Raw genomic sequence first — 61,060 nt, 5'->3', positions numbered from 1 at the left:
GGCTGTGCTCCTGGGGGTTTCCTGCTCACACAGGGCTGTGCTCCTGGGGGTTTCCTGCTCACACAGGGCTGTGCTCCTGGGGGTTTCCTGCTCACACAGGGCTGTGCTCCTGGGGGTTTCCTGCTCACACAGGGCTGCGCTCCTGGGGGTTCCCTGCTCACACAGGGCTGCGCTCCTGGGGGTTCCCTGCTCACACAGGGCTGTGCTCCTGGGGTTTCCTGCTCACACAGGGCTGTGCTCCTGAGAGTTCCCTGCTCACACAGGTCCGTGCTGCTGCTGGGGGTTTCCTGCTCACACAGGGCTGTGTTCCTGCTCCTGGGGGTTCCCTGCTCACACAGGGCTGTGCTCGTTCTCCTGGGAGTTTCCTGCTCACACAGGGCTGTGCTCCTGGGGGGGGGTTCCTGCTCACACAGGGCTGTGCTCCTGGGGGTTTCCTGCTCACACAGGGCTGTGCTCCTGCTCCTGGGGGTTCCCTGCTCACACAGGGCTGTGCTCCTGCTCCTGGGGGTTTCCTGCTCACACAGGGCTGTGCTCCTGCTCCTGGGGGGGGGGTTCCTGCTCACACAGGGCTGTGCTCCTGGGGGTTTCCTGCTCACACAGGGCTGTGCTCCTGCTCCTGGGGGTTTCCTGCTCACACAGGGCTGTGCTCCTGCTCCTGGGGGGGGTTCCTGCTCACACAGGGCTGTGCTCCTGCTCCTTTCCTGCTCACACAGGGCTGTGCTCCTGCTCCTGGGGGTTTCCTGCTCACACAGGGCTGTGCTCCTGCTCCTGGGGGGGGGTTCCTGCTCACACAGGGCTGTGTTCCTGCTCCTGGGGGTTTCCTGCTCACTCAGGGCTGTGGTCCTGCTCCTGGGGGTTCCCTGCTCACACAGGGCTGTGCTCGTGCTCGTGCTCCTGGGAGTTTCCTGCTCACACAGGGCTGTGCTCGTGCTCGTGCTCCTGCTCCTGGGGGTTTCCTGCTCGCCTCACACAGGGCTGCCGCCGCTGCACTACTTCCAAACAAGCACAAAAAACTCTTTCGCGCCTAAGTATGGTTTCCATAGGAACTACAAAGCGCGGTAGGCGGGGCTACAACATTTCCGCTCCAACGTCGGAAGTGACGTCAGTAGAGACGCTGCTGATGACGTTGCGGGCGGTGACAGGGTGAAGCGCGGCCGGTGCTGGCTGGGCGTGTTCTCACACCGGGACGCAGCTCCGCACGGAGAATGGAGGAGCAAACACACAGGCCCATTAAAGGCATTCTGAAGAACAAGAGCTCCGCAGCCGCCGGCGTCCGTGTGCTGAGCAAGGCGGAGCTGAGTCGGGACAGAGAGGACGACCAGAGGTGGGAGTGCTGCGGTACCGCACGGGGCAGCAGCCGGGGTGACTGTCAGCGTTGGTGTACATGGTGCTCGCCATCAGCCAGTACTCGCCGTTTATCACGGAGGAGTGGAGTTATTCCGCCTCCTCAGCACTTTCTGTATCCAGTCAGCAGGATTTTCTAGATCTCCGCTTGCTGTCAGTCAGTGAGAACTTTTCCTGGGCACTGCCAGTGGGTAATAGTCTGTGATCGCACATAGCCAGGTTACAACAGCTGTGCTCATCACGTGACCATGGCAGACTTGGGAGCAACGTCAGCAAGCAGAGATCATAACCTGTGAGATGTCCCACACTGGCACAGGGGACCTATATGCAGCTGTAAAGAGGACCCCACTCCTCCCCTCACCTGTAGGGATGGGTGCCCCCCACAGCCGGCTCACACAGCCATACTGACACCGGATGGGAACCCTTATCACACGGCGTTCCCCGGGTACCACGGCCAGAGGTTGTGGGGGCGTTTTATAGCAGAAATGAACATACAAGGGGTCATCTGAGTTTGGACATAACCCTGCAGTCACTTTGTGACTATTACTGCACTGCTCGCTGCCACGCTTCCCTGGCATCGCCCAGTGTATGTAGGATCACATTCAGCCTCCCTCAATAGATGTGAGGAAAGTCAGATGAGTAGTCGGCAATGGAGCACAAGTCGCACAATGTCCGTGACCGGGAATATCAGAGAATCCTGACAGTGTGCGCACCGTGTACTGACCAGTCCGCTATCTGGAGTCAGGGTGAATGTCGGCTCTTGTCTCTCACCTGGACGTCCCATTTACATTTTTATTTAATTTACAATTGGTACAGTGCTTCCAACAAAACAGAACTATAGAAAGCAGGACACACAAAAGGGATACAATAAAGAGACCTCTTACTAATTAGAAGGGAGCGGAGGAGACCCAGTGTCATTTGGGAATATCTGCAGTCTTGGTTGTGGCTCCCAGGTTTGACCATGATGAGATATTTTAAAGGGTCCCATCCAGACCCCTCCTCCTTGTCAGGTGAGCGAGCGTGGCTAATTATATGCAAGGAATAACGGCTGCAGGACATCCTTCTGTCGTGTCCTATTTTCCCATACGACGCTCCTAGTGGAATAATACAGCAGCATTGTTCCCAAGCATTTTTTCACCACAGACCAAACATGATTGAAATATCCATAATTCAGGTCAATATTACACTTCTGTGCTTTCCCAAAGGCAGAAATCCTAGTGAAAGAAACCATAATATCCCCTGGTAACAGACATCCATGGATTGCTTTGGAATCAGTTTATTATAGATATGACATTGCAATTTCATTGTGCCATTCTGATGTCCCTGGGCTGGAGACGGCCAGTCTGCAGAGGGGCAGTGAATGTTACCTTCTCCTTAGGGTAGGTGCACACGACCATTAAAGGGAACCTGTCACCTGAATTTGGCGGGACCGGTTTTGGGTCATAGGGGCGGGGTTTTCGGGTATTTGATTCACCCTTTCCTTACCCTCTGGCTGCATGCTGGCCGCAATATTGGATTGAAGTTCATTCTCTGTCCTCCAGAGTACACGCCAGCGCAAGGCAATATTGGCTTGCGCTGGCGTGTACTGTCTCCGGAGGACAGAGAATGAACTTCAATCCAATATTGCGGCCAGCATGCAGCCAGCGGGTAAGGAAAGGGTGAATCAAACACCCGAAAACCCCGCCCATATGACCGCAAACCTGTCCCGCCAAATTCAGGTGACAGGTTCCCTTTAAGCACTGAGGATTGGGTGCTGTGTACTTGTGCAGCATACAGATGTTACAGCATAGTGGATTGGATTTCTTAAAATCTTATACCCACGATGTGTCCAGAGACCTCTGCGGATGACCCGCGGAGACGGACATGCGGTGCAGCTTTCCAGACCGCAGTGTGGCAATTCTCCACAAGAGAAGTTTCACCCATACAATGTATTGGACGCAGTACATCTGCACAGTTCAGTGAACACATGCGGATTCACCTGCGTTCAATAGAAGGCAGCGCTTTGGATGCAGCAAATGTTACCTACTTAGCATCTCTTTGGTAATGAGGAATCGCACAGAGAGAAGTACATTTGGTCTTCCTGTAGACTCACTCCTGAATGATGCGGTTATCTCCTTACTTTTGTGCAGTGATGACAAATTTTTAATCACATCACCCATAACACAAGTATATTGCAGAACTGTGTACCTTTTCTATTATCCAAACCCCCTATTTGAAAACTTAAAATCTCCCTGAAGCGTTAGTGATTGCTATTTACAATTTCTCCTGCCCCATATTCCTTTATATTGTATGTTAATGGTGGACACAATGTGCCCCCAGGGAATATCGGGGATGGGACAATGGATGTCACTAGTGAAGTTTCCCTACCACCTGAAAACACCCTGATCATTGTTATGAAGCATGCCCCTAGAACGCATAGTCCTGATGGTTGTGGTGACATGTAAGTTATTGGCACAGGAGGATCGAGTTTTGCAGATTAATTCCTCTGATGTTGCAATATTACATGACAGCTTTTGCCTCTTACAGAGTTATTCCCAAAATATCAAGCTATGCCCTATATATGGGATAAGGTATTCATTTACTGATTTCTGGGGGTCTAACTGCTGAGAACCTCAGTGATCTGGAGAACAGGGCTTTAAACTCTGAAACCAGGTCACAAAGTTCCATCTTAGTTGAAACCAAGGTCGAGCATCCTACCTTTTTCTCCATCCGATGTCTGTGGGAGTACAGGGTGGGCTATTTATATGGAAACGCCTGGGTGGGCCATTTATAAAGATACATCCAAAATGGCCGACTTCAAAATGGCCGCCACCGTCACCACCCATCTTTAAGAGTTTCCCCCCTCGCATATACTAATGTGCCACAAACAGGAAGTTGATATCACCAACCATTCCCAATTTACTTAGGTGTATCCATATAAATGGCCCACCCTGTACAACACTCGGCTGTTTCTGGCAGTCTCATAGACACAGTGGACTGGAGATCGAGCATACACACTTCCACTCTATTTAAGATGGGGATTTACAGAGTCAGATTCCATGACCTTGTTCTTGGGATCCCAGAGGGTAAGACCCCGTAGTGATGAGTAATTTGTCTCTTACCACAATTTTGAGAATAATCTTCTAACTTGTCCTTTCTCTTCAAGCACTTGTAAGGATACTTTGGCACAGGTTACATGCGATTTGTAAGTCAACCATGCAATGTAGAATAAAGCCTATGCAGTTAAAGTTGCATGCGGTCATAAATCCAACAGTGTCGGATTTTTTGCAGTTGATCACAGTAGGTCCCATGCTGCAGCGCAACCCTGGTGACAATTACTAGATTGCGACACCACAATCCTCCTGTTGCCATGTAACCCTAGCCTGATAAGAGCGGCTTACATTAGTTCTATCATCGGTATGTTTTCTGAACTACATAGAGGATCATTCCAGTTGCCAAAACCATTCCCATCGCTGCTATAGATACTATCACTCTGCCCCGGTGCACAGGATTATTACTGATGCACAAATGTATCGGGTATGGCACTGGCAAACACTAGCAGATGCTTTTTTAGAGCTATACTGATCTCCTCATACACAGTTTTCAGGTGTTTGTCATTTGAATTGGGCTGATCAGCAGGACTAGGCACAGATTGCCATCTTTCATCTAATGCTAAGCACCATAGTCCTTTGATCTGCTGATCATGGCGGTGTCATTGAAAGGCCCGACGTCATGATGCTTTGAATCCATACATGCAAGTGCTTCTCACAAAATTAGAATATCATTAAAAAGTTAATTTATTTCAGTTCTAAAATACAAAAAGTGAAACTCGTATATTATATAGACCAGGGGTGGGGAACCTCAGGCCCCAGGGCCATTTACGGCCCTCGATGACCTTTTATCAGGCCTCCGAGGAGATTCTCAGGGACCACATTCTTGGGCAGGGAGCTGTATTTTGATTACAACAAGCTCATTACTTTCTTCTTGCTCTGTTAGCACACACATGCAGTGTTCACTACTGAACACTGTAGGGCATGCAATGAAAGATTACTTCCTGAAACCAGTGCCAGAGTCAGGATGTACTTTGTGGGCAGAATTTGTACGGCCCCCAAAGGATGGTATAAATATCCAAATGTCCCTTCGCAGAAAAAAAGATTCCCCACCCCTGATATATACTGTCATTACAGACACTGATCTATTTCAAGTGTTTGTTTCTGTTAATGTTGATGATTATGGGTTGCAACCAATGAAAACCCTAAAGTCATTATCTCAGTAAATTAGAATAATTAACAAAAAAACCTGCAAAGGCTTCCTAAGCTTTTAAAAAGTCAGTTTCAGTAGGCTCCACAATCATGGGGAAGACTGCGACTTGACAAATGTCCAGAAGGCAGTCATTAACACTCTCCGCAAGGAGGGTAAGCCACAAAAGGTCCATTGCTAAAGAAACAATATTTTGTATTGAAGAACTGAAATAACTTTTTGATAATATTCAAATTTTGTGAGAAGCGGCTGTAGATGTGAACACTGTATTACCATACCTTATGTTTAGTGAATAGAATTATAAAGTAGGTTAAGATTTTGTAATTGTGGCCCATACTTAGTTTCTAAACTAAATAAACAATGGCGTTTATCAGACTTGGTGCCAAGTCTTTAGGCAACATGCACACGTTACGGAATGTGGTGCACATTTTTCCGGACTGATTTTGGCAAATCCGCAGGTAAACCGCACTGCGGATTACCCGCGGATTTGCCGCAATTTTTGTGCGGATTCCACTTGCGGTTTTACACTTGCGGATTCTTATTGAGGAGCAGGTGTAAACCGCTGCGGAATCCGCACAAAGAATTGGCGGAATAAACAAAGTTTCCGCATGTTTTTTTTTCCGCAGCATGTGCACTGCGGATTTTGTTTTCCATAGGTTTACATAGTACTGTAAACTCAGGGAAAACTGCTGCAAATCTGCAGCGGCCAATCCGCAACAAAATCCGCAACGTGTGCACATACCCTTATGGCTCTTGCGCTCTGTAATGTGAATGGGTGAGATATTACAGAGCCATCTATGGAATGGCCTCCATTAGCTGCTCTGATTCAGCCATACATAATTGATAAGCCATGTTCGAAGTTTCTTCACATTATGCTTTCGTTATTTAGAAGTATTACCGTATATACTCGGGTATAAGCCGAGATTTTCAGCCCAAATTTTTGGGCTGAAAGTGCCCCTCTCGGCTTATACTCGAGTCACGGTCGGCGGGTGAGGGGGAGAGGGCGCTGAGGCATACTTACCTGCTTCCGGGGCTCCTGGCGCTCCCCCTGCCTGTCCCACGGTCTCCGGGTGCCGCAGCTCTTCCCCTGTTCAGCGGTCACGTGGGACCGCTCATTAGAGAAATGACTATGGACTCCACTCCCATAGGGGCGGAGCCGCCTATTCATTTCTCTAATCAGCGGTGCCGGTGACCGCTGACAGAGGAAGAGCTGCGGCACCGAAGACCAGCTGTCCGGGGGAAGGAGCGGGACGCCGGGAGCAGGTAAGTATGTCATATTCACCTGTCCGCGTTCCACACGCCGGGCGCCGCTCCATCTTCCCGGCGTCTCTCTCTCCGCACTGACTGCAGGTCAGAAGGCGCGATGATGCATATAGTGTGCGCGCCGCCCTCTGCCTGATCAGTCAGTGCGGAGAGACGCCGGGACGGGACGCTGAGGAGCTGCAAGCAAGAGAGGTGAGTATGTGTTTTGTTTTTTTTATTGCAGCAGCAGCACAGCTTTCTATGGCACATCTATGGGGCAATTCTGAACGGTGCAGAGCACTATATGGCACAGCTATGGGGCAATAATGAACGGTGCAGAGCACTATATGGCACAGCTATGGGGCAATAAGGAACGGTGCAGAGCACTATATGGCACAGCTATGGGGCAATAATGAACGGTGCAGAGCACTATATGGCACAGCTATGGGGCAATTATGAACGGTGCAGAGCACTCAATGGCACAGCTATGGGGCAATAATGAACGGTGCAGAGCACTATATGGCACAGCTATGGGGAAATAATGAACGGCGCAGAGCACTATATGGCACAGCTATGGGGCAATTATGAACGGTGCAGAGCACTATATGGCACAGCTATGGGGCAATAATAAACGGTACAGAGCACTATATGGCACAGCTATGGGGAAATAATGAACGGCGCAGAGCACTATATGGCACAGCTATGGGGCAATAATGAACGGTGCAGAGCACTATATGGCACAGCTATGGGGCAATTATGAACGGTGCAGAGCACTATATGGCACAGCTATGGGGCAATAATGAACGGCGCAGAGCACTATATGGCACAGCTATGGGGAAATAATGAACGGCGCAGAGCACTATATGGCACAGCTATGGGGCAATTATGAACGGTGCAGAGCACTATATGGCACAGCTATGGGCAACGGTGCAGAGCACTATATGGCACAGCTATGGGAAAATAATGAACGGCGCAGAGCACTATATGGCACAGCTATGGGGCAATAATGAACGGTGCAGAGCACTATATGGCACAGCTATGGGGCAATAATGAACGGTGCAGAGCACTATATGGCACAGCTATGGGGCCATAATGAACGGTATGGAGCATCTATTTTTATTTTTGAAATTCACCGGTAGCTGCTGCATTTTCCACCCTAGGCTTATACTCGAGTCAATAAGTTTTCCCAGTTTTTTGTGGCAAAATTAGGGGGGTCGGCTTATACTCGGGTCGGCTTATACTCGAGTATATACGGTATTTTATTTTTGGTGACTGACATAATTTTTCGCTTACACTAGAAATATTTTGTGACCCGTAGCCATTCTTTTTTCCTTAAGTGCTGCTTTTTTTTATATATAAAATTCAAAACCATAATTATATATATATATATATTTTGCACTCTTTCTTCTGCAGTAAGAAGTCACAGAAGTGGGATGAGATGAATATTCTTGCCACTTATCATCCTACCGATAAGGACTATGGCTTAATGAAAATTGATGAACCGAGTACTCCCTACCACAGGTAATATTCATGTCATAGGTAGTAGTTCATATGTTATTAGTAGTCTGCATTTTCAGACAGAACCTTGTGCACATGCGACCTGCATGAATAGCTTGCCACATGAGAATTTTGTAGCATGGGAGAACCTTTTTTTGTGCCTAACGCTATGTGCACACATCAGGAATCTTTGCAGAAATTTCCTGACAAAAACCGCAGGAAATCCGCATGCGTTTTGCTCGCGTTTTTTGCGTGGATTTTTCTTGTTTTTTTCCGGAGGTTACCAATGCATTAAATAGCGGGAAATCCACAAAATTAATGAACATGCTGCGTTTTTTCCGCGATGCATTTTTATCGCGGAAAAAAACGCAATATGTGCACAAAAATTGCGAAATGCATTAAAAATGATGGGATGCTTAATGTATGCCCATCATCAGCGAAAAAATAAAAAAAGTTATAGTCCTCAGAATAAAGCGATGCCAAAATAATTATTTTTCTATAAAATAGTTTTTATCGTATAAAAGCGCCAAAACATAAAAAAATGATACAAATGAGGTATCGCTGTAATCGTACTGACCCGAAGAATAAAACTGCTTTATCCATTTTACCAAACGCGGAACTGTATAAACGCCCCCCAAAAAAAATTCATGAATAGCTGGTTTTTGGTCATTCTGCCTCACAAAAATAGGAATAAAAAGCGATCAAAAAATGTCACGTTCCCGAAAATGTTACCAATAAAAATGTCAACTTGTCCCGCAAAAAACAAGACCTCACATGACTCTGTGGACCAAAATATGGAAAAATTATAGCACTCAAAATGTGGTAATGCAAAAAACATTTTTTGCAATAAAAAGCGTCTTTTAGTGTGTGACGGCTGCCAATCATAAAAATCCGCTAAAAAACCCGCTATAAATAGTAAATCAAACCCCCCTTCGTCACCCCCTTAGTTACAGAAAATTAAAAAATTAAAAAAATGTATTTATTTCCATTTTCCCATTAGGGTTAGGGTTGGGGCTAGGGTTAGGGCTACAGTTAGGGTTAGGGTTGGGGCTAGGGTTAGGGCTACAGTTAGGGTTAGGGTTGGGGCTAAAGTTAGGTTTGGGGTTTGGATTACATTTACGGTTGGGATTAGGGTTAGGGGTGTGTTTGGATTAGGGTTTCAGTTAGAATTGGGGGTTTCCACTGTTTAGGCACATCAGGGGCTCTCCAAATGCGACATTGCGTCCGATCTCAATTCCAGCCAATTCTGCGTTGAAAAAGTAAAACAGTGCTCCTTCCCTTCCGAGCTCTGCCATGCGCACAAACAGGGGTTTACCCCAACATATGGGGTATCAGCGTACTCAGGACACATTGGACAACAACTTTTGGGGTCCAATTTCTCCTGTTACCCTTGGGAAAATACAAAACTGGGGGCTAAAAAATAATTTTTGTGGAAAAAAAAAATATTTTTTATTTTCACGTCTCTGCGTTATAAACTGTAGTGAAACACTTGGGGGTTCAAAGTTCTCACCACACATCTAGATAAGTTCCTTAGGGGGTCTACTTTCCAAAATGGTGTCACTTGTGGGGGGTTTCAATGTTTAGGCACATCAGGGGCTCTCCAAACCCAACATGGCGTCCCATCTCAATTCCAGTCAATTTTGCAGTGAAAAGTCAAATGGCGCTCCTTCCCTTCCGCGCTCTGCCATGCACCCAAACAGTGGTTTACCCCCACATATGGGGTATCGGCGTACTCAGTACAAATTGTACAACAATTTTTGGGGTCCATTTTCTCCTGTTACCCTTGGTAAAATAAAACAAATTGGAGTTGAAGTTAGTTTTTTGTGTAAAAAAGTTAAATGTTCATTTTTATTTAAACATTCCAAAAATTCCTGTGAAACACCTGAAGGGTTAATAAACTTCTTGAATGTGGTTTTGAGCACCTTGAGGGGTGCAGTTTTTAGAATGGTGTCACACTTGGGTATTTTCTGTCATATAGACCCCTCAAAATGACTTCAAATGAGATGTGGTCCCTAAAAAAAAAATGGTGTTGTAAAAATGAGAAATAGCTGGTCAACTTTTAACCCTTAACTCCCTAACAAAAAAAAAATGTTGGTTCCAAAATTGTGCTGATGTAAAGTAGACATGTGGAAAATGTTACTTATTTAGTATTTTGTGTGACATATCTCTGTGATTTAATTGTATAAAAATTCAAAAGTTGGAAAATTGCGAAATTTTCGCCAAAGTTCCATTTTTTTCACAAATAAACGCAGGTAATATCGAAGAAATGTTACCACTACCATGAAGTACAATATGTCACGAGAAAACAAAGTCAGAATCACCGTTGAAGCGTTCCAGAGTTATAACTTCATAAAGGGACAGTGGTCAGAATTGTAAAAATTGGCCCGGTCATTAACGTGCAAACCACCCTTGGGGGTAAAGGGGTTAAAAAAAAAAAAAAAAAAAAAAAAGGAAAAAATATTCCGATACACGTAGCGTCTCAATTTTTCGGGATCTCGGGTCGGGTGAGGGCTTATTTTTTGCGCCCTGAGCTGACGTTTTTAATTATACCATATTAGTGCAGATACGTTCTTTTGATCGCTCGTTATTGCATTTTAATGCAATGTCGCAGCGACCAAAAAACGTAATTCTGGCGTTTGGAATTTTTTTTCTCGCTACGCCATTTAGCGATCAGGTTAATCCTTTTTTTTTTTATTATTATTGATAGATCGGGCGATTGTGAACGCAGCGATTCCAAATATGTGTATGTTTGATTTTTTTTTTTTTTTTTTGAATGGGGCGAAAGGGGGGTGATTTAAACTTCTTATTTTTTTTTTTTCCTCTTTTGCCATGCTTCAATAGCCACCACAGGAGGCTAGAAGCTGGTGCAATTCGATCGGCTCTGCTACATAGGAGCAATCCTCAGATCGCTCCTATGTAGCTGAATTCCTGCATTGCTATGAGCGCCGGCCACAAGGTGGTGCTCATAGCAATCCAGCATCAACAACCATAGAGGTCTCAAGGAGACCTCTGGTTGTCATGCCGACTCATCGCTAACCCCCGATCATGTGACGGGGGTCAGCGATGCGCGCATTTCCGTCCCGATGGCCGGAAGCGCTAGTTAAATGCCGCTGTCAGTGTTTGACAGCAGCATTTACCTGGTTAATAACGGCGGGTGGATCTCGATTCCACTCGCCGCTTTTGCACTCGCATGTCAGCTGTACAATATAGCTGATAATGTCGCGGCTTTGATGTGGGCTCAGCGCCTGAGCCCACATCAAAGGGGGAGACACGACATGCGCAATACTAGTACAGCGCATGTCGTGAAGGGGTTAATATATAATGTTCAATGAGAAGTGTGCCGGGTTCTTTACTGGTTATTAAAAGGTCATGGAGATGTATATGGATAAGTGTCTGATCGCTCTGAGACTACACCCCCACTGGCACCCACAGCAATCCTAATGAGGGCCCAATGCCCTCTGTTTGAATGAAGTGGGGGCTGCTTTTTTGTGGTGCTGATGGGTGCACAGTTGTGAATCTGGGTACACCTCTTTAACATTTTGTATGGTGGGATTCCCCTGCGATCAGGTGCCTATCGCCTATGTTGTGGTAGATAAGTAATGGACTGTACAAGAAGGTTTTCAGGTGTATGCTACTCGAGAACTAATGTGATGTATCTTAGAGATGGACCATGCTGAATATGCCGAAATAAGTATTCGTCAGTGCAATACTGTAATAAATGGAGAATTGTGCACTTTATTTGGATAATTTAGAGTTTTTTACTGATGGAAGGCCACAAGTTGTCCTTAAGCAAAGATGGATTGTACAGTTAACTATTTAGATACTGGGTGTATTATAATACATTGTTGTGTGAATGGCACAGCACATTGTCAGCCTGGTTTGACAGGTAATATTGCATGGCCAGCTGTCATCTCTAGAGGTCTTTAGCATGAGCACATTTATTCTGTCATTAAAACTGTTTTAACGGTTAATCTATTTTTTTCATTATTTATGTATTTTTTCAATACAGGATGGTTGGCGATGATGACGATGATGAAGGAGCCATGAGTGATTCAGAGTGTAATGAAGCCTTAACAGCTGATGTCTTGGCTCAAAAGTAAGTGTTACTGGTGATCTACTAGGTCTGCTTTGAAGCTGAATAGCGTGCATCCTGTAGGATGTTACAACTTTAGTGTCCACCATAAACTTCAGATAAAATATTTTAATCATTATCGGCAGTCACACACAAGTAGTTACAGCGCACATATCGCCAATCTGGAGCTGCCATTTTTATTTACTAAAACAATGAGTAACTCCAGATGGTGATTTTGTCTAAATACAATCTAATGACAAAACTTCCCAGTGGTAGCCCTGATATAGGAAAGATGTTTATCTTTGTACCGTGTTAGCCAGTAGATAGAAAAATATTTAGAATTGAGAGTCCTCAGTGGTTGATACCTTTTAATGGCTAACTGAAAAGATGGCAACATCTTTGACAGGATCCCTCCGGGGTTTCATATGAATCACGTCACTTGGAGATTTAGATTGAAACCCAAAAGTACCGTAAGTGCTCAGAGTAGAGTGCAGGATAAATGTGATCCAAAACGTTATGTAAAATGTTCCCAACAAAAGCTTCAAATTAATGAAAAAAACAAGTCCCCACTCAAGTCTGTCATTCTTAATGGAAATATAGGGGTCTTCCATGTTGCTTGTAGTACAAAGACTCTGGAAAACGAAGTGGCTCCTCGCCACCCAAAAGAAGTTCAGCAAATTTTGCACTCGCAAATCCAAATGCCTCCTCCCTTTTGAGCCCCACTGTGCCTAAACCACATTTAGCCTCCATTTGTTTGGCATTTCTGTTGCTATAGGAGCCCTCCTAGTTTATGGGTTTTTGTCTCCAAAAGCACAAGCTGGGTGTAACGTACTGGTCTCTACAATGGCAGTTTGCAATTTTCACTCATCCACATCCACTGTTAATTATTTCTGGAAAACAGTGAAAATCATCACTACACCTGTAGATAAATGCTCAAAAGGGTATGATGTCCAAAATGGGGTCACTTGATGGGGGATTCTGTTCTTCTAGCACTTGGGGGCTCTGTATGTGGAGTCTCCAAAGTATTCTAGGAAAATCTGTGCCCCCGAGTCTCGCCGCGTGGCTAAGCAGCACTGTACAGCCACATATGGGGTATTTCTACTTTCAGCTGAAATTGTGGGACAAATTTTGGTGCCATTTTTACCCATTTACCCTTGTAAAAATGTAAAATCCTGGGCTAAAACAAAATTTTGCTGGTAAAGATGCTATTCATTATTATTTTTATTTTTATTTTTTTTCTTCACTGCCCAATGGTCTAAATTTCTGTGACACGTCTGTGGTGTCAATATGATCACTGCACCCCTAGATGAATTCACTGAGAGGTGTATTTTGTAAAATGAGGTCACTTATAGTGGATTCTACTGTTCTGGTATCTCAGGGTCTGTCCCATTGGGTCATAGCACCCACAAGCCATAACAGTAAAATCTGCACTATAATATGGCGCTCCTTCCCTCCTGAGCTTTGCACTGTGCCTGAAAAGTATTTCCCAATTACATTTTTTGGTGCACTCAGGAAAAATGGACATCATAGTTTGTTATAAAAATTCCTCCTATCAGGCCTTACAAAAAATGAAAAACTTGAGTGTTAAAAATGTAATTTATTATTTCTTCACTGCCTAATTGTATAAAATTGAGCCACGTGTCAATATGATCACTGCACCCCTAGGATGAATTCATTGGGGGGGGGGTGTGTGTAGTTTTTATAATAAGGCCACTTATGGGTGGGGGGGGGGATTTCTGCTGTTCTGCACCTCAGGGTCTACCAATGTGACATGATACACAGCAATCGCTGTTCAGTAACCAGCATAGGGTAAGCTCATTAATTACATTTTGCCAAATGGCGACTAAACCCTAACTAAAGATTATAATAAAACATAACTTTTATTGAACTAATAAAGGCCAATTAAAATCTCTAGGTTAATGAGTATTAATCACCAGAATATTATGAATTTATAAATATTGTGAAGTCATCTAGTCAGTTGCATTTTTTTTATCTGGTGTCTGATAGTATTATTCATTTGATCTGCAGGAATGGTGCGGCCGCTACCTATATCCTTATTCAGATTTGTTTATACACTGCTAACTTGCTAACAAAATTAACTCCTATGCCTCCCCAACATGTTTCGCCAGCTTGACTGGCTGCATCAGGGTATGAGGCTAGACTGAGTAATCCCTCTAACAAGAATTGAAAGTCTCTTGGCTGGCTATAAAAAGCGTTTACAAGCTGTGATATTTTCAAAAGAGGGTGCTACTAGGTACTAAACTTGCCCAAACGTTTGCATCTGCTCATTTTCCTTTTTTGTAATTTTTAAAATGTAAAAGATGGGGACAAAAATAGATTTATTTTTTTTTACCTAAAATACAAAGGAAATGTCATCTTTAACTTTTAGGCCTTTTAGAGATCATTTCATCTTCAAGTTTTGACCGGGGTGCCCAAACCTTTACATGCCACTGTATATATTCACATACATATAATGTATTTGTACTCCATCATTTACTTGCTGCGGAGTGCAAGTAAAATCATCATGGCTTCTCTGCCCTTTACACTGTATAGCGACTGAGCTCTGCTATGTCAGTGTGACTGCTGTCTCTGCAAAGCGCAGCAGGAGAGATGACTTTGTCACTGGCTACTATGTGCTGTATATTAAAGGCGAATGTGCAGAAAGCAATAGCCAGTGACAGTCCTCTTGTCATCTGCATTTTGCGGGGGCAGCCATCACACTGATATAGCAGAGCTCAGTCAGTTTTGAGAGCAGCAGTGATGACTGATTTGACTGCTGAGCTTTGAACAGTGTAAATAGCGGCAAAAGCTCTCATACGCAGTCCTGCTATGTGTTCACAGCAGTTAGTCCGGGCACAAGGGCTGTGGCGGGGAATTATTTTAGTGGTGAGTAGCCTGGCATTAGTAGTACAATGGTAGGCAGGCTGACTTTTTCTAACACAGCTGCAATCCTATTGCTAGCACCTGCTGTCACCACTGAACAAAAGTAGCAGTGATGGAGGAAAATTGCTGCTCAGAACATAGCGCTGGGCTACAATAAAATGGCGCCAAACATGCCCAGTTCACAGCTGATGCAGTCGTAGCATATGAGATGGAGGTCAGACACTGACCAGAGACTTTCTTATGTTCTGGGGCTGACACTTGCACACCAACAAATAAAAATGGCAGCGCCCAGTACATGAGGAAAAAAATATAGCTTTACTCCAGGTAATTTTAGTGTTTTAAAAATAAATGATTATATAATTTCTAATTATTTAAAAAAAAAAAATTGATTCAATATTAAGGTTTGTCACTAAATTTCACAATACAAATTGCAAACATTAGTAAATATGTTTGTCTAATGAGGCTGGTGTATTTACTTTGAAAATCAATTACAGAGTGGTAGTGTAATCTTTCCTGACAGTCTTACTCCATCTCTGACCACCTAGCCTAAGCTGCAGTTCCTTAGTGTTCCTCCTGCTGACATCTCACTCTGCTCAGTACAAGCTGCAGCCGTCAGTCAGGCTGGGTGAAAACTGAATAGAATTAGACTCCTGCTATTTCCTTCTACTGTTGGACTTGTGATCTGGATATATTAAGATTATAAAGCCATTCTGACATGGATTTTCAAAGTGAATACAGCAACCTCATAAGGTCTATGATTAGTGTTGAGCATTCCGATACCGCAAGTATCGGGTATCGGCCGATATTTGCTGTATCGGAATTCAGATACCGAGATCCGATACTTTTGTGGTATCGGGAATCGGAAGTTTCCAGTGTATGGTTCCCAGGGTCTGAAGGAGAGGAAACTCTCCTTCAGGCCCTGGGATCCATATGAATGTGTAAAATAAAGAATTAAAATAAAAAATATTGATATACTCACCTGTCCGGAGGCCCCTGGACATCACCGCTGGTAACCGGCAGCCTTCTTTGTTTAAAATGAGCGCGTTCAGCACCTTCCATGACGTCACGGCTTCTGATTGGTCGCGTGCCGCTCATGTGACCGCCACGCGACCAATCACAAGTCGCGACGTCATCCCTCAGGTCCTAAATTCCCTTCTAGGAATTTAGGACATGAGGGATGACGTCACGGCTTCTGATTGGTCGCGTGGCGGTCACATGAGCGGCACGCGACCAATCAGAAGCCGTGACGTCATGGAAGGTGCTGAACGTGCTCATTTTAAGCAAAGAAGGCTGCCGGTTCACAGCGGTAAGGTCCAGGCTGCGTCGGAGAGGTGAGTATATCAATATTTTTTATTTTAATTCTTTATTTTACACATTAATATGGATCCCAGGGCCTGAAGAAGAGTTTCCTCTCCTTCAGACCCTGGGAACCATCAGGATACCTTCCGATACTTGAGTCCCATTGACTTGTATTGGTATCGGGTATCGGATCAGATCCGATACTTTGCCGGTATCGGCCGATACTTTCCGATACCGATACTTTCAAGTATCGGACGGTATGGCTCAACACTATCTATGATCTGTCTAATAATGTTTGTCTGTATTGTGAAATCTGGTGAAAGATCCCCCTTTCTAAAACCAATGTCTGTTAGACAGTGACGTAATTTTTTGTTTTATTTTAATTCTGGTGAAAATTGTAGTATAATGCTTTTACAAGTAGGTTGTAAACGGTTATTTTGCCTTTAGATTGGAAGCAGCAGAGGGAAAAGATCCTAAGTACATGGCACAAGAAGAAAGTAGTGAAGAAGAAGATGAAGAGCTGACACCTGAGGAGAGAGGTATTGGGTTTTCTTTTCATTTTTTTTAAATCAGATAGATTTTTATTGAGCATAATAAATGGTATCCACTCATATAACAAAGTACATTTCTGTTTTTGATTAACAAGAAAATAACCCCTCCCCTCCCCTCTGAAGACCAACACCGACCATACAATACTCTTGGAAAGAAGATATTAAACATTACATACATGTTAGACCATTAGCATCGTTTACCACAGTCCCTCAATTATTCCCATCCAGCCATGGCTGCCATAGCTTTTGAAAAACCCCCATCCTATTCCTCTTATTATATATACTTTTTTCGAGCTGGACAATATGATTCGCTTGCGCAATAAACTCTCGTCTGGTTGGAGGTTGCTCTCTAATCCAATATCTTGCAATCACTTTCCTCGCAATGAACAGTAATCTAGCAATTGCCATTTTTGCAGTTTCGTCGGCCAAGATTTCCTCCACATACCCAAGTACACAAACCACCGGATCCCTGGGAATCGAACACCCATAAATCACCCCAATTTGGTTCAGCACTACAACCCAATACGAAAATAGTCTGGGACAAAGCCATAGCATGTGCAGTATACCCGCCTGAGACTGGGAGCATCTAGGGCACCCAGAATCAGATCTCAACCCAGCTTTAAATAACATGTCAGGTGTCCTATAGGCCCTATTTATCACATACAGTTGCGACAATCTCCCAGGTTCACTCATCGACAACTTGGGTACGTATTCTAAAATAGACTCCCATCTATCATCGTCTATTTCCCCCAGTTCAGCCTCCCACTTCGCTCTGGCCTTAATAGGGTGATCTACTAGAAAAGTGTGTAGCAGATCCCCGTACACTTCCGATATTGCCCCCTTTGTTCCATTGTTATCTAATATATAAAGCTGTATGTGTGTATGTCCGGGATTGGCATCTGAACCGTCGCAGCTACAGCCACAAAATTTTGCACAGTCACACGTCTGGACCCCGAGAGCGTCATAGGCTATGTTGTGAGGTGAAATTTTAACCCCGCGCTTTCCAATTCACCAAACAATTTTGCCCCTATCTACATAATGGGGAAAAAATGAAAGGAAAAGTGTTGGAGGCAAATTAACAGCTGCCAGATGTGAACAAGGGGGACTTAAAGAATGAGAGCGATGGCGCCAAAGAGTATATACTGTACAGTTGCTAAGGTGGGGCCCCGACATGGGATAATCACCACACCACCACGGGGATATGAACACACACACAAAATGCGCCACACAGTACCACGTGCTCGAACACATATAACACCCTCAGCGCACATTTCACCACACATACACCAACCTCGCCACATAAAAGTCGAAACACAAAAGTCGCCGCTCAAAACTCGCCACGCTCAAAACTCTCCACATGCAAAACTCGCCACACGTGCAAAACTCACCTCATGGAAAACTCGCCACACGCAAAACTTGCACACGCGGAAAAATTGCCACATGCACAAAAGTTGCAACACATGCAAAAGTTGCCTCACACAAAACTTGCACATACTCAAAAGGCACCACACATAAAACTCGCCACGCGCAAAACTCGCCGTGTGCAAAACTTGCACACAACTTGCTACACTAACCTGTCACATGCAACTCGACACACAAAAAGTTGCTACAAGCATGTCGCCACACAAAACTCATCTCACAAAAGTCGCTACATGCATGTCGCCACACGCAACTCAACACACACAACTTGACCCACGAAACTCGCCCTAAAACACACACAAGTCTGGTATTATCCTTCAAAAATAAAAATCTGATTAATAAGCAGACAAACTACAAGAGCAACAAATGTACCATATAGGAATCCGGCAGCTGTCAGTCACATGACCAGTCTATTATGTGTATGTGGGAGCTAATATATACTGCCAGGGGGTGGGCTTACTGTTGGCTGGGGATTTATCAGGCTGCCAATTTAGCTTACAAATATTGAGGTAAAAATACTGACCAAATAACGTGTAAACGAGGTCTAATACAGGAGGAGATGACATACAGATATATACTATATACAGGAGGAGATGACACACAGGTATATACTATTTACAGGGGAGATGACACACAGGTATATACTATATACAGGAGGAGATGACACACAGATATATACTATATACAGGAGAGATGACACACAGGTATATACTACATAGAGGAGGAGATGACATACAGGTACATACTATATACAGGAGGAGATGACACACAGGTATATACTATATACAGGAGCAGATTACCTACAGGTATATAGTATATACAGGAGGAGATGACATACAGGTATATGCTATGTATAGGAGGAGATGACACAGATATATACTATATATAGGTGAGATGACACACAGGTATATACTATATACAGGAGGAGATTACATACAGGTATATACTATATATAGGAGGAGATGACATACAGGTATATACTATATACAGGGGAGATGACACACAGCAGGTATATACTATATACAGGGGAGATGACATACAGGTATATACTATATACAGGAGATGACATACAGGTGTATACTATATATAAGGGAAATGACAAACATGTATATACTGAGGTGAAAATGAGAGGTGTGAGGGAAAATAGTGGAGTGATCGGAAAATGACAGATGTGAGGTCGAAATGACAAGTGTTAGGGGGGAATGAGAGGAGTGAGGGGGAAAATGAGAGGTGTGAGGGAGAAAATGAGAGATGTGAGGGGGAAAATGAAAGATGTGATGGGGAAAATGAGAGGCGTGATGGGAAAATAAGAGAAGTGAGGTGCTATAACTAACCACAGATATTTACTATGCCCAGGCAACGCCGGGCTCTTCAGCTAGTTTAATATAAAGTCCAACATGAGATCCGTCTGTATCGCTATAGGCCCTCTCCTTTTTTGTGCCTGGAATGCATGCTGAACCCGTCTATATTGATATAAATTTAGCCCTGGGAACTGAAATTCCTGCTGCAGCATATCATAAGATTTAAGACTCCCGTTATGAATCAATTGACCTATCAACCCAATGCCTTTTTCCCTCCACTCTCCCATTCCTTCCATATGATTGAATTCTTGAAAAGAGGAGTTATCCCAAATAGGTGAAAACTCAGTGAATCTCACAACCTCCCTGATTCGTTTAAGCGTCTGCCATACCTTATGAATTAAATTTATGGTGTGAAGACAAGTCCCCAATTTCTTAAAGAGTCCTGCTTCTAGACCCCGGCTCAAGGGCCATATTCCAATAATATATACCAGACTGCTATGACCCTGTCCCTTCTCGAGCCCTTTCCCCCATCCCCTAAGATGTTGGCTCTGCACAGACAAAAAATATAACCAGGGGTTAGGTAGGGCAAGCCCCCCTTCGTCTTTAGGTCTCTGCAGTATCTCCTGCCTAATTCTTGGACTCTTCCTACCCCACACCAACTCTCCGAATAATGATCTTAGTCTACGAAATCTGCTCAGTGGGATCCATACCGGAGAATTATGCAAAATATACAAAATCTGAGGCATCACAACCATCTTGAGGAGATTTACTCTACCCACCACCGACAAATGCAGCTTACTCCAAGCTGAGATTTTGGCGCGTAATTTAGTTATTAATGGCTCAAGATTAAGCTCCTCAAATCTTGTTAAGGGGAGAGTTACATGGATCCCTAGATAATTAAATTGTGAAACCACCCTTAATTTTGTGTCTTCTTCCACCTCCCTCGTACAATCCATTTCTCTATCCACCTGTAAAACACTCGATTTATCCCAATTGATAATTAACCCTGAAATTTGCCCGAATCTTTCAATTAATGATATTACATTCCTTAAAGGTTCCCCAGGGCCCTCAAGAAAAAGCAAGATGTCATCAGCATACAGAGCAACTTTTTCTTCCATTTTCCCATACACAAACCCCTTCACTATCTGTGACCTTCTAATAGCCGCTGCCAGTGGTTCCACCGCTATGGCAAACAGCAACAGGGACAACGGGCACCCCTGTCGTGTACCTCGAAACAGTTGAAAGCTGTCTGACAGCGCATTGTTCACTTTGATTTTAGCCACTGGAGAGGAGTATTAGGAGTCTCACCCAGGACACACAGACTGGCCCAAACCCACAGCGACTCAGCACCGACCACAAGTATTGCCATTCTATACTATCGAAGGCCTTATGTGCATCGAGGGAAACCACCACCCTCCTGCCAACATTATCTGTCGGTATTTGCATATTGAGAAATAGCCTTCTCAAGTTGACGGTAGTGGATTTATTAGGCATAAAGCCCGATTGGTCCGAGTGAACCACTTTTTCTATCACCCGGATCAGTCTGTTCGCCAAGGCTTTAGCCAAAATCTTAACATCTGCTGTTAGGAGTGATATTGGTCTATATGACTCCGGCAGCCGCGGATTTTTGTCAGGTTTAGGGATGACCACAATAATGGCCTCCCTCATAGAAGGAGGTAATATTCCCCTCTCCAGCGACTCCTCAAAGACCCCCAATAACTGAGTTAGCAATTCCTCAGTAAGGACACCATAGAGTTCTACAGGAATTCCGGCAGCCACCGGAGCCTTCTCCCCCGCCATGGACCTCAAGGCACCCTCCAACTCCTCCACCGTAAGCGGCCTATCTAACCAGTCTCTATCCTCAGCATCTAGTCTAGGCAAATTTGCCTCCTCCAGAAAACTGTCAATTTCTTTCTCCCTGCCCTATTTGTAATGAATATAATTTGCTATAAAATCCCTTAAATCCTTCCAAGATTTGGGCCCCCTGTGTTACAATACTACCACTCTCTAAAGGCCCCGTCTCACATAGCGATTTACCAACGATCACGACCAGCGATACGACCTGGCCGTGATCGTTGGTAAGTCGTTGTGTGGTCGCTGGGGAGCTGTCACACAGACAGCTCTCTCCAGCGACCAACGATCAGGGGAACGACTTCGGCATCGTTGAAACTGCCTTCAACTATGCCGAAGTCCTACTGCAGCACCCGGGTAACCAGGGTAAACATCGGGTTACTAAGCGCAAGGCCGCGCTTAGTAACCCGATGTTTACCCTGGTTACCAAAAAAAACAAACAGTACATACTCGCCTTTCGGTGTCCGTCAGGTCCCTTGCCGTCTGCTTCCTGCTCTGACTGAGCCGCCGTACAGTGAGAGCAGGAAGCAGACGGCAAGGGACCTGACGGACATCAGATGGTGAGTATGTAGTGTTTTTTTTTTTTACATTTACGCTGGTAACCAGGGTGTAAACATCGGGTTACTAAGCGCGGCCCTGCGCTTAGTAACCCGATGTTTACCCTGGTTACCAGTGAAGACATCGCTGGATCGGTGTCACACACACCGATTCAGCGATGTCAGCGGGACCTCAACGACCAAAAAACGGTCCAGGCCATTCCGACACGACCAGCGATCTCGCAGCAGGGAACTGATCGCTGGTACGTGTCACACATAGCGAGATCGCTACTGAGGTCGCTGTTGCGTCACAAAACTAGTGACTCAGCAGCGATCTCGCTAGCGATCTCGCTATGTGAGACGGGGCCTTAACTCCAGGGCATGTACATGTGCCGAGTCACGCTGCGCAGACGCCACCACCGAGAGCAGGTGACCCACCTTCTCTCCTTCCGCGTAAAAGGCCTCTCTTTGGAAAGTTCTCGCCCTCTCTGCTTTGCGTAAGTGTAATTTGTTTACCTCCTCCTGAGCCATCTTCATACGATTTATGGTGTCTTGTGAGCGCAGATCACTCAATGCAGCCTCCGCTACCCTCAGTTCCTCCAATACAGCTTTATCAGATTCCCTTGTTTGTGACTTGTGCCTAGATATCTCTTTAAATAATATCCCCCTCAAATATGCCTTCATGGTATCCCAAACCACATGCTTCGCTGCACTACCATCATTAATTTTAAAGAATTCCTTTATCTCTTCCCCTATCTTTCCCATGTCAAGAAGTTGTAACCAGAAGGGGTTAATTTTCCAACCCAGCTTAGCCATCTCCCCAGGGCCTTCAATTTGCAGTGTTACTACCAACGGACTAATGTCCGACACTACTCTAGGCATATAATCCACCTCCTGCACCAACCTATCCATTCCTTCATTACCCAGGGCCAAATCAATACGAGATAAAGAGCCATATGTCGCTGAATAACAGGAGAAACAATGTGTCAATATTACGAACTCTCCATAAATCTTTCCATGCCACTTCTTTCAAATAACTACCAAACGCTGTCTCATTCCCTTCCTTCCTCAACAAAGCATGCTGCCCCTTATCCCAGTGATCATTAATAATATTGTTAACGTCTCCTATTATGAGCAATGGAACTCCTCCCCACCTGCCAGATATATTTAGGATTTCCTGTAATTTTTTCCCCGAGTATGGTGGAGGAATATACACCGACACAACACACAACAGTCTAGCAAATATTTTACACACCAGGAATACATACTGTCCATCACTATCTACCACCACCTCCTCGAACGGTACGCTTGTGTGCACAAGAATTGACACCCCTCTAGCATAGGCCGAAAATGTCGCATGATACGCCTTCCTCACCCATCTTTTATGCAATATATCCACTTTTTCTTTAACTAAATGGGTTTCTTGCAGGCATATCAGCGAGGGTCTCTGTTTCAAAATATATTGCAAAATAGCCATACGCTTTGTATCATTCGATAGACCCCTAATGTTCCAGCTCAAGATTTTAACTCTACCTCCCATCATATTGCACAATAATGAAACTGCTCTTCTTCCTTCCTTTGGTCTCCCTTACCCCCCTAAACTGAAACCCCCCCCCCCCCCCCCCCAATCCCTCATTATTTCAAAATAACCCTAACCGTACCCTTCCTTCCCTCAATAACGTCCTCCCCCCTAAACGTTGCAACGAACAACGTATAAACTCCTACTCCCTCTCTGTATGAGAAAGGGGAACGCCCTGTCGCAATCCCAGCAGTGGCTCAAAAGCCGACACCAACCACCAATAGATTTTCTGCTATCCTTCCGTCGTTCCTCCCCCCGCCCATTAGAAACAGAATATAAAAAAAACAGTTGCGCCGCCGAACACAACCATAGCGCATAGGACCCACATAACAGATTCCTCTGGTAATACAGGTCCTTCTCAAAAAATTAGCATATAGTGTTAAATTTCATTATTTACCATAATGTAATGATTACAATTAAACTTTCATATATTATAGATTCATTATCCACCAACTGAAATTTGTCAGGTCTTTTATTGTTTTAATACTGATGATTTTGGCCTACAACTCCTGATAACCCAAAAAACCTGTCTCAATAAATTAGCATATTTCAACCGTCCAATCAAATAAAAGTGTTTTTTAATAACAAACAAAAAAAACCATCAAATAATAATGTTCAGTTATGCACTCAATACTTGGTCGGGAATCCTTTGGCAGAAATGACTGCTTCAATGCGGCGTGGCATGGAGGCAATCAGCCTGTGACACTGCTGAGATGTTATGGAGGCCCAGGATGCTTCAATAGCGGCCTTAAGCTCATCCAGAGTGTTGGGTCTTGCGTCTCTCAACTTTCTCTTCACAATATCCCACAGATTCTCTATGGGGTTCAGGTCAGGAGAGTTGGCAGGCCAATTGAGCACAGTAATACCATGGTCAGTAAACCATTTACCAGTGGTTTTGGCACTGTGAGCAGGTGCCAGGTCGTGCTGAAAAATGAAATCTTCATCTCCATAAAGCATTTCAGCCGATGGAAGCATGAAGTGCTCCAAAATCTCCTGATAGCTAGCTGCATTGACCCTGCCCTTGATGAAACACAGTGGACCAACACCAGCAGCTGACATGGCACCCCACACCATCACTGGACTGTGGGTACTTGACACTGGACTTCAGGCATTTTGGCATTTCCTTCTCCCCAGTCTTCCTCCAGACTCTGGCACCTTGATTTCCGAATGACATGCAAAATTTGCTTTCATCAGAAAAAAGTACTTGGGACCACTTAGCAACAGTCCAGTGCTGCTTCTCTGTAGCCCAGGTCAGGCGCTTCTGCCGCTGTTTATGGTTCAAAAGTGGCTTTACCTGGGGAATGCCGCACCTGTAGCCCATTTCCTGCACACGCCGGTGCACGGTGGCTCTGGATGTTTCCACACCAGACTCAGTCCACTGCTTCCTCAGGTTCCCCAAGGTCTGGAATCGGTCCTTCTCCACAATCTTCCTCAGGGTCCGGTCACCTCTTCTCGTTGTACAGCGTTTTCTGCCACATTGTTTCCTTCCAACAGACTTACCATTGAGGTGCCTTGATACAGCACTCTGGGAACAGCCTATTTGTTGAGAAATTTCTTTCTGGGTCTTACCCTCTTGCTTGAGGGTGTCAATGATGGCCTTCTTGACATCTGTCAGGTCGCTAGTCTTACCCATGATGGGGGTTTTGAGTAATGAACCAGGCAGGGAGTTTTTAAAAGCCTCAGGTATCTTTTGCATGTGTTTAGAGTTAATTAGTTGATTCAGAAGATTAGGGTAATAGGTCGTTTAGAGAATCTTTTCTTGATATGCTAATTTATTGAGACAGGTTTTTTGGGTTATCAGGAGTTGTAGGCCAAAATCATCAGTATTAAAACAATAAAAGACCTGACAAATTTCAGTTGGTGGATAATGAATCTATAATATATGAAAGTTTAATTGTAATCATTACATTATGGTAAATAATGAAATTTAACACTATATGCTTATTTTTTGAGAAGGACCTGTATATCGCAATAAACCATCAACTCAGTCAATTCTGCCAAATTAACACATTAGCCAGAAAACCACACATGATACTCCTCAGCGGGTCTTTTCTGCTCCGATACCTTTTGCATTCAGATCCAGCCAATGTGACACTTCCTCAGGGTTTTGAAAAAAATGGAATTTTGGCCAGAAAGGTCCTTGGAGCGGAGCCAGGGGGCAGAGGTCTGGACGGCACCCGATGAGCTCTTTCGACCGCGAATAGTTTAGTGAGACTGTCCCCTCCAACCTTAGTTTTCAGCCATGTCTCAATGAATTCAGTGGGGTTGTTTCCTTCTGCTTTTTCGGGCACACCAATAATTCTCAAGTTGTTCCTACGCGAACGGTTTTCCAGATCATCAGTTTTAAGCTCCAACTCCGAAATGCGTTGGACATATTTTTTCTCTCTTTTTACCAGTTCAGCAATCTGGTCCTCCGCACCGCCCACACGTTCCTCCAACAGTTCAACTCTCCCCTCCATTTTATGCATAGCTGAGCGGAAAGAGGCAACCTCTCCCTTCAGGTCATCCACCTGGACAGTTAGGGTTGTCAATGCAGTCTTACAGAAAAGTATTGCAGAAAATATATCCCTCAAGGTCGGCTCCGCAGCCCCATCAGCACACACAGTCCCCAATTGTGCAGCAAATTCCGGGGCCAGCTCAGCTGTCTCAGTTAATGGAGCATTCTTCATAGCTGATACTATGGTGGGTGATATGGGGGATCCGCTCGCCATCACCTCCATCTGTGCCCCAGCCTGCTCACCCACCTGCTCCCCTGAGTCCGCCGCTTCTCCTGTCACCTCTCAACCGGCTCCCTGCATCATCCGTCCCGCATCCTCTGTCCTCGCAAACTGTTCCAACCTGGCGATTACCTCCAGCCGTTTCTGTTAGGCAGCGCTTGCCTTTGCCGCCTCTTCCACGGCGCTGTCGGCGCCATCTTGGGAGCGCGTGCTGCCCGCCATCCCGGGTTCTTTCTGCCTCTTGCGCGTCATCCTGCGGCTCCCGCACAGTACGGCTGGCTCTCTCCGCTCCCCGGTTACTTAGGAACTCCTCCACCGGTATTTGGCGTTCGGCGGCACCTGTAATAAGTCCGGATCACCGTTCGGGCAGCGGGAGAGGTCCGGCAAGCGACCTCTTACATCTCTTGCTAGGCCACATCCCGGTTTTCTTTTCATTTGACGATACCTTGGATCCTACATACTTCTAGGATGTTCAGCTTGCTTTTCCCCATGTACGCATGGTCCGATTTACAGATGGAACTTGTTCATTTATCTCAGTGGGTATGTGAAAAGAAAACAATAACTATGCAAACAGCATTAGTTTTTACGGATGTGTTGAAAAAAAGAAAAATGTTTAGATTTGAGAGTCCTCAGTGGTTGATACCTTTTAATGGCTAACTGAAAAGATGGTAACAAATTGCAAGCTTTCGAGACTACTCAGGTCTCTTCATCAGGCATAGACTAATACAAATTCTGAAGAATCACATATTTATGCACAACATAGCACAGAGCAAAAAAAAAAAAACATGGATAAGACAGGTGGCATGAAGCAGAATTACCATGAGTGATAACCAGTTATGTCCATAAATGTTGGGCCAGTTCTTAGATAAGGAATGTTTTATTGTCCTGATTGGGGTCTCTGTTATGATGACCCCTTATAGTCTGAGGGGCAAGTTCCTTAGTTGATGTAGAAAGACATAAATCCATGTGACACATTCATTCCACCACTAAGACAGTCAAAGGTCGTCATCAGTTTATATTCCCAGACTCTTCTGTCTCTCTGTGTTTTGAAGTTGCCTTTCAATACAAGTAATTTCATGTCCATAATGCTATGATTTGGGAGACAAAAATGTATTGCCACAGGTAGATCCATTCTTTTTTCTTATTGTGTGGCAGTGAGAATTCATTCTTGTTCTAAGCTTTTGCCCTGTCTCCCCCACACACAGACCCCCAGTTGGCCATTATTTAGTACAAATAATTAGGTACACCACATTAGATGTGATGCAGCTGAAAGTACCTGGTATCTTGTAGTCCTGATGTGAATTGGGGATCTTTATCTTGTCTGTGGTCATTATAAATGGACAGGTTTTACATTTTTTTTTATTGCAGGGAAAGGTACCTGCAGCTGTTGGAGAGGACAGGGAGCTTCTGACAATGATGCTTCTTAGATTTGGGGGCTGTCTAAAACACAGTAGTGGGGGGTCTGGGAAAATGGACTGTAATCGGGCATCTTTTTGTAGTAAAGGTTGTAATTTCCGTGCAGCTCCCCTTAGCACCTCCAGATTTGGATTGTAGGTAACTACTAGAGGTACCCGGTTATTTTCTTCTTTAGCTTTGTAATGTAGCAGGTGATTCCTTGATATTCTGGTGGCTCTTGTAATCTGGTTTTCAATTGTTCTTGGATGGTAGCCCAGATTCAAAAAGGTCTTACTGATGCGACCAAGGTGTTCATCCCTATCCATTGGGTTGGAACATATACGATTGTATCTGGTGGCTTGGCTGTAGACAATGGAGTTTTTTATGTGTTTTGGATGGAAACTGTCCCATTTAAGGTATGTTGGACGGTCGATTGGCTTCTGATACAGGGATGTCTCTATTTCATTGTTCTGCAGCTTAATGATGGTGTCCAAAAAGTTAATTTCAGTACAGGAGTAGTTAAGTGTTAAGTTGATGGTAGGGTGAAATTGATTTAAACTGTTCATGGAACGTCTTTAGCTGTGGTTCAGACTCTGTCCAGATGATTAAAATGTCATCAATGTAGCGGTAGTACGCCAGAGGCCTGATGGGACATGAGGACAAAAAGTCGCTTTCAAGCTTGGCCATGAAAAGATTTGCATACTGTGGGGCCATTTTACTTCCCATTGCTGTGCCATCACTAACCGGTTGGGGAATACTCGCTTAGCAACGGGACAAACGTAGACAGGCATGTTTTTTTTCACATAAACTCTGTCTATTTTGGTTTATTCAAGCATCATAAACCACTGTAGGCCATTTTACCCATCACAGACCTCACATAGTCCTTAGCACTTCATAGTATACGGATTTGAGACTGTCACTAAACACGCCGGACCTCTTTGTCCAGTTACCGTGGGTGTCCGCATGTCGAACAGTTCACTAATGTCCATGGAACACAACAGGCACCAACACACAACATTAGGTTGCAGTCTTTAAACATGCTCGATCTTACTTCGTCCAGTTACCATGGGTAACCGCACAGTTCATTAACTGACCCCCTGTCAGTGCACACAGTTACCCATACGCTGGGTTACCTTCCAGGAGCTCCTGCTCCATACGCTGACTCCTGTTAGTACTCTCTCTCCCAGGAAAGCTGCCGAACTGGGATCACCGTCCCGGACAATGCCTTGCTCACCAGGCCACCTGACAGTCCAGATCCTCAGATGGACGGTAGCTCCCCCAATGCAGTGTCGTCACAGACTCTGCATACATGGCCTCTCCATGCGCTATTCAGGAAGTCCTACTCCCAGGATCTTCCAACAGAGGTCTTCAGATCCATGGCCTCACCATGTGCTCTTAAGGATCCGATCCTACTCCCAGGATCTCCCAACACATAGACCTTCCAGGATCTTACGCACAGACCATTCAGGTCCATACACTCTCTACCACAGAGACCATGTGACCACACCATGGTCACATTATATATTTGTAACCACTCCCATAGGTGGGAGGTGTGTGTGGGTAGTTAGATCCACCCAGCTCTCCAACTAACCTTGTAAGCCTCCCTTTAAAGCTACACAACAATACTTTTGGGACTACAGGTCCCAGAACAACAATACTGGTTTACAGTGCAGACTCCCTCTGCGACACATACCGGCCATTTACAATCATGCCGGACACTGTCTCACCATCATAGTTATGCCTGCAACTGCCATGCATTCCCATGGCTTCAATACGCCTCCGTGCTTATTCTGAGACCATGTAGCGCCCCCTAGCTGTAACAGGGGTCACTGCATCACAGTAGGCACCGCAATAAGCAAAGCCTGTATAAGAAGTAGATAAGTCTGTCATTTGTTCTGCATCTACCATGTGAATGCTGACAGCTGCAGAAGCTTTATTTTATCTGAAATACTTCAGTTGTCATACGAAATGAGATCTTTATAGCCATAATAAGAAAGTATATGCTGCTCTTCAACACGTTTCCGTACACAGTCTCTAGTTCTTAGGGTTGTGCTTTCAGCAATGAAGTAGCGATAGAGGCGACTTTAAAGAAGCACTCCTCCTCCCATCAAAATTTGTATCCTCTTAATATATTGCAGTCATCATATTATATAGCACGGTGTACTTACAATCAGGGCTGAAGAGTCGGACTCTGAGTCTGTGTCCATTCTGGTGGAGTCGGTATAAAATGGACCAACTCCAATTCCTAAAATATAGAATAAGTTGGGTACAGCAGTACAATGCAGAATGTGCTGTAAATATTTTCATAAGAATTTTGGGAAAGTTATGAAATATCCTAGAAATGTCTGTTCTGTTCCTGATCTGGGGATCTCGACTTTTAGATGAGCTGAATCTGTGCTGCACTTTATGTACATGCTCAGTATTTTGGCAGTGCTGGGGAGTCGGAGTCAGGGAAATGGAGGAGTCGGAGGTTTGGCTTACCGACTCCACAGCCCTGCTTACATTTACTCATTTTGCCTTTTCTACCCAGTTCTTCTATTTTTCATTAGGTCTAGGACATCACGTGGTTTAAAACTGACTAGCTGAATCCTTCTAAGCTTTATATAGGAACAGGAAGTCAATTTTCCCTGTATGAGTCATAAGTCACTAAAAAAAGTCACTGACTGGGAGGAAGGAGCAACTAAGTGAGGTGTTGAAGAGAGGGATGATAAATGCAGGGACAAGAGATTTCCTGTTTCTACATAGAGAACATAAGAACATAGAGAAAAGAGAAGAATTAGCTAGGTAGAAAGGCAAAAAGAGCAATTGTAAGTACACAGTGCTATACAATATGATGATTGTAATATATTAATTGTAGATTGTGAGCCCTCGCGGGCAGTGTCCTCTTGCCTCCTGTACCAGTCGTGACTTGTATTGTTTAAGATTATTGTACTTGTTTTTTATTATGTATACTCCTTTTCATATGTAAAGCACCATGGAATAAATGGCGCTATAATAAATATAATTAAGAGGATAAAAACTTTGATGGGAGGAGTGCTTCTTTAAGAAAGTAGATTTCCTTGCAATCTTTCTTTTTATGTGTATTGGCTTAAATGTTCTCTTATCAAATAAAGTAAGTTCTTTTTTTGCGGAACCATTTTTCATTCTATTTATTTCAGAAAAGAAAAGAGAATTTGAAATGAAAAGGAAGCACCATTATAATGAGGGCATGAATATTAAACTGGCCAGGCAATTAATAGCCAAGGAGCTTGCGGGGGAGGATGACGAAGAAGAAGATGACGACGATGATGATGAAGAAATGCAGGACATAACAGACACAGAAGGTAAATGAAATGTACTTGTCACTAACAGGCTATCTTGAACATAACCAGCGCCAATTGTGTTATACCCAGTGCAAGGCCTGAAGGGGCAGTGCATTACACATGGACTTTTTGATGCACTTTGAATCTCGGTGTTAATCTAGTAGCGTATTGGACCATTTTTTTTACTCCCGAACCAAAGTAAATTGTCAGGTCACAAATTCTACCAGGTATTTAAAATTGTTCTGAAAGAATTTTGACCTATGCTTACAAGATAGCTTCTTTCTGAAATGATTATTCTACAGTATCCCATACCAACTATATAACATAAGATCTAAGGACTGCAAAGCCATGGAAGTGAATTTTGCTGTCATGGTTCTGTAGCTAATCCAAGACTGTACAATTCTTGTAATATAGAGCATTGTCATACAGGAAGTGACCTTCTAATATAAGGTAAATGGCTATAATGAAGGGATGAACTTGGCTTGTCAAAATTCGCAGGCAATCCCACTATCCAACTGTATATCCACACGCGTTAGAGAACTTTAGGTATGCCAAAAAAATAGTCCCCATGTCATTACTTCACCACCACCACCAACCTGAACTTTTGATACCTGACTGGAATATTAATGCTTCTTCAGACAAATTTTGATCCTATATATATAACTCATAAATATCCCCTAAAAATTTTAAATTTATTATATATAAATTAAAAACATCCCATAAAAAAATGATAATACACACAAATCTCAGTCATGAGGGCAACCTTAGATAATTAAGCCCACCTAGATACCAGATGGCACCAAGTGGGCACTAAATCAATACCCTATACTTGTGCCCTGTATACTGATACTGCCAAGCCGTGGAGGTTAGCACCCAAAATAGTAAACGAAATGGCACACCCGCTCAAATATAGCTGCCCTAGATGGGTAACCGATATGGTGACCCCGCTCAACAATGGTGGACCCTAAGTTGCCCTAGATAACCTAATGGGTCTTTTTATCATAGGGCTAACATCCTATAAAAGATAGCCAAAGTAACAATAATGTCTTAGATGATAACCATCCAAAAAAAAACAAAAACAATTTTGACATCAAGTAGGCAGGGCATAAATCTTATATATGCATGCAATAAATTAAATTCCTCATAGGCATCTCCTTATAAGAAGGTGTGAAAAACCAGAAATATGACTATTCATCACTGTAGCCTCAAAAACTATGGAAAAAATCCAGATCTGCCTTGGTAGTGAACATTTTATTTCTTGGACTATTATTTTTTTTGGATGGTTGTCATCTGGAATATTGTTACTTTGGCTGTCTTTTTATAAGATGTTAACCTAATGGATCTTTTCTATCATAGGGCCATCAAAGGCAGCTTAGGGTCAACTTAAGGCCCCGTCTCACATAGCGAGATCGCTGCTGAGTCACAAGTTTTGTGACGCAACAGCGACCTCAGTAGCGATCTCGCTATGTTTGACACGTACCAGCGACCAGGCCCCTGCTGTGAGATCGCTGGTCGTATCGGAATGGCCTGGACCTTTTTTTGGTCGTTGAGGTCCCGCTGACATCGCTGAATCGGTGTGTGTGACACGGATTCAGCGATGTCTTCACTGGTAACCAGGGTAAACATCGGGTTACTAAGCGCAGGGCCGCGCTTAGTAACCCGATGTTTACCCTGGTTACCATCGTAAATGTAAAAAAAAAAAAACACTACATACTCACATTCCGGTGTCCGTCAGGTCCCTTGCCGTCCGCTTCCCGCACTGACTGACTGCCGGCCGTAAAGTGAAAGTACAGCACAGCGGTGACGTCACCGCTCTGCTGTTAGGGCCGGCGCTCAGTCAGTGCAGGAAGCGGACGCCGGGGGATGCGAAGGTGAGTATGTACTGTTTGTTATTTTACATTTTACACTGGTAACCAGGGTAAACATCGGGTTACTAAGCGCGGCCCTGCGCTTAGCAACCCGATGGTTACCCGGGGACCTCGGCATCGTTGGTCGCTGGAGAGCGGTCTGTGTGACAGCTCTCCAGCGACCACACAGCGACGCTGCAGCGATCGGCATCGTTGTCTGTATCGCTGCAGCGTCGCTATGTGTGACGGGGCCTTTAGGGACATCATTGAGCAGGGACACCATATCTGTTTACTGTCTAGGGTAGCAATCTCTGCAATTAGGCAGTATCCGTATTCGGGTACACAAGTATAGGGTATTGATTCAGTGTCCCTTGATGTCGCCTATTATCTTGTTGGGCTTAATTACAGTATGGAAAATAAGTATTTGATGCACTACCGATTTTGCAAGTTTTCCCACCTACTAAGAATGGAGAGGTCTCTAATTTTTATCGTAGGTACACTTAACTGTGATAGACAGAATCTAAAAGAAATACAGAAAATCACATTGTATGATTTTTACATCATTCATTTGCATTTTATTGCATGAAATAAGTATTTGATACATCAGAAAAACAGAACTTAATATTTGGAACAGAAACCTTTGTTTGCAATTACAGAAGTCAGACTTTCCTGTAGTTCTTGACCAAGTGTGCACAATGCAGCAGGGATTTTGGCCCACTCCTCCATACAAATCTTCTCCAAATCTTTCAGGTTTTGGGCTGTCGCTGGGTAACATTAAGTTTCAGCTCCCTCAAAAGATTTTCTATTGGGTTCAGGTCTGTAGATTGGCTACACTACAGGACCTTGTAATGATTCTTATGGAGCCACTCTTTAGTTGCCCTAGCTGTGTGTTTCTGGTGATTGTCATGCTGGAAGACCCAGCAACGAGCCATATTCAATGCTCTTACAGAGGGAAGGAGGTTGTTGACCAAAATCTTGCGATACATGACCCCATCCATCCTCAATACAGTGCAGTCACCCTGTCCCCTTTGTAGAAAAACACCCCCAAAGTATGTTTTCCCCACCATGCTTCACGGTTGGGACAGTGTTTTTGGGGTTGTACTTGTCCTTCTTCTTCCTCCAAACATGGCTAGTGTAGTTGATGCCAAAAAGTTCTATTTTGGTGTCCTCTAACCACAAGACATTCTCACATGCCTCCCTTGGATTAGCCAGATGGTCATTGGTGAAATTCAAACTGGCCTGGACATGTCATGGTGTGAGCAGGGGGACCTTACGTGCCCGCAGGATAATCCATGATGGCGTACTGTTACTAATGGTTATGTTTGAGACTGTGATCCCGGCTCTTTTCAGGTCATTGACCAAGTCCTCCCGTCTAGTTCTGGGCTGATTCCTGACCTTTCTCAGAATCACCCTTACCCCACGAGGCGGGAGCCCCAAAGCGAGGAAGATTGACAGTCATCTTGTGTTTCTTCTATTGTCTAATAATTGTGCCAACAGTTGTTGCCTTCTAACCCAGCTGCTTTCCTATTGTCCTTTAGCCAATCCCAGCCTTGTTCAGGTCTACAATTTTGTCCCTGCTGTCTTCAGACAGCTCTTTGCTCTTGGCCATGGTGGAGAGGTTGGAGTGTGATTGATTATGTGAACAGGTGTCTTTTATACAGGAAACGAGTTCAAACAGGTGCAATTAATACTGGTAATGAGTGTAGAGTATGAAGACTTCTTAGGGTATGTGCTCATGTTGCGGGTTTGACGCTGCGGATTCGCAGCAGTTTTCCATCCGGTTTACAGTACCAGGTAAAACCTATGGAAAACAAAATCCGCAGTGCACATGCTGCGGAAAATACCGCGCGGAAACGCTGCGGTTTATTTTCCACAGCATGTCCATTCTTTGTGCAGATTCCACAGCGTTTTACATCTGCTCCTCAATAGGAATCCGCCGGTGTTAAATTCAGGTGAAATCCACAAAAAAAAAAAAAAAAAAAAAAACGCTGGTAAAACGCAGTGCGTTTTACCTACAGATTTTTCAAAATCTGCGCTGAAAAATCCGCACACGAATCCGCAACGTGTGCACATACCCTTACTGAATTAACAGGTCTGTGAGAGGCAGAATTCTTGCTGGTTGGTAGGTGATCAAATAATTAAATTGCATTTTATTGCATGAAATAAGTATTTAAAAATCATACAATGTGATTTTTATGGTTTTATTTTTGGATTCTGTCTCTCAGTTAAGTGAACTTACTATAGAAAAAAATAAATTACAGACCTCTCCATTCTTTGTAGGTGGGAAAACATACACTCCTGATTTTGCATCAGATACTTATTTCCCCCACAGTATCTAAGGTGTCCATTTAGAAAACCCCAGTCATGGGGTATATATGTTTTATCTGTGGTGTTTTTGTTTTTCTTGGGGTGTTTTTTTTAAAGTATATTTAATATATCGGAATTTTTAGGGGATATTTATGCTTTTATATTCTTCATAATCCTCAAGTTATTGTTACATATTTTCTGCAAATTTTGATCCTCCTTCAGCAAAGTGCAACAGAAATCTGGCTTCATGGTACAGGCAATGTTCTTTCCATTGCTTAGTGATCTAGTCTTGAATTCTTTTACCCACCCAACTCTTGCATTTCTTTTCTGCTTAGACAGCAATAACAATAAAACCGCCATCTGCAGCTATAACCCATCCGTGCCAGGGAATGTTGAGTTGTGTGTCTGGGCATGGTAATTGGAACACCATTGTTGTATTCTGCTGCAATTTGCTTGATTTCACTGCCTGTTCATCAGAACAGTTTTTCAGATCCTCTAGTGACTTTTTTTTTTTCTTTTCTGGATGTTTATGCGTCAATCACATTATTTTGGTTATTCTCTAACATGTTAGCATGCAGAAAGAAAACAATAATGAGAAATATGAAGAAAAAGAAATAGTTGCACTCACCAAGCAATGCGTTTAAAAGTCCTTTTCTTCTCCCACTTAATGGGGTGAGGACATACCACTAGGGCGGCGGGTGTACACGAAGGTGCAAGGAGCAAACAGGACAATGGCCGTTTTGCGTCGCCTGCGCTTCAACGAGTCCAGGTGTGGCCACCTGGACCCGTTGAAGCGCGAAACTGCCGTTGTCCTGTTTGCTCCTTGCACCTTTGTGTAAACCCGCCGCGCTAGTGGTATGTCCTCACCCCATTAAGTGGGAGAAGAAAAGGACTTTTAAACGCATTGCTTGGTGAGTGCCACTATTTCTTTTTCTTCATATTTCTCATTATGGACTACTTTTTGGTTGAGCACCGCAGTGCGAGCTGAAACCACCACCGCTTCATGGTCACATGAGATATTGGCTTGTGCAGCATTTTGTCCTACCATCCATTGAATATCGCCTTACCTAGTGCCGTTCTAATTTTTTTTTTGTGAAAAAAAAAAAAATAATGTTGGCAGTTTTTAAATGCTGCCTGACTAGTCTACAATTGATGTGCATTATTATGATTTATTATGCTTTGCTTATATAGCGCCATCAAACTCTGCAGCGCTTTACAGATATCAGCGCTGTCACCAATGGGTCATACAATCTAAATCCCCTATCAGTACGTCTTTGGATTGAGCATGCCTCATTGGAAGGAATGGTCACTAGATGTTCACATTCTAATGTGGATCCACAGAAAATTCAGTCACTTGATTTCATGCTGCATTCCGGGATCTCGTGTCTAAGATCTAGTGATGAAGGGGCAGGTGTCTCTTTAATAAAGATATAGATGTATATCGCATGTGCTCACACATATAAATTCCTCTGCGTCAGTTATTCTCCTAAAACACACCATTTTTTTTTTCTCCAAAGTCCGTTCAGCCTGTGATTTTTGTCTTCCAGCTCATCCTGCCCAGCTACAGAGTAATGACCAACTACTATAGAGGACATGTCGGCTGCACCGCTTGCTGAAGGTCTATTTATTGCCACGCCACTGCACAAGCACTAATCCGCAGACCTATGGACTAAAGGCACAAGAATGTTTTTCTATTGCCAATGTTTTGTTGTGAGGACCCTTAATTAATAAGCCAATTCTGTTTAATGATTCACAAGCTTGTCTGGCATATTCTGTTTCCAAGGCTGGCAAAGGACACAAGTATTGGTTTACACTCACAGCCAACTACATGCCATATGTTTGTCATTTGATAGATTCATGTGTGGCTTTCTGCATGTGAGTGCCTTGGTTAAAGGTTTTTTTGTTTTTATCTTATGTTGTGACTCCTTAGAAAAGATTACATTGGGGCACGGAATCTCAAGTCTCAACTTCTGCTCAGGCAGGAGGGATGTTTGGATCTAATGGTTGCATGTTGACAACCATATAATACTTGCTGAAAAAACAATCCTGCTTTTTTATTTTCAGGTGATTGTATTTTACTGGTCCATGAAGCTATTCTTTTGGTGAGATTATTGGACTTCTGAAATGGTGACCATGTCTCATTAGGGATCAGTCCTCGTCAAAAGTGTTTTATACAACATGAGCAGACGTCGTCAGATCAGATGGACTGGAGTGTAGTGTCTGTTCCGTCATGTGTTATTCAGTCCAAAGCTGTTGTAGAAATCTGTACTTCAGCCTTTACATGGCCAGCTTTGAATATACGTACAATCGGAGTCCCTGGAGACTTACATGTATACAAAATGCACTGATGGTTTTGCAAGTTATATGTTAAATGGAAAACAATATAAAATGTATTCTAAAATAAATGTAATTCTGATTCTACAATGACGACAGCCATCAAGAATTTTCTCAGTGTAGGTAAGTGTGGCATGCGATATGTGAAAAATGGAAATATGAGTACCTTTTAACCCCTTGATCACTTGTGCACAACTAGTCATTTGGCTAAAATTTAGCAACATTCAAAGACTTTTATGCCATTGTTCAGGCAGAATAGCTTTCATAAATCCCCCCCCCCCTAAAAGTTTTAGCATTTTATACATTTAGCAAGTTCTGATTTTAGTTGAGTCTTCAGCCATTAATTCTTGCCCTAGCTAAAAATAATAAAATAACATTTGTCCATTGATTGACTGCAGTGCTCACGTGCATTAGTCATGTCACTACTACAGTCTGTAAACAACCACCAGGTGCAGCTGCGGAGAGCAAGAACGTGAGTAATGCTGAGCTAAAGGGGTCCATCTCCAAGATCCTATCCCAATATGTAGAATAATATGTGAAATAATATTAGCAAATACCTCCAATTAGAAATGTAGGTAGCACAGTTTCTCTGATTTGCTATTTCGCTTACCCATGTGCTGGCATTTCTTAGGCATCCATGATTATGACCACTCATATAGTGACATTAGTTGTTTGTGGTCATTACCATGGATACCTAAGCTACTGTAATGCCCTGCACATGGGGCAACATAGTAAATCAGAAAAGAACTATACTACATTCCTAATTGGAGGTATTTGCTAATATTCTTATTATACCTACTACCGTATTTTCCGGATTATAAGGCGCACCGGATTATAAGGCGCACTTTCTATGAGCGCCTCATAAGCAATTTTGTTTCATATATAAGGCGCACTGGATTATAAGGCGCAGCACATTACCGTTAAATAAACCATTGCTCAGACTGCAAGTCAAGATTTATTACACTTTTTAACAATAACTTGAAACTGGTTCAGCTGTAATTGCAAATCTCCACTTACGCACCATGGATTCATTAATGTTGAATTCTCTTGCAGCTGCCCTATTTCCATGCTCTACTGCATAACTTATAGCTTTAAGCTTGAAACCTGCATCATAAGCATGTCTCTTAACAGGAGGCATTTTTTGGGGTAGTGGATATAGTTAACGCTAAAGCACAGATATATTGCAAGGATCCTGCGCACAGAGCTGTAAGTATCACAGCAACCCTGCACGCCGGTCACATCCACCCTGCGGCCAAAGCTCTTCCGCCCCACCTGCTGTATAGGAACGTCACGGGACCCCTGCACGCCAGCCTCATCAACTCTGCAGCGTGTCTGCTGCACGGGGCTTCAGGAAGATGGCCGCGGGATGCCGCGCGTGCGCAGAAGAGATCGCGGCGGCCATCTTCCCAAAGCCGAGATGCAAACTCGGCTTTGGAAAGATGGCCGCCGCGATCTCTTGTGCGCACGCGCGGCATCCCGCGGCCATCTTCCTGAAGCCCCGTGCAGCAGACACGCTGCAGAGCACTCTTCTGCGCACGCGCGGCCCCAGGAAGATGGCCGCCCCCACCGATGAAAGGGATGACAGCGCAGATCGCGCGCTGTGTCTTCACGTGGGCGCAGGGAATTCGGAACTTGGACATGCGCACACCACTACGCCACCAACGGAAAGCTGGGGAAGAAAAGAGCGCTGTGAACACACCCATCTGACCAGACCAGCCTGATTGACAGGCGAAAACAGCGACTTTGGTAATGTATTTCTCAGCATAGGTGGGGAATCAGGGTACACTACATACACTATAGTAACGCACAGCGCAGGCCCTATTTAACAGTATTTATAGCTCAATCTGAAAAAACGGGGTGACAGGTTCCCTTTAATACTGTTGGAGCTAGATTGTGCTGTGGAACCAGGTGCCAATTAGGGGCGTAATATAAGCGTGCACTTTATTTGTACTTTCACTTTCACTTCGGGCCCGCAGCCAGTTGGTCTTATATATACCAATAGTGGTGGTGCTGTGGTATGCCGCCGCCGACCCCTGCCGCCCACGATAGAGGTAAAGGATCCTGTATGAACCTCTCTCTTGGTTCATATATAAGGCGCACTGGATTATAAGGCGCACTTTCTATTTCTGAGAAATTCTCAACATTTTATGTGCGCCTTATAATCCGGAAAATACGGTACATATTGGGATAGGATCTTAGAGGTGGGAATTCCCTTTTAATTAGGCTATGTGCGGATTTTGCTGTGGATCCGCAGCGGATTGGCATCAGTTTTCCCTGAGTTTACAGTACCCTGTAAACCTATGGAAAACAAAATCCGCAGTGCACATGCTGCGGAAAAAAGTGCGGAAACGCTGCGTTCTTTATTCCGCAGCATGTCAATCCTTTGTGCGGATTCCGCAGCGGTTTATACCTGCTCCATAATAGGAATCCACAGGTGGAATCCGCACAAAATCCGCAAAAAAAGCCAGTAATTCCGCAAGTAATCTGCAGTGCGGTTTACCTGCGGATTTACCAAAATCAGTCCGGAAAAATCCGCAACACTTTCCGCAAAGTGTGCGCGTGGCCTAATTTTTTTTTTTTTTTTTGTGAGTGCAAGCCTGTGTACTGAAGAAACTCAAAAATTGAAAACCCCTTTATTATCAGGTGAGCCTAAGTAATCTGTCGAATAATTCATGGAGTTTGTACTGTGAAATCTGGTAATGGTTAATGCAACCGTCATTTTAATTTTTATTTCCCAAATCCATAGCACACATGAAAATAAGCAACTGTGTAATATATCTTATCAGATAAATCTGCTTCTTTCTCTGCTAGAATGTGTCAGTCATTATCAAAATTCTCAATTCTGATGTAAAATCTGTGTTCAGTGAAGACTTTCCCATTGAGTAAGAATATTGTCAGTAGCTGCTGTCATCTCCTATGTAGATAGGAGGAAGGAGCTCTCTTTACCTCCTCCAGTCTACGTATTTTATTCTATTTTATTCTAACAGACCGAAACCATCTCATGTTCAAGAGATTTTTCTCTGTCCCCCATGATGGCACCACGGAGAGAGGGGATCCTCCCATTAAGGACAGGAAACCTACAGATAAAAAGGCGGTACATCTCTCCCGCATCAATTGGTTTCCTGTCCCTGATGGGGAACCTACAGTCGACGCAAGGATCATACCTGAGGATCGTCGTGGGATGCTATGCCCAGCCAGACTGATCCAGGCAGCGGGGGTTCCCTGCCTTGGCTGGCGTTGTATCCTGGGGCGCCACAGCTGGGATCAGTGGGCCTTTAGGGTGTTGCGGGGAGAGGCAGCAGAGAAGAGGATTGCCGCTTGTTGCCTCTCCTGGAATCTTCTCCAGAGAACTCTGATGCTGATCTGGGGCCGAAACCCTCCTGGGTGGGCGTCCCTCAGCCACAGAGACCAACGAGCAGACGAGGCTCCTGTGTTGAGCCACTTCCTCCTGCAGTGGAGGCTCTGACTCCGGCCGGCATGCCACCGCTACTTCCGGAAGTCGCGCGGTGGAGAAGGCTGTCGCACTTCTACTGACGTCAGATCAGGACACCGGGGCATAAGGTTGCCTTGTGTTTCACGGTAGAATGCGAAAATGCTGAACGAGACAGGCAACAGGCTGGTTTCCTGGATCTCGTAAGGCACAGGAGAGAAAATCATTGGCAGCAATGCAGCATTCCTGGTGGGACGCCGCTTCCCTTCATGGTGGGCTCTCAGCGTTACCAGCTCCCCCTGTTTTTCTAGCAGGTATGGAGCCAGCACAAATGAGTGCATGGTGGAATGTTCAGTTGATGGTCTAGGCCTCTGGGTTGAGGCTAGTCTAATGCAGTTGTGCCAAAGCTGTGCCTAGAGCCTCATGTGTGAGGTATGTTTTCACATATACGCAACTAGGCCTTGGACCTCTAGGGTATAAGGCCATATGTTCAGGCTACATCTCATGATTTGACTTCAGTTAGTTCCATGTCTTGTCTGCACAGAGCCTTATGGTTGGGCTTCAGAGTGACTTTTTGGAAGCATGTTTTTCATTTTTTGGTTCGATAAAGGTGTTTCACTTTTCTTTGCAACTTAACTACTCCATGCCTGGGGAGGACACATGGTGTTAATGGAGCACATTATCTCCATGAAGACTGCCCTCCAGCTGCGGCTCATTAGCTCCTTCAGGTTGGGGTTAGTCTGACAAATGAGATGCACTTTTCAGAGTGGAGATTTATCCGGAACTGAGAGATTGCTCTCTTGCTTATAACTGTGGGCCTGTTTGGCACCTTCAAGCATGGCTGTAGCTCTATGCATCATATTGAGTGCCTGTGTGCAGCATATTGCAACATAGTGCCTCTATGCATTATATTGCGTGCCTCTGTGCATCATATTGCATCATAGTGCCTCTGCATTATATTATATCATAGTGCTTCATATTGCATCATGTTACCTCTGTGCATCGTATTGTATCATAGTGCCTCTGCATTATATTGAGTGCCTCTGTGCATTATAGTGCCTCTGCATTCTATTATAGCAGTGTTCCCCAAGTTCGGTCCTCAAGAGCCACCAACAGGTCATGTTTTCAGGATTTCCTTAGTATTGCACAGGTGATTGCATCACCTTGACAGGCAAGCATTCAATGACGTGCAATACTAAGGAAATCCTCAAAACATGACCTGTTGGTGGCTCTTGAGGACCGGAGTTGGGGAACACTGTATTATATCATAGTGCTTCATATTGCATCATGGTGCCTCTGTGCATTGTATTGCATCATAGTGCCGCTGTGCATCATATTGAGTGCCTCTGTGCATGATGTTGCATCATGGTGCCTCTGTGCATCATAGTGCCTCTGTGCATCATAGTGCCTCTATGCATTATATTGCGTGCCTCTGTGCATCATAGTGCCTCTATGCATCATATTGCATCATAGTGCTTCACTGTGCTTTTTTGCTTCATATTGCATCATAGGGCTTCATAGCACCTCTATGCATCAAAATGTGTCATAGTGCTTATGTGCATCTCATTGCATCACATCATATTGCTTCGATGCCCCTGTGCCTCATGGGGTATCATTAGTGTGCCATAGTGCCTCTGCTTCATAGTACCTCAGGCCTTGTGCCTTTTTTGCCTCTGGCTGTAGGCCTCTGGGTTAGACCTTCTGACTTTGTGCCTTGTTGTGTGGCCGCACATTGTATCGCCGGCCTACCACCTCACATTTTGTCTTGGGTCCCAACTCTGGTTATAGAGTCCTCGTGTTTTTGTACCCAGACCCAACTTATGTTGCTTCATTCTTTACAACATGGCTTAGCTAAACAAACAGCTATGCTTGAATTGGCTTTGTAAATTTGCAGTTCTTCCGTTTGGAACAGATCTCTCAAGTGAGGAACTACCTTGAGTGCTAAAGGCAGGTCTCTTTCATAATTAGCTTTATAAGGTTACATGTCGTTTTTTTTTTTTTTTTCTCATCCTATAAAAGGATATACTACTGTCCTGGGAAAAGAAAATCCCACGAGGTGGAAGGAAAGAATCCTTCCCGACTCCACATATGGCAGTCAGACTAGTTTGTTTGTTCAACATACAGTAGACAGATTCTTGTCCTATAAGTCCGTTGTATTATGGTTACCAGGGACGGCATCTCTGCCTCTTGGTACCTTGTGGCTGATAGCAGCACTGTGTCAGGTGGCAGAGATTCACATACTCTCTGCTCTTAGGGCTCCTAAGATAAACAAAACTGTATCCAGGACTCTTACAGCTGAGAACCCATAGTTCCACTGCCTCACAGTAGATAATCTCCCTCTGTGGTGGGAAGAAACCTACTTTTCTCTAGCCATAGAGTATGGTTACTCCCTCCATGGCTGTCTGGGTGTATAAATATCATTGAGAAGATTACCTTTTAGGATATCTATGTGTGTAATATCAGTAAAACAGGAGTGATAATCCACGTTTCCCTTTCAGCGCTTCTAATGAGAAGCCCAACTTTGATATCAGGTGATATTACCTGCCAGGTGGCATGTTCCTTAGTTTCAATAATATTCAACCCTTACAGTACTTGGGGTTTACACATCTAAGTATTCCAAATAGACGTGAGCTCCTGGATGAGTAATGTGCGTACATCCCAATGCTGTGCCTATTATCCATGTACTAACTGTTATTGGTTTGATCTTCCTGTAGTCTAGGGCCTGAGGCTAGTGCGCATGCACGGCGTGAATGCACCCCTATGACGCGAGCAGGCGCTGCGGTGCATGACTGGGTAATCCAGTCTGAACAGACATGTGTCGCTTCTCAAAGTCCCCTCCTCTTGGGAATATGGGGCAGGTGGTCGGGGGCCAGTACTCTGAGCCCTAATACAGTCATATGAAAAAGTTTGGGCACCCCTATTAATCTTAAGCTTAATGTTTTATAAAAATTGTTTTTCTTGCAACAGCTATTTCAGTTTCATATATCTAATAACTGTTGGACACAGTAATGTTTCTGCCTTGAAATGAGGTTTATTGTGCTAACAGAAAATGTGCAATCTGCATTCAAACAAAATTTGACAGGTGCATAAGTATGGGCACCCTTATCATTTTCTTGTTTAAAATACTCCTACCTACTTTTTACTGACTTACTAAAGCACTTTTTTTGGTTTTGCATCCTCATTGAGCTTTGAACTTCATAGCCAGGTGTATGCAATCATGAGAAAAGCTACTTAAAGTGGCCACTTGCAAGTTGTTCTCCTGTTTGAATCTCCTCTGAAGAGTGGCATCATGGGCTCCTCAAAACAACTGTCAATGATCTGAAAACAAAGATTATTCAACATAGTTGTTCAGGAGAAGGATACAAAAAGCTGTCTCAGATTTAACCTGTGAATTTCCACTGTTGAGGGACATAGTAAGGAAATGGAAGAACACAGGTACAGTTCTTGTAAAGGCCAGAAGTGGCAGTCCAAGAAAAACATCAGAAAGGCAGAGAAGAAGAATGGTGAGATCAGTCAAGGACAATCCTCAGACCACCTCCAGAGAGCTGCAGCATCAACTTGCTGCAGATGGTGTCACTGTGCATCGGTCAACTATACAACGCACTTTGCACAAGGAGAAGCTGTATGGGAGAGTGATGCGAAAGAAGCCGTTTCTGCAAGCACGCCACAAACAGAGTCGGCTGAGGTATGCAAAAGCACATTTGGAGAAGCCAATTTCTTTTTGGAAGAAGGTCCTGTGGACTGATGAAACCAAGATTGAGTTGTTTGGTCATACAAAAAGGCGTTATGCATGGCGGCAAAAAAACACAGTGCGTTGTATAGTTGACAGATGCACAGTGACACCATCTGCAGCAAGTTGATGCTTCAGCTCTCTGGAGGTGGTCTGAGGATTGTCCTTGACCTCACCATTCTTCTTCTCTGCCTTTCTGATGTTTTTCTTGGCCTGCCACTTCTGGCCTTAACAAGAACTGTACCTGTGTTCTTCCATTTCCTTACTATGTTCCTCACAGTGGAAATTCACAGGTTAAATCTCTCAGACAGCTTTTTGTATCCTTCCCCTGAACAGCTATGTTGAATAATCTTTGTTTTCAGATCATTTGACAGTTGTTTTGAGGAGCCCATGATGCCACTCTTCAGAGGAGATTCAAACAGGAGAACAACTTGCAAGTGGCCACTTTAAGTAGCTTTTCTCATGATTGCATACACCTGGCTATGAAGTTCAAAGCTCAATGAGGTTACAAAACCAAAAAAAGTGCTTTAGTAAGTCAGTAAAAAGTAGGTAGGAGTATTTAAAACAAGAAAATGATAAGGGTGCCCATACTTATGCACCTGTCAAATTTTGTTTGAATGCAGATTGCACATTTTCTGTTAGTACAATAAACCTCATTTCAAGGCAGAAACATTACTGTGTCCAACAGTTATTAGATATATGAAACTGAAATAGCTGTTGCAAAAAAAACTATTTTTATAAAACATTAAGCTTAAGATTAATAGAGGTGCCCAAACTTTTTCATATAACTGTATGTGGCAGTGGTCAAAGGTCTGGTGACCCAGACTTCACTGGTTCAACTCCTCATATTAACCATAATACTGATTGTGAATGTTTCAAGGGGTATAAATGATCATATAGGAACCACCAAACTGCATGGGGGAAACCTGGAGGAACTTCTTTTCAGGTTCTAAGTTAGAAGAGGGGGTTTCCAATAACAGCCGTCTTAGAGTTTCTGCACAAGTGGTTGAAAGAGGGACTATCCACAAATACTTTACAAGTTCAAGTCTTGGCTTTAGGGGCCCTGTACAATTACTACCTGGCTGGTTATCGGGGGGGATATCCAGGTTCATCAAAGCGTTGGCCAGGTCTAGACCCATCCCCTCTCGGTTTACTCCTCCTTGGGATTTAAACTTGGACCTTCCAGCCTTATCCAAACCTACTTTTGTACCCCTGTCAGAGGCTTCACTGGGAATCCTGTTTCTTAAAACATCACTTCTTGTAGCTCTCGTAAAAGCTCATAGATTCAGTGACATTCAGGCATTGTCAAGCCAGCCCTTGCTTCACACAAAGCTTAGAGGATAGGGTTATTCTTAAAGATTGACCCTGCCTAACTTCCAAAAGTGGCATCACGGTTTCTCAGATCTCAGGGGATCTCCCTCTCTTCTTTTTGTCCCAATCCCAAAGATAGGGAAGAGAAAGTCTCACACACACTAGGTGTGGGGAAATGCCTAATCCAGTACCTAGCGGCCACACGGGAGAGTAGGAAGTATAGGTCTCTCTTTGTGTGCATTCAGAGTCCTCGAGAGGGGCGAAAAAGCTAAGGGCACGCCGGCAAGATGGATAAGGGACGCTATCACCCTGGCATACTCCTCGCATGAAGCGGCCATCCCGGAGAAAATTAAGAGCCCATTTATCAAAACAGGTGGCAGCCTCCTGGGCAGAAAAGGCCTCAATAGAACAGATATGTAGACTTGCTACGCGATCTTCCCTCTCTACGTTCATTAATCACTATCGGCTGAATCTAGCCTCTTCTTCAGACCTTACATTTGGGAGTATGGTTCTGGAAGCGGTGGTCTCTCCCTAATGTACAATTGCTGCAATCTCTCCATGGTGCCGTAATGGGGGACAGAGAAAAATACAGTTATTTACTGATAACAGTATTTTGAGCCCATGACGGCACCCGTACATTCTCTCCCTTAACGTGTGGGTGTGCACACTTATTTTTGTTAACTTTATTGCTTATATGTAGTCACATGGTGTTTTGTTAAGCCTCATAGTAATGTTAAATGTTTGTTAATAACCTGGAGGTCCTCTCATGCTCTGTAAACAACTGATGCTGGGGAGAGGTACTGCCCTTTTTACCTGTAGGTTTCCTGTCCTTGATGGGTGGATCCCCTCTCTCCGTTTTGCCGTCTTGGGCTCAGAGAAATACCGTTATCGGTAAGTAACTATATATTTTTTTCAAATGTGAATGGGGGCCTTAAAGAAGTTTTCCAGTGTTAAACTGCAAGCCTGCAGACCCTTTTTGTAACTGCAGACTTGTGAATCCTCACATCGCGTGCACTGAACTCAACCCCCCTCCCCCCAAGTATACAATATGCATACTTCCGTCTGCATTCTGACTATATGGGCGTGACCTCTCTCAATGCAAGTGTATTGAGCGAGGCTGGAAGCAGTCTAGTCGAAATGTGGCCGGGAGTATTCATATTTGCGGTCACATGACCACTGTTTCCTGCACTGACATCGGAGAATCCTCACAGCGCTCAGTGCACTTGATGTGAGAATTCACAAGTCTGCAGTCACAGAGATTGACTGACTGCAGATTTTTAGTTTACCACCTGACCACCCCTTTAAGTCTTGGCATTCTGAAATCCTGTTCTTGGGGGACATGGAAAGGAGCAGGGACATAAATTTGTTTTTTTCCGTCTGTATTGTCAACATCTTTTTTAAATGATGACTGTCTGTGTCTTACTGAAGAAACATTGCATCTTGTATAACAGTAAAGCAACATTCATAGATGGAATGCCGCCGGTAAGCTCTACAGCAGCTACAATTTGGATTATACCCCCATTTCCCCAAAAAATTAGAAAAAAGTGCATCTTATGATCTGAAAAATATGGTAAGTATTAAACTCTGGATGTTGACGGAGCCCTCTCCTCCCCGCACCATTGAACACCTCGTCATACCAGCCTGGAACTTGCAGCATCTCCTGCCTCCACCATCAATGACCCTGCCACCTAGGACCCCACTCCACCACCGCTGCCCCCCCCCCCCAAGTGAGCCACCGCAAAAGCAGATTATTGCACGCACCAGTTTATTAAAACAAAAGACCTTTTTTTACTATTTTTGCCTCCCAAAATTTGGGGTGCGTCCTAATAAACCGCAAAATACAGTAAGTTTTTTAAGCACCTTTTAAGCACAATAAACTGAAACATAATTTCCCCAAACAGACTATTGAGTATTGAATCATTATTATTGCAATAGAGAACATGTTCTTTTCATGGTTGTTACATATTTATCTTTTACATAGTTAATATTAAATGTTTTCCATTGTTTTCTCTTTAAACACTATAAAAGTTTCATCTGCAAAAAAAACATAAATTGCCTTTACAAAAATTATTATTCCTCATAGCTACCTGTCAGGTCAATCAGCGCTGGAACAATTAAAGGGAACCTGTCACCTCCAAAATCGAATGTGAGCTAAGCCCACTGGCATCAGGGGCTTATCTACAGCATTCTGGAATGCTGTAGATAAGCCCCGATGTATCTTAAAAAATTAGAAAAAGAGGTTAGATTATACTCACCCAGGGGTGGTCCCGAATCTGTTCTGGTCCGATGGGTGTCGCGGTCCGGTCCGGGGCCTCCCATCTTCTTACAATGACGTCCTCTTCTTGTCTTCAGGCGCAGGCGTACTTTGTACTGCAGTGCGCAGGCGTCGGGCCTCTTTGACCTTTCCCGGCGCCTGCACACTGCAGTACTTTGCTCTGCTCTCAACAGGGCAGAGAAAGTGCGCCGGAGCCGCAGCGTGAAGACTAGAAGAGGACGTCATCCTATGAAGATGGGAGGCCCCGGACCGGACCGTGACGCCTATCAGACTGCCCGCCCAGGTGAGAATAATCTAACCTCTTTTTCTCTGACGCCCATGACGGCACCACGGAGAGAGGGGATCCGCCCACCAAGGACAGGAAACCTACAGATAAAAAGGCGGTACCTCTCTCCTGCATCAGTTGGTTTCCTGTCCTTGATGGGAGACCTACAGATTCACCTCCGTGGTGTCGACAAGAGAGATTCGTCGTGGTCAATACCGGGGCCAATCAGCTCGATTCAGGCAGCGGGGGCCCCGAAGCGCCACCGCTGGGGCTGGTAGGCCTTTAGGGTGCGCGGAGAGAGGTGGCTGGACCATGGCCACCTCTCTAGGTAAGACTCACCGGCAGCAGCGTTATCCAAGGGGAGTCCCTCTGTGGATAGGGGGCCAACATCCTGCTCCTCCGGCGTAAGACTGCAGGCTGTAGCTCCCGGGGGTTCCGGGAAGCCAGCGACAAGGTACGATGATGCGCGGCGCCATCTTGGATTCCGCTGCGCACGCGTGAGATTCCCCGGGATTATAACAAAAGGGGTCTCTGCGCACGCGCGGCTGGCTGCGGTACCGCTCGCGCCGGGATTCTCGGCGCGCGGGCTCAGGAGCAGAGGGGGCGCGCAGAATGCAGCGCTGTGCAGTCGCGCTAGCGGTGGGACGCTACGATCGGCGCAGGCGCGAGATTCTGCGCGATCTCGCCGGAACTGCGCATGCGCGGAGGAAGGATAAAAAAAATAAAAAAATGGCGCCTTCCACCGCTACTTAATGAGCACACACATGGGGGCAAGCGCTTCCTATGGAATCCGACCAGCGCTCACCAGTCATGAGCGACGTCGAGCAGGCATCTCCCCTGTCCAGGGCATCTCCACCGCCACAGCAGCAGCAGCAGCAGAGGCAGCGTCCCCAGAAAGGGCACCAGGATACCGGTAAAGGACGTTCTGGATCACTGCGCAGCAAGGACTCCAGCACACCGTCTGGCTCTAAGGATAGACCGCCATTGGATCACTCCCAACCGGTATTTATGGGTCCATAAGGTGGTAAGTGATCTACGTGAATGTTAGTGATAGTGAGGGCCTATTTTTTTGTGCTTCCTTACTATAGGGGAAGAAATGCACAGGCAAGTCTAAGCATAAGATTTGTGCTCTGTGTAGAGAAGATCTTCCATCTTCGTGGGAAAAGAGGCTTTGCAGTGTTTGTATCCAACAGACAGTGTCAGAGGGCCTCCCCGGGTTCCCAGCGGACCTTAAAAACCTGATCAAGGTTCAGGTAGAAGAGACCTTTAAGTCCCTTAAAGGAGGGAAAAAGCGGAGGAAGACCAAGCACAGATCCCCGTCTCCTGAGTCCGGTGATTCAGGGGAGGATATGGATTCAGACTCCTCCACCTCTTCTTCCTCCTCGGCATCATCATCATCATCCTCGACCTCCTCTGGGAGGCGTAGTTGCTTTCCCTTAGAAGAAACAGACAGTCTGGTTAAGGCTGTCAGGAGCACTATGGGGTTAGCAGACTCTCACCCCAAAAAATCTGTCCAGGACATAATGTTTGGGGGACTCGACCAAAAAAAGAGAAGGGCCTTTCCCCTTAATGAAAAAATCCAGGCTTTAATTAAGAAAGAATGGAAGAAACCCGTAAGAAAGGCACTACTCACACCAAAAAGGAAATACCCATTCGATGATCAATCTTGCTCCTTTTGGGATAAAGCACCTAAGCTAGATGTGGCCATCGCTAAGGCATCCAAGAAATATGCCCTCCCATTCGAGGACATGGGGGTCTTGAAAGACCCAATGGACAAAAAGGCAGATGCCTTCCTCCGAGGCTCATGGGAGGCAGCTGGTGGAGACCTTAAACCAGCAGTCGCGGCAGCATCTACATCCCGCTCCCTGATGATATGGTTAGACCAATTAGAAAGCCAACTCAAAAATAAATCATCTCGTGACTCTATTCTAAATACCTTACCAGTTATGCGTGGAGCGGCTGCCTTCTTAGCTACATCAGGGGGGGGCTTAAAGCATTATCTAAACCTCCCTTTGAACCCTTAGCGGAAGCTCCTATCAAAATCTTATCCCTTAAAACTTCCTTGCTCGTTGCTCTCACTTCCGCACGTAGAGTCAGTGATATCCAGGCCCTATCCGCTAACCCCCCTTTCACACAAATCCTTGATGATAGGGTCATCCTGAAAATTGACCCAGCATATCTGCCAAAAGTGGCATCCCGTTTCCATAGGACGCAAGAAATATCTCTGCCCTCCTTCTGTCCTAATCCCAAAAACAAAGAGGAAGAGGCATTACATACATTAGATGTGAGGAGATGCCTGATGCATTACATAGAAGCCACTAGGGAGAGTAGGGAGGATACCTCTCTCTTTGTGTGTTTCCATTGCCCCAGGAAGGGGAAGAAAGCATCTAAGGGCACCCTGGCAAGATGGATTACAGAAGCCATCAGCCTGTCATACTCATCGAGTGGCGTACCCGTCCCGGGAAATATCAAGGCGCACTCAACAAGAGCAGTGGCAACCTCTTGGGCGGAGAAGGCCGGAGCTTCTATCGAGCAGATATGTAAAGCTGCTACCTGGTCTTCACCGTCCACTTTCTATAGGCACTATAGATTGGACCTTTCCTCCTCTTCCGACCTTACTTTTGGTAAAAGGGTTCTGGAAGCGGTGGTCCCTCCCTAATGTACAAATCTCTGCAATTCTCTCCGTGGTGCCGTCATGGGCGTCAGAGAAAATAGTAGTTACTCACCGATAACGGTGTTTCTCTGAGCCCATGACGGCACCCGTACATTCCCTCCCTTTCACTTCTTGGGTGTGCACAGAAATATAGTGCCGTATGTCAATAGTGTAAATAATCACGCGGTATCTCAACCAAGTAATGTTAAAAATAATAATAATAATAATAGAGTCTCCGTTCATAGTCTCCCATCGTTCTCTAGTAAACAACTGATGCAGGAGAGAGGTACCGCCTTTTTATCTGTAGGTTTCCTGTCCTTGGTGAGCGGATCCCCTCTCTCCGTGGTGCCGTCATGGGCTCAGAGAAACACCGTTATCGGTGAGTAACTACTATTTTCTCATCTTTCATGATACATCGGGGGCTTATGTACAGCATTCCAGAATGCTATAGATAAGCCCCTGATGCCGGTGGGCTTAGCTCACCTTCGATTTTGGGGGTGACCGCTTCCCTTTAAAGTTAGTTTTCTAAAAGTAACCTTGACTTTTTGTTTGCATCAGTGTGTACAGAATATCACAAAAGTGAGTACATCCCTCACATTTTTGTAAATACTTTATATCTTTTCTTGGGATATCACTGAAGATGTGACACTTTGATACAATGTAACGTAGTCAGTGTACAGCTTGTATAAATAAATTTTGTGTGCCTTCTACATAATTCATAGACATTAATGTCTAAACTGCTGGCAACAAAAGTGAGTACACTCCAAAGTGAAAATGGCCAAATTGTGACCAAGATGTCTATAATTTGTGTGGCCACCATTTATTTTCAAGCACTGCCTTAACTCTCCTGGGCATGGAGTTCACTAGAGCTTCACAGGTTGCCACTGGAATCTTCCTCTCCTCCATGACCTCATGGAGCTGGTGGATGTTAGAGATCTTGCTCTTATCCGCATTCCGCTTGAGGATACCCCACAGATGCTCAATAGGGTTTAGGTCTGGAGACATGCTTGGCTAGTCCAGCACCTTTACCCTCAGTTTCCTTAGCAAGGCAGTGATCGTCTTGGACATGTGTTTGGGGTCGTTATGTTAGAATATTGCCCTGCTGCACAGTTTCCAAAGGGAGAGGATTATGCTCTGCCTCAGTATGTCACAGTACATGTTCGCATTCATGGTTCCCTCAATAAACTGTAGCGTCCCACAGCGAGCAGCACTCAAGCAGCCACAAACTGTCACTCCCATCACCATGCTTGACAGTAGGCAAGTCACACTTGCCTTTGTACTCCTCCCCTGGATAACACCATACACGCTTGGCACCATCTGAAGCAAGTAAGTTGTTATTTTTCTCATTAGACCAGAGAACATGGTTCCAGTAATACATGTCCTTACTCTGCTCATCTTCAGAAAACTGTTTCTTGTGTATCATCTTTAGAAGAGGCTTCCTTCTGCGACGACAGCCATGCAAATCAATTTGATGCAATGTGAGGCATATGGTCTGATCACTGACAGGCTGTCCCTCCATCCTTTTAATGCTGGCAGCACTTTTATGTCTATTTTGAAAAGACAACCTCTGGATATGACGCCGAGCATGTGCGCTCAAAGATGGTCGACCATGGTGAGGCCAGTCTTGAGTGGAACCTGTCGTATTAAAACTCCGTATGGTCTTGGCCACCGTGCTGCAGCTCAGTTCTTTTTTTTTTTTTTTTTTTTATTTATATAGTTCTTCTCAGTTCTTTGTCATGTTGAACGTCCAGTGACCAGTATGAGAGTGTGAGAGCGATAACACCAAATTTAAAACACCTCCCCATTCACCGCCGAGACCTTGTAACACTGAGTCACATGACACCGGGAGGGAAAATGGCTAATTGGGCACAATTTGGCCATTTACATTTAAGTGTCTACTCACTGTTTTTTTTTTAATATAAAACCATCTTTATTGAACAATAAACAAAGGGTACATAGATTATTCAGCAGCATTAAGGGGTGTACTCACTTTTGTTGCCAGCGGTTTAGACATTAATGGCTGTGTGTTGTTATTCAGAGGGCACACTGACTACTTTACATTGTATCAAAGTGTCATAGCTTCAGTGTTGTCCCATGAAAAGATCAAATAAAATATTTACAAAGATGTGAGGGGTGTACTCACTTTTGTGAGAAAATGTATATGTAAGACCAATTGAGTCTTATTTAAAACATCTAGTGTAAGTAAAGCTGCTTTTACCCCTGAGCAGCAACTAAACATTTTTAGGATGGAGCTTATCGATTTGTGGAACTTGAATCCAGCTTCCACGTCAGTGGTACCTGACAGTTGAACGGGAGGACTGCGAAACCTTAGCTTTTGGTGTCTGTCATGTATTTTGACCAGGTTTGGCGCAACGTCATCTGTGCGAAGTGGCACACACATTATGTCTCACCAGCCCTGACTCGTCAAATGCTGCTCTAGGGATGCCATGAAGAGATTCACAGGCCTCCTGTCTAACCACCAGGTACTGCTGACCTGTTCACTAGATTGGAGTCCCACAAATAATCTTTTCGTCAGATGCACATTGAATGATTTGTAATAAATTGGTCAGTGCACATAGGCTGCCATTGTTATCGGCTTACCCAGGACTATGATTTGCCGAGAATGATGTCCTTGTGTGCAGACGAAAAGATCATTTAATTTGACAAACGAGTGTTGCTCGTTTATCAGATAAATAGCAATCTATATGCTACATTATAGTGATACGAGCATTCCTAGCAACGCTTATGCAGTGTAAATGGACCTTAACCCCTTCCCGACCTTTGACGCACCGTATGCGTCATGAAAACCTGTACCAATCCGACCTGTGACGCAGCATATGCGTCATGGCCGGATCGCGTCCCTGCAGGCCGGGTGAAAGGGTTAACTCCAATTTCACCCGACATGCAGGGACAGGGGGAGTGGTGCTACAGCCCAGCGGGGGTGGCTTCGCCCCCCCGTGGCTACGATCACTCTGATTGGCTGTTGAAAGTGAAACAGCCAATCCGAGCAATCTGTAATATTTCACCTATGAAAATTGGTGAAATATTACAATCCAGCCATGGCCGATGCTGCAATAGCATCTGCCACGGCTGGAGACCCCGATCTGGCCCCCCCACCGACTGGCGGCGGCGATCTGCAGCCGCCGTCAGTGTTCCGTACCCCTCCGTCCTGTTGTAAACGCCTTCCTCTCACCTCCGCCCCTCCCCCGTCCTCCCCTCCGTCCCCCCCCGCTGTCCGATCGCACCCCCCCATACTTACCTAGTCCCGGTGTCCCTCCCGGTGTCCTCCGTCTTCTCGCATGGGCGCCGCCATCTTGGAAAATGGCGGGCGCATGCGCAGTGCGCACGCCGAATCTGCCGGCCGGCAGATTCATTCCCTGTACATTTTGATCGCTGTGATAAGTTCTATCACAGCGATCAAAATAAAAAAAATAGTAAATAAATACCCCTCTTTATCACCCCCATAGGTAGGGACAATAATAAAGTACAGAAAATATATTTATTTTTGTTTTTCCATTAGGGGTAGGGTTAGGGCTAGGGTTAGGGGTAGGGTTAGGGGTAGGGTTAGGGTTGCACTTAGGGATAGGGTTGCACTTAGGGATAGGGTTGCACTTAGGGTTGCACTTAGAGCTAGGGTTACAATTAGGGTTACAATTAGGGTTAGAATTAGGCTATGTGCACACGGTGCAGATTTGGCTGCGAATCCGCAGCGGATTGGTCGCTGCGGATTCGTAGCAGTTTTCCATCACGTTTACAGTACCACGTAAACCTATGGAAAACCAAATCCGCTGTGCCCATGGTGCGGAAAATACAGCGCGGAAATGCTGCGTTGTATTTTCCGCAGCATGTCAATTCTTTATGCGGATTCCGCAGCGTTTTACACCTGCTCCATAATAGGAATCCGCAGGTGAAATCCGCACAAAAAACACTGGAAATCCGCGGTAAATCCATAGGTAAAGCGCAGTGCGTTTTACCTGCAGATTTTTCAAAAACGGTGCCGAAAAATCCGCACACAAATCCGCAACGTGGGCACATAGCCTTAGGGTTAGGGTTGGAATTAGAGTTAGGGTTGGAATTAGGGTTAAGACTAGGGTTAGGGGTGTGTTGCGGTTAGGGTTGTGGTTAGGGTTAGGGGTGTGCTGGGGTTAGTGTTTCAGTTAGAATTGAGGGGTTTCCACTGTTTAGGCACATCAGTGGGTCTCCAAACGCGACATGGCGCCACCATTGATTCCAGCCAATCTTGCATTGAAAAAGTCAAATGGTGCTATCTCCCTTCCGAGCCCAGACGTGTGCCCAAACAGTGGTTTACCCCCACATATGGGGTACCAGCGTACTCAGGAGAAACTGAACAACAACTTTTGGGGTCCAATTTCTCCTGTAACTCTTGGGAAAATAAAAAATTCTGAGCTAAAATATTATTTTTGAGGAAAGAAAACGTATTTATTATTTTCACGGCTCTGCGTTATAAACTTCTGTGAAGCACTTGGGGGTTCAAAGTGCTCACCACACATCTAGATAAGTTCCTTCGGGGGTCTAGTTTCCAAAATGGGGTCACTTGTGGGGGGTTTCTACTGTTTAGGCACATCAGGGGCTCTGCAAACGCAACGTGATGCCTGCAGAGCATTCCATCAAAGTCTGCATTTCAAAACATCACTACTTCCCTTCCGAACCCCGACGTGTGCCCAAAAAGTGGTTTACCCCCACATATGGGGTATCAGCGTACTCAAGAGAAACTGGACAACAACGTTTGGGGTCAAATTTCTCCTGTTACCCTTGGGAAAATAAAAATTTGCGGGCTAAAAAATCATTTTTGAGGAAAGAAGAATTATTTTTTATTTTCACGGCTTTGCGTTATAAACTTCTGTGAAGCACCTGGGGGTTTAAAGTGCTCATTATGCATCTAGGTAAGTTCCTTGGGGCGTCTAGTTTCCAAAATGGGGTCACTTGTGGGGGAGCTCCAATGTTTAGGCACACAGGGGCTCTCCAAACGCGACATGGTGTCCGCTAACGATTGGAGCTAATTTTCCATTCAAAAAGTCAAATGGTGCGCCTTCCCTTCCGAGCCTGGCCGTGCGCCCAAACAGTGGTTTACCCCCACATATGAGGTATCAGCGTACTCAGGACAAATTGGACAACAACTTTCGTGGTCCAGTTTCTCCTTTTACCCTTGGGGAAATAACAAAATTGTTGCTAAAAGATCATTTTTGTGACTAAAAAGTTAAATGTTAATTTTTTCCTTCCGTGTTGCTTCTGCTGCTGTGAAGCACCTGAAGGGTTAATAAACTTCTTGAATGTGGTTTTGAGCACCTTGAGGGGTGCAGTTTTTAGAATGGTGTCACTTTTGGGTATTTTCAGCCATATAGAACCCTGAAACTGACTTCAAATGTGAGGTGGTCCCTAAAAAAAACGGTTTTGTAAATTTTGTTGTAAAAATGAGAAATCACTGGTCAAATTTTAACCCTTATAACGTCCTAGCAAAAAAAAATTTTGTTTCCAAAATTGTGCTGATGTAAAGTAGACATGTGGGTAATGTTATTTATTAACTATTTTGTGTCACATAACTCTCTGGTTTAACAGAATAAAAATTCAAAATGTGAAAATTGCGAAATTTTCAAAATTTTCGCCAAATTTCCGTTTTTTTCACAAATAAACGCAGAAATTATCGACCTAAATTTACAACTAACATGAAGCCCAATATGTCACCAAAAAACAATCTCAGAATCGCTAGGATCCGTTGAAGCGTTGCTGAGTTATTACCTCATAAAGGGACACTGGTCAGAATTGCAAAAAATGGCCAGGTCATTAAGGTCAAAATAGGCTGGGTCATGAAGGGGTTAAGGCTGTCGCTAAGAACATCTAACCTACTGAACTACCATAAGACTGGATTCTGTATATTAAGCGGGATAAGAAAAGGCATCTGGGCCGTTTTTATATTATGTAGCGAATATTTTCTCACTCTGATCACACTATTGGTTTCTAAATACTTGTAAGGTTGTTCAATTCTACTTTACTGTTCACTTCCCATTTAAACAAAACATCGAAACACCACACGATTTATGCTCTCAAGATATAGCCTATGCAGTGGTGGTATAAGTTACTATATTTTTTCATTTGTAATGATTTTTTAAAAAATAGATTTTTTTTATTATTTACGGAATAACTGACAAATATAAGTAGTGGCAGAATAGCGCTTCCCGTCACACAGCTATAGACTGCATTAATATAGTTATTCTTGCTTGTGTTATCTGCATACATAATAATAATAATCTTTATTTTTATATAGCGCTAACATATTCCGCAGCGCTTTACAGTTTGCACACATTATCATCACTGTCCCTGTTGGGGCTCACAATCTAAATTCCCTATCAGTATGTCTTTGGAATGTGGGAGGAAACCGGAGTACCCGGAGGAAACCCACGCAAACACGGAGAGAACATACAAACTCTTTGCAGATGTTGTACTTGGTGGGGTTTGAACCCAGGACTCCAGCGCTGCAAGGCTGCTGTGCTAACCACTGCGCCACCGTGCTGCCCATATTTATACAGTTGTAATTGCTGAAAATGAGAGCCAAATTAATATTCTTGGAGCAAGCGTTCCTTCACTTTAAGACGTGTTAATGATATTCCCGTAAGTTTTGGCAATGATGGTGGTCGATTGTTCAGGGGAACCTTGTGTTATACAAAACTTGGCAACATGAAACGAGTGACTTAGAAAACTAGTCTTCAGATTCCTTATTAAGTATCTTTTTCTCACTTCTATTTTTCTTTAAATATTAACAAAGCTGTAGCCAACGTAGTGCAAATCAATATGCAATGTAACAGTTCCAATATTTGAAGCAATCACTATAAAACTAAATCAGATTGTGTGACGGTAGGAAATCGGCATAAAGTACCAGAACACAATATTTAGGTAGTTTCAACAGACCATAGAATCTTACAATTTACAACATGCAAAATTTGGCCCCTTTTTAGCTAAGAATAAAAGAGGCACATTTAATTCTGCATGTTGATCAGACATGAAATTTTATTTTTGTTTTTACCTCTTTACCCCCCAAGCCTGTTTTCACCTTCATGACCAACCCAAATTTTACCATTCTGACCAGTGTCACTTTATGAGGTTATAGCTCTAGAATGCTTCAACAGATCTCTGATTCTGAGAATTTTTTTTTTTTGTGACATATTGTACTTCACAACTGTGGTAAAATTTGTTCAATATGACTTGCTTATTTGTGAAAAAAATATTGGAAATTTGGCAAAAATGTGGAAAATTTGTATTTTTCATACTTTTAATTTTATGACCAAAAATACCCAAAAGTGACACCATTCTAAAACTGCACCCCTCAAATTACTCAAAACCACATTTAAAAAGTTTTATTAACCATTCAGGTGCTTCACATGAATTAATGGAATGTGGAAGGAAAAAAATAACCTTTAACTGACCCAGATGTCGTCATTGCAACCGATTGCAGTGCAGAGGGGGCTCCCTTCTTCTGCATGGCTGCTAAACCCTGCAGTCGCATTATTTAGGGGGTTAAAGTGACTTGAGCAGTGCGAGCACTGCTCCTACACTGACTACTGGGTGTCAGCTGTCAGAATCAGCTGACACCCAGCCAGGATTGCGCGCAAAATCCCCTGGACGTACTCAGCATGTCTAAGGTCAGGAAGTAGCAGCCGACCATGATGTACTGAGTACGTCCAAGGTTGTGAAGGTATTAATTTTTTTCTAAGGACTAATAGGAAAAAATGGACCTCAGTTTGTTGTAAAAAAAAAAATATATATATATATATCCTGATTGTGCCAATGCCCTACATGTAATCAGGAAATACTTTTCAGGCACAGTGCAAAGCACAAAAGGTAAGGCGTGCCATAGTATAGTACAGATTTTACTGTTATGGTTTGCAGGAGCCTTGACTCAGTGGGAGAGCTCCTGAGGTGCTAGAACAACAGAACCCACCCTGTTGTGATCCTAATGGCAGAGGATCTCAGGGTCTTCAGCAAAGTCTGCAAACATAAAAACTAGCTCTTAGGGAGGTGGTAACTGAGCTGACCACATACCTGATCCTAGCCCACAACTAATAGCAGCTGGGGAACGTACCTACGTTGGTTCTAGACGTCTCGCGCCAGCCGGAGATCTAACTAACCCTTTCAGAGAAAATACAGACCTCACTTACCTCACCGTTATTATTTGTTGGGGGCCTGTATCTACTTTGGGGTATCTTTCTCTGGAGGCAAGAGGAAAGGACAAACGTAAGTATGAACTAGTTTCAGCAAAGAGAGGCCCACTAAATAATAGCAGAAATATAAAATGCGGACTTATGTGGTCAGCGAAAAACCCTACAAAAATATCCACGCTGAATATCCAAGAACCCCCGTACCGACTAACGGTATGGGGGGAGAATATCAGCCCCCTAAGAGCTTCCAGCAAAATCAGGAATCACATTATGAACAAGCTGGACAAAAAACAGAATAATACAAATAAACAAAAAAAACAAGAAAGCAGGACTTAGCTTATGTTGCAAAAATCAGGACCAGTAGACGAGCAACCAGACAAGGACTGATTACATGGATGCCAGGCAATGGACTAAGACTCCAGGAAGTTTAAATAGAAACACCCAGAGTCTTAACAAACCAGGTGACTACCAACCTGGGGAAAGAGTATCCAAGAGCCATACCGCGAGTGACCACAAGAGGGAGCCCAAAAGTATAGTTCATAACAGTACCCCCCCTTTAAGGAGGGGTCACCGAACCCTCACTACGACCACCAGGGCGATCAGGATGGGCAGCGTGAAAGGCACAAACCAAATCGGCTGCATGAACATCAGAGGCGACCACCCAGGAATTATCCTCCTGACCATAGCCCTTCCATTTGACCAGATACTGAAGCCTCCGTCTAGAGAGATGAGAATCTAAGATCTTCTCCACCACATACTCCAACTTGCCCTCAACCAAGACCGGAGCAGGAGGGTCAACAGCAGGAACCACAGGCACAATGTACCGCCGCAACAAAGACCTATGGAACACATTGTGAATGGCAAACGACACAGGAAGATCCAAACGAAAAGACACCGGATTAAGGACCTCCAACATTCTATAAGGACCAATAAAGCGAGGATTAAACTTAGGAGAGGAAACCTTCAGAGGGACAAACCGAGAAGACAACCAAACCAAATCCCCAACACGAAGTCGGGGACCCACACCGCGGCGGCGGTTGGCAAAACGCTGAGCCTTCTCCTGTGACAACTTCAAGTTGTCCACCACATGATTCCAAGTCCGCTGCAACCTATCAACCACAGAATCCACCCCAGGACAGTCAGAAGGCTCAACATGACCCGAGGAGAAACGAGGATGAAAACCAGAGTTGCAGAAAAATGGCGAAACCAAAGTAGCGGAACTAGCCCGATTATTGAGGGCAAACTCAGCCAATGGCAAGAAGGTCACCCAATCATCCTGATCCGCAGAAACAAAACATCTCAAATAAGCCTCCAGCGTCTGATTAGTTCGCTCCGTTTGGCCATTAGTCTGAGGATGAAAGGCAGACGAGAACGACAGATCAATGCCCATCTTAGCACAAAAAGATCGCCAGAATCTGGACACAAACTGGGATCCTCTGTCAGACACGATATTCTCAGGAATGCCGTGCAAACGAACCACATTCTGAAAAAACAAAGGAACCAGATCGGA

General features: G+C 44.4%; 1 protein-coding gene across 1 annotated transcript; it reads left to right on the top strand.

The window, feature by feature from the left end:
* The first annotated feature begins 1,111 nt into the window (after positions 1-1,111).
* Positions 1,112-37,808, top strand: PPP1R2 (protein phosphatase 1 regulatory inhibitor subunit 2). Its single transcript, XM_077290368.1, has 6 exons — positions 1,112-1,324; positions 8,239-8,346; positions 12,332-12,418; positions 17,024-17,115; positions 31,084-31,248; positions 36,929-37,808. The coding sequence occupies exons 1-6, from the start codon at positions 1,206-1,208 to the stop codon at positions 36,967-36,969; spliced, it is 612 nt and encodes a 203-aa protein (XP_077146483.1). The 5' UTR covers positions 1,112-1,205; the 3' UTR covers positions 36,970-37,808.
* Positions 37,809-61,060: the final 23,252 nt, after the last annotated feature.

This window comes from Ranitomeya variabilis, chromosome 2 (genome assembly GCF_051348905.1).
Source record: "Ranitomeya variabilis isolate aRanVar5 chromosome 2, aRanVar5.hap1, whole genome shotgun sequence".
NCBI classification, from domain to species: domain Eukaryota; kingdom Metazoa; phylum Chordata; class Amphibia; order Anura; family Dendrobatidae; genus Ranitomeya; species Ranitomeya variabilis.
This window is presented reverse-complemented; position numbering and strand designations above follow the sequence as displayed.

Coding starts and splice junctions, on each gene's coding strand:
- PPP1R2 (XM_077290368.1), top strand. CDS start 1,206: ATGGAGGAGCAAACACACAGGCCCATTAAAGGCATTCTGAAGAACAAG. Junction 8,347..12,331: donor CCGAGTACTCCCTACCACAG/GTAATATTCATG, acceptor TTTTCAATACAG/GATGGTTGGCGATGATGACG. Junction 17,116..31,083: donor GCTGACACCTGAGGAGAGAG/GTATTGGGTTTT, acceptor TATTTATTTCAG/AAAAGAAAAGAGAATTTGAA.